At 41.5% G+C, this 60,948-nt stretch overlaps 3 protein-coding genes across 4 annotated transcripts; 2 read left to right on the top strand and 1 right to left on the bottom strand.

Annotated features, from left to right (window-relative positions):
* Nucleotides 1-2,468: 2,468 nt before the first annotated feature.
* Nucleotides 2,469-5,696, bottom strand: marveld3 (MARVEL domain containing 3). The gene is made up of 4 exons (XM_061068470.1): nt 5,605-5,696; nt 4,335-4,598; nt 4,051-4,148; nt 2,469-3,299 (listed from the first exon to the last, which is right to left on the bottom strand). The coding sequence occupies exons 2-4, from the start codon at nt 4,589-4,591 to the stop codon at nt 2,689-2,691; spliced, it is 966 nt and encodes a 321-aa protein (XP_060924453.1). The 5' UTR covers nt 4,592-4,598; nt 5,605-5,696; the 3' UTR covers nt 2,469-2,688.
* Nucleotides 5,697-6,780: 1,084 nt separating this feature from the next.
* usp10 (ubiquitin specific peptidase 10) lies at nt 6,781-30,359 on the top strand. 2 transcript variants are annotated; one of them, XM_061068187.1, is made up of 15 exons: nt 6,781-7,012; nt 15,761-15,829; nt 16,266-16,311; nt 16,719-16,778; nt 19,069-20,280; nt 22,670-22,761; nt 23,492-23,601; nt 23,686-23,744; nt 23,996-24,099; nt 24,477-24,576; nt 24,846-25,026; nt 26,085-26,250; nt 26,926-27,070; nt 27,915-27,980; nt 28,327-30,359. In XM_061068187.1, the coding sequence occupies exons 1-15, from the start codon at nt 6,992-6,994 to the stop codon at nt 28,512-28,514; spliced, it is 2,619 nt and encodes an 872-aa protein (XP_060924170.1). In that variant the 5' UTR covers nt 6,781-6,991; the 3' UTR covers nt 28,515-30,359. The 2 variants fall into 2 exon arrangements, with proteins under 2 accessions (XP_060924170.1, XP_060924169.1); XM_061068186.1 differs by having other exon boundaries at nt 19,066-20,280.
* Nucleotides 30,360-38,880: 8,521 nt separating this feature from the next.
* On the top strand, nt 38,881-48,008 carry crispld2 (cysteine-rich secretory protein LCCL domain containing 2). The gene is made up of 14 exons (XM_061067645.1): nt 38,881-39,153; nt 40,266-40,384; nt 41,285-41,417; nt 43,237-43,352; nt 43,786-43,886; nt 43,968-44,162; nt 44,245-44,305; nt 44,412-44,478; nt 44,575-44,705; nt 44,810-44,853; nt 44,950-45,022; nt 45,119-45,194; nt 45,818-45,948; nt 47,957-48,008. The coding sequence occupies exons 1-14, from the start codon at nt 38,881-38,883 to the stop codon at nt 48,006-48,008; spliced, it is 1,572 nt and encodes a 523-aa protein (XP_060923628.1).
* The last annotated feature ends 12,940 nt before the right edge of the window (nt 48,009-60,948 follow it).

Raw genomic sequence — 60,948 nt, 5'->3', positions numbered from 1 at the left:
ATCAGTGTCCGAGATGCCAAACACCCGCGACTCTGTGTGGTTCTGACTCTTTGCCTTTCACCCACACACGTTATCCGGTGTCTGGACCGATGTCGGTGAAACACTGGGGGCCACCGGGGGTGCACCTGCCACAGGCCACAGGAGGAGCTAGAAAGAGCTGCAAGACAAATGATTGTGAATATTATTAGTACACGTCTGAAACAAAGTTTGGGAAACTGAGCTGTTTATAGTGAGTTTGGAGTTGGAGAAGTTAAACTTTCCTAAAGGTTTCATACTAAGTAGTGGTGTTTGCAACAGATGTTGCCAACTTCCCCATACAAATATGCAAAGTGTGTGAAAATATAAATGTAAACCAGAGCTTAATTTTCCATCACCTGAATTCCCTAAAATCATTTTTTTCAATTTGTCTGAAAATAAATATTGACTGATGTGTGTATGATGTATGATATATGTGCTTTGTATGTAATTTGCTCCTTTATGACTGTGTGTGTTTATCTTTTTGTGCTCATTAGCAGTGTAGTTTTATTATTCTGGGCCCAGTTTTTGCCAAGTCAGGCGTCGACTGTATCGCACATTTCGTGCTCCTCTAAACCACTTGGGTCACTTTTTTTACACATCTGTTCGCTCACTGTACATTTCTACTGTCTGTCTCCTGGCTGCCATCAAATATTCACCTGCGGTCCTGTCTCCTGTACATTTCCAACGTGAAGCGTATTCCATGAAACAAGCCATTAGGATCTTATTCAGTGTGCATGTACATATGCCAACAGTGTGCGTAGATACAGGAAGAGGTAGCACAGGGTACAGTGCATTGAATTGAAATATTCCCTTTAATTCTTTAGTGGAGGGTCCAGTGGTAAAAAGCTCATCACCCACCTTTCTGCACCGAATTTTGAAAAAGAGTAGGCCACAGCGTCTGTGTTTGTTTTTTTACCTGCGCATCATTTAATACGTGTACAGGATTGTTTCCTGTATGCACAACATAACTCGCTCCTTGTTCAACTACTGTCTGTTGCAACATGTCTTTTATGTGTATGTAAAATGAAGCTTAAGTGCACACGTACAGTAAGTGTATGCATGCTCGTGTGAATAATGGACCGACTGTAATTCTGTTTGAACGTTGTGAGTGGAGCCGATTGAAGAGGTTTTCCAGTTGTTTAACATGTGACCAAAGTAGCCGTTGTTCGATTTCACAGTTCTATTCTCCGCATTATTTTCTAGAAATGCTTGAATATTTTTTTCACAATGCCAAGAAGCCGACGTTTATTTTTGTACCTCATTGTTTTCATGCAAATCTATATTTCTCTCTCCACCACAGAATCTGAAGTGACTGGGATTCCACATAAAACGGTTTCTCATGATGGTACTTTTATTTCAAGGTACTAATAACTGTAGTTAGTGTTCAAAGCATGCCCTAAATATAAGTCATGTTAAAAACATACAAAATGGGTTTTATTTGTACAAAAATGGAATCATATCTAATATTTTTGAGGTTTGTATTTTAGCATGCAGATTGCTGCTAATCTTTTAGGTTTATGTTTAAGGATTTATTATTTAGTAGAAGGACTAACAATGTGCACTTTCGCTGTGTGTCAGACAGAACTGTAATCCCTTGAATTTTGAGAGCGGAAGGTAGTCGTCGTTTTTATTTGAAATGCTGCTATCTTTAGTTTTAAGCAGACGAGCTGTTTTTAAATTAACTTTAAGCCAAGTAGCAATAAACTTTTTACTGTGATTTGTTTCGTTTTTTTTGTCCAGTGTCCATTTTGCTCACCATTCCGTGATGATTTCATGCCAATAAATATGATCAAAGTCCCTGTCTTTGGTCAGTATAAGATACAATGTGGATTGTAGTGTGTCGTCATTCATTTTAAATACCCATACTATGTAACAGGAAGTGGTATCTGCCAAGGTCCCTATGGATGTGATGTCCTTTGTTATTCAGTTATGATAAATGCACAGAAGGTGAAAGTTCAAGAAAATGAATCACAGGAACAATCGAGGTTAACACTGATGTTATGAATAAATTCCTAAACACAGTAGATGTGTTTTAAATTGGGTTTAAACAGGAAAAGACTCTGGAACAAAGTGTGACTCGACTTTGTTCAAATTGATTCCAAGAAAATGGAAAGATACTATCGCTCAATAGCAACACTGATAACTGGTATGAAGATTCCCTTTGAAGGATTAATGATCCACAGACTTTGCTGAGATCTACGGAATCCACAATAATTTAGTCGTTGGATAGAAGTTATTTTACCTATGAGATGTCGGCCTGTAGAACTTGACCTTGGGAACAAATCAGCCAACCTCGTCCTTAAAAGTAAAGACAAATGCTGACATACTTACACACCCTATTCCAGAGGAAATGAAATTATCACTTTACAGTGATAATAAAGTAAAGAATAAAATATTAAGTAAATAATAAAATGATAATATTTGAGTTGTTTATTATAACTTCACAGCCACACAGAAAAGACATTATAAACATGTATAGAAACTGGTTAAGAGGTAAAAAATGAAAAAGTTTTCACTCTTATAAAAATGTAACAATTCAAAGTATAAAAAAGTGGATAAAAAGTGGATACTGCAAGTGAAGACCTAATATGATAAAACCTAATACTGTTTCTTCTCGCAGGGATTCTTTCTCAATCCCACTGCCGCCATATGTCGAGGAGAAAAGGCAGCTTAAAAACGATCGTCCTCATTTGTCCTTTGCTTCTTTAGCTCTCGCACTGACCTGAAAGCTCTGATAGCTAACACCGCACCAAAGATGAACACAAACACCCCCACCACCCCGAAGAGTCCTCCTGCGATGTCTGCCCCGTGGAACTTGCACTCAAAGCCCTTGTGCCCTTTGCTCTTGTACATTTGCTCCCTCTCCGTACAGATGGGATTATTGTAGGTTTCCTGCAGCTTAATGAAGTAGAAGGCCAGGGCAGGGATGTAGCCCAGGCCGATCAGGAAGTTCAGCAGAGCCTCCCCCAGCAGCACAGGCGGAAAGCGGTAAGGGACTCGGAAAATCCCCAGGCCCAGCATGATGCAGGCGTAGACCATCAGACACCCGCCGCAGGCCATGGTGAAGACGTACGGAGGCAGCTTGAGCTGATGGAACAGCCGGTCCAGCTCCTTCACCCGGTCTGCGTCAGCCCCGGTGAAGGCATTGGCTCCACCAAAGTGGTAATAGTAGACGCCGCCCAGGCTGGCCAGGTCCCGGTAACCCCCGTTGTTGCTGTGTGAAACCCCAGCACAGATGACGAGGAGCAGATTCACAAACACCTCCATAAGCTGACACAGACCTGGAGGCAGGATCAAAATGATACAGACGAGAATGTAGAGCTGAAACGATGAGTCAATTTATTTAGAGAATTTCAAATATTCAAAATAAATTAGTAGCGTTTTTTTCTGATAAGCGGATTTGCTGCATATTTGTCATAAAAAATGTAGTCCAAGAAAGAAGGATGAATCTGATGCTTTTTTAAACTGTTTTCTGTCATTTTAAATACAAAATAATTATACATCAAAAATCGTTTTCCCATTCCAGCATTTGAAAAGCTCATAGTAGTAAGCTACTTTATTACCACTGCCAAGGAGATTATGTTTTCACCCCTTTGCACTTGTTTGTTGGTTTGTTTGGTCGTAAGCAAGGTTACACAATAAACTGGAACTGGATCAGGGGGATCATTTGTTTGGTGTTTTCCCAGGGAATAATTCGTGGTTCTTGATTTTGAAATAATATTTAGAGGACTGATGTCTGTCAATGTGTAAATGTTGGTGCAGCTCAATTGAATTTGAGGGGACTGTTTGGGTGTTGGTGGAGGTACAGTATGTGCTTTGTGAAGGTCAGTGCTCCATTCTGACTCGCCGCTCGCTCTGCGCTTCTGAGGAACTTTTAGTGGGTGATGATTTAAAAAAGGGAAAAATAACATGAAATGTATTATTGACTGTTAAATATATTCAGGGGCCCTTGTGACAAATTCTAGAAATTTACTGTGAAGCTTTGATTGCACTTAACATTTCACAGAAGGACCCTGTGATAAACATACTTGCCTCTACTGGTTAAGATGTATTTCAGATTGTAAAGAGCTCGTCTGTGTTGTGGCTCATAACTCTCCTCTTCAGAGTGAGGCACTGGTGTCTCTCTGTACCTGTAAAAAACAATACAGTTTGTTTTCAGTGAGTTAGAATCAGTTCTACCTCTGCAAAACATCTAATTTCACATATAATACAAATAAGCACGTTAGATAGCCCTGCCCCAGGTGCCCTTCGGTTTGTGTGGAAAGATATTACAGCGAGTGCTGGTCGTTGTTTACAGAGAGCATTAGGTCCCTTACAGTGTGGAGGGTGTTTCACGGCCGTGGCTGTGGTCCCTGTAAGCAGGTGGCTCCTTGTGAGGGGCAGATGTCATGTCCCTCTGCCTGTTTTGTTGGGGCCTCCTGTCACCAGCAGAGCCTCTGTTGTCCGTGTCTCTGGGCTTCTGGTTGCGACCTCTGTCACCGGAGGGAGGGTGATGGTCTCCATCGTGCGAGTGGTCCCTCTCCCTGCTCCTGTACTCATCGCTCCTCTGCTTGTGTCTCCCCCTCTCTGGCATCTTCTGCCTACAAAAGAAGATGTGGACATGAATCCTCTTACAGACTAATAGATTAAGTGGATTGTTGGCTTATGCCTCTGTTGCTGCCACCGTGGACAGTAAAGATGCATTAAGGGTTAATTAATGGAGATGAACGGCTGGGTTAGGTGAAGGTCCAAACACAGAGGTTTCTCCATTACCTCCCCCAAGGTCTGTACGATTTCACCCCTGTGCATTTGCTAGCTAGTTTGTTTGTATGCAAGACTTCAAAAAAACAGTTGGACAGATTTCCACCAAACATGGAGGACAGATACAGTATGGCCCAGAGGTGAACCCTGAATAAACCTGAAAATCAGGCTTATTTAGGGAACTGCCATATGAGTGTGTGAAATTTGGTGGAGCTTGGTTGGATCTAAGGGGACTGTTGGTTCTTGGTTGAGGAATGCATTACACTGAGAGCCAATAAGAATGGGAAAGTGGTTAGAATGATTTGGGGCCCAAATGCAGAAGAAGGACATAATGACAGTAATTATTCAGATTCAGGGTCCAGATAAAAGACAACAAACCTACATAGAATAAAATAAATACAAAGGAACAAAAAACACTTAAATAAACATAAATAGACTATATCCATGTCTATGTGTCAATCCAAAGCTTAGATCAGTAGCATGACTGTGTTAAACCATATATTTGATAAGACCAAGCTTATTTAAATTTTCAGATTTGGGATATATTTAAACGACTCCTGCAGCCACAAACATTTCACTCGCACTAGACCACCGAGGTCTCTTAAGTCAGTCAGAGTCTCCAGTTTGTACACGCTTGCTTTCATAGTTATACATCTGATCATATAAAGTAACAAATCAAAACAGTCGTTAACGTGATGTCATGTGAACGCTGGAGCCCAAAGGATTGTCCACATGAAACAGTCGGATCTCCCCTCTCACAAAGTTCCTCCGTGTGTTTCAATGTTTCACCTGAAAGTGAAAGAGTCGAAGGCTCTTGGAGAAGAGGAATAAATCATAAGTTCTTACTGTGAGAGTCTCTCCGCGATCCGGTCTTGTTTACGTTCACACACCGAGAAAGTAACAAACCAGTTTATCACACTTCCGGTTTCATATTTCCTCCTGCAGTCACCCACCTGTTCTGTGCCACGCCCACTAGTTATCACCTGGGAATTAAACTTTACTTTCTGCAGGTTATTGTTCCACTTTATACTATCATAAAGTTAATGAAATACATGAACCATGTTTATGTTAAGCCACGGATTATAAACCCGTTATTGTGTTTTTTTATTATTGGTGACTGAATAAAACCCGACATCTTTAAATCCACTGCTCTGTTCATACTGCAGTGTAGAGTGCTGACAGGGAGCGTCTCGAAATGTCAATAGAAACCGGAAAGAGTATAAAAAATGTTGGCCGCAGTCACATTCAACTTCCAAAAACAAAAAATTTGGCGAATCATGCCTCAACCCGGACGTGAACGCACACAGCGCACGCGGTCACGCTCGTGAAGCTGGTGGTAAAAGTCATATTTGGTGTTTCCGGTCTGGAATTCACAATTCAAAATAAATGTGTCTTTGAAGTGTGACCGTTTGATGTTTGTCCCTCCAGTGACGATATGGGCCATGTGTTCATTCGGTCGATGTATTCATCAAATTCTAAAATTCAATCAATGACCAAGGAGTGTAGTGAAATAATCATTTCATCTAAAGACCTTAAATGGTTGGAGCCACACTGTACCTTACTTCAGGAACCCACCCATGATTTATCGAATGGTAATTATTACTGACAATAGGATCTTTACTTTCCTGTAAAATTATTTGCAATATTTGCTGTCATAGCCTCAGGACTCAAGTGCACTGGACTTACTATCAAATGGCTTGACCTGGTTTAACAAAATGTGTTTTGGGAGAATATGACTTATCCAAAACTATTTTAACTGTTATGATGGGCCAGTTAGTGTATGATTAATAATATAATTATTATATAACAGTAAACATTAGTAAAATACTGACAGGGAACCTTTCTTCCAGTTTCAATACTTGATTAATTCTGACCCACAGTAAATTACAGGAGAGGAATTCTCTGGGGGGGGGAGGAAAGAGACCTTTATTGTGAAATCCGGGGGCGAACCCTGACCGGAAGTGTTTGTGGGTCGTGTCGGTGCTACAAGCGACGGCGCGCTGCTCTGCTAGCAGGAGGAAGATGGCAGGCAGACATGGCGCTGACGGCCCGGCGAGCGGCGTGAAGTGCTGATGCGGTACACGGAGCAGACTCTCGACCTGCAGGACCCCGTTGGAACGATGACGATGGCGTCGAAGTAGGACACGTTTCGTGACTGTCACCGCAGAGCCACGACACCTTCCCGGGGGAGTTTTCGTCTTGTCAGCGGAGGAGAGGGAACCTCACCGGGAGCATGGCTTCTCACAGTAACCAGGTAGCTAAGCTAGCAGGCTAACGTTAGCCTGCCACACAGCCCCTGCAGCACGCCGCGTAGCGTGCCTTCAACATTCACACACAAATCACCGACACATTATTGTCGCACACACGTCAGCCCCGCGGTGTTAAATGTGACGTGTCGCTCCTCGTGTCATTGAACACGTCAGGACGGAAAAGTGCTTGCTAATGCCCCCCCCTTAAGCCTCATTGAAACGGCAGCAGCATGGCAGCTAACAGGCCCTCGGTCCCTCCATTCAAATGGGCCAGCGGTAGCTTCTGCTGCAGCTCGTCGGGACTCGACTGCTCCGTTTCGCTGAAAGACACGAAGCTTGAGTCAAAGTCTGCGACTCGTCGGTGCCGAATGCTACAAGTGTCATGTGTAGTTTCCCAGAGAAAAGGACCCACGAAACTGCTGCGTGTAGTGCATGGCCCACCTGCTCAGCCAGTGCTGCGACGGGCCTCCGCCAGCGCACGTCTCCACAGCTGCTGGTCCCTGGGTATCTGGGCAGTCAGGAGCCGTAATGGCGAGTTCGTTGAGTGTTTTGCGTTTAATTATTTGCAGTTTGATGTCTCGGATGCTACGTTTCCCTGCTGGTCCTGTAGCCGCTAGCAAGCTAACAGCTCTGCACAGGTGGTGTGGCTGCACATTGCAGTCAGCCCGCTAGCTGGTTAGCTGAACAGAAATGCGACAGGAGGCCTTCGGTTCACAGCGATCATTTCTTTAATATGGGAACTACCAGAAACACGGGGGAGCTTGCACGCTGCTGGGCGGGGGTGTGGGGCCACATACCCGGGACCTGTGAGGCCGAAGCTGCCGGTAGCTTAGCCAGCTCGGTGTTATATGGGAGGAAGTTAGCTGTCATGTGGGAAGGCCCATTTTGAAGTCTAGCTGTGCATGCAGGGACACACCAGGCCTGGGCTTTCTGGTCGTTCACCGAATGAAACGTAAACAAATCTCCACATTATTTAAATTGAAAACAATCCTCAGATTGCATCCTTTAAACGCAGCTGGCAGTTCCTGAGCCAACGTCGCTAACGACTGTACAAACCTGACAAAAGACTTTACTGTGCATGCTTTCACACTTCCTGTTCGTACTAATGAATGAACAACACGTGTTCCAACTTTATGTTGAAACATTGTCTACCATGATGCTAGTTTATTGTCATGTTCTCTTTAAATATGCAGAGGATAAGTGGACAATAGATTTTCGACTTAGTCAAATGTAACCAGGGACAGAAAGCACTGCTCATCACAGTGGAACTCTGTCAACTCTGCCTAATTTCCTCAGACAACCACATTTCGACCCCTATCAACTGTTCTGTTGGGTGTGATTGTTCCTGTTGGCAACGTTTTTTCTAGTAAAATGCTGTCTAAATATTAATATTTAAATGAAAGTGTTCATGTCACATTTATTTACTCTGTCAGAAGATACCAATATATCAGCAAGTGGAGTTTAATTTATGAATAGCATTAAGAGCGATTTGACGACCACCCTCAAATGAATGATAAGCTGTTAAACAGGTGGAGCAGCCAAAATATCAGAGGCAGAACAAGACAGAAGGCCTGCCATTTATTTGAGAGAATATTTATTTGAATTTAGCCAAACTGATCATTCTGGAAATTCTGTAACGGATCTGCAGCAGCAAATAAAGCTTCTGTCTAACAAATAGAAAATTCGAAAACATGTTAATATTCTACATATGGTAATCTATCCTGCTCGTCCATGATCTTTCCTCTTTTAAACAAGTCTGTTTACATTGTCATCTATAAAGCAAGGCTGGGCCACAGTTTGAGATGATTGCAGACAAATTACTTTTTAAAAAATGCTTAAAATAGCGTTGTGTTACAATTAGAAATATAGAAAAACTGCAATTCAGTTGTTTAGTGTGAACAGTTATGAAACAGTGTCAGTAATATGTGATTAATCACCGTCGATGCAGATGTCACCATGGACGTGGATATTTGCCAACGTTGTCGAAGCCAACAAAAAGACTTAGTTTTCCTAGTCTCATTTATGCTCATTGGTTAGTTCAGGCATTTGCATTAGATTATGTCCTTTGTATATGCTCTTCCAAAAAACTTTAAATCCCATAGGGACCATACTTTGCCCTCAAATTACATCTTTATTACATAACAAATGTTGTGTATATACTTCAACTCACCAGTCTACAGATGTGGTGTAAGCAGGAAACATCCATGGCAGATCAAACTTACTGATAACAGTCTGATCTACTCTGCTCTGATCAAAAATGCAGTCAAACATAAGTTTCAGTCCAAACCACATCAGCTGTGTTTATTGTAGTGATGATGAACTCTGCTGTTGTGATATCCACCTTATTTTTGTTATGCTATTTTCCTGCAAAGCATAATTCTGAGTGAGATAGTAATATTCACCACCATTCTTGGGAATACTACAAAACCTAATATGCACAAACAAATCCAACACTTGTTCAAGTTGCTCAAAGTTTTCTGCTTAGTCATGGCCAAATGCTTACTGAATGAAAATGCACCAGAAGCAAAGCTACAAATGGCATTACCTTACTCCTCTATATGGTCTCACCTACAGACCAATTTTCCAACTTTTCTATACAACAACACAAGTACTTGGGATGTCACGAGAACCAATACTCCGTTACTTAGTCGAAGCCAAAATTCTGAAAAACTCAGGATACTCTTTTGTCTTTTTTCTCCTTTCTTTTTCCTTTACAGCACAGCATACCGACCTTGTGCTGCAGGACGGTTGTCGCCGGTGCTTCGGCATCGGGGCAGTTGCCCATGTCTACATGCTTTGGGGTTATTCTGCAGTTTAAGTGTGATACAGGAAGTAGAATATCCATTTATATAGCTCTAATGTCCCAGGAATGCAGATGGTGCATTGTTGGAGTGGCCGTCCTCAGGAAGTGCATCTGATCAAAAACATATAAAAGTTAAAACAACCAACCCTTTTATTTTATATTCTGCCATGTTGATTTGACATCTCTCTGTGTCCGCTGACCACCATCAATTTAAAGTGTCGCAAACCTCAACTCTGCACTTATAAACAGAACAATACACAGTTGGCTTGCTATAATTCACGGATAGACAGATGACTGTTTTGGAAGAGTGGTGGAACATGTGTTGTACAGTTGCCATCTTTGTCGTTATGGAATATTGAATTTAGGATTGTAAAAGTGGTTTTGTCTCCTCCTTTGTAACCTCTCTGGAAAAGCAAAAATGGTTCTTACAGATTCTGTAATTTGGCACTAAAACATAATGGCACTAATCTTTATTCTGATATTGATATAAAAAAGTGGCAAAATGAACATGCTTCGTCATGGGCTAAAAGGCACGTTTGAATAACTTTAAATCTTAATAATTGATAACTTAGATGGTTGTTTTGTGGCCTATTTATAATTTGGGAAACACTGACATCAATAAATGGTGTTGCCACCTTGTTGAATTTTTTTTTTGGTTTGATAGCACCTGTCTTTAAGCAGATACATGACAATAACTCCTTTCTTCCATTGTCATACTCCATATGTCACGCTTATTAATCACTGAGTTAACCTATTACTTCATCACTCTAATATGCAGGACCAGGTATGCTCCAGGGATTCATTGAAAGCTGGTCGGACCTTATTGGTGCTGAAGCATTATCAAGCTCAGCCAAGTTTTCCATTAATAACGCTGCATGCCAATTTAAGGGAATGAGCACAGTAGTGCTGGCTGTAACCTCAGTCATGGTAATGATTTAATGATTGCTGCCAGTGAACAATAATTTAAGAGTTGTCTGGTTAACTTAATCATATTTTTAAACACCCCTCAGGTATATATTGTGTAGTCTCTAGGAACAGAATATGCATTTGAACATACTGAATCTGTAATTGTGGAGAAGATTTGGGGGCTAGAAGCCTTCTGGTGTCTGCTCCTTGTTTGAACAATCCCCTTTGAACAGGCTTTGGCTTCCTGTTCGCAAAGCTAAAGAGTTGGAATGCATCGGCTATCACCTTTAATTTGTGTATTCATATGATATTATAGAGAATTTGTGATGGCATTTCTCACTATTTTCAGACCAAACAACCAATCAATGATAGAGAAAATTAGCATCGATAGGAAAAAAAACATGTTAAAGTGCTCCACCTCAACCAACTACAACAGTAAAATCCTGCTTTTGACAATACTTTAAATTCAGGTCTTTAACTTGTAGTGGTCTAGTGGACAACTATCGGTCTGGTATTAGTCATTTTACTTAAGTAAAGGATGTGAATACATACTTTTACAACCCAATTTATAATATTACTGCAGCCAAGCTATCTGTTATGTTAGGCCCTTCCTCTATCCCTGTTGTGTGTGTGGTGTCGTCACTTAACTGTGTGGAAATCATACAGATGGCTAATTTGTTGTAATCCTCAGTCCAAACAAACAGCAAGGGAAGCTTAGTGTGGTACGTGTGGCACGCCTGCAGAAAGAAGCAAAGAGACATTCTTTCTGTTGTGATTGTATTAGCTGTCCTGAGGCCATTGGATTATGGCTGGCTGTTTGTCGCTTGTAGTGCCATTTCAGCACTGTGGGCCCTCGCGTGGGGCCTCGTTTGCAAAGAGTTACATGTGCTTGAGTTGCACTTTCTTTTCTCTGTGCCCTCCCCTTTCACGTCCCTCTGTTTATTGCACTGAGAGGATTAACGGCATGGCTAGTGAGTTCATTGCACCTTTTCTCGGTGGCTTTGTTTTCCATGCTCATGTGGACACTTGGGGGCACCACGGGTGTTTCCCCTGAAGCTCCAGAGGTCATGTGACAGGGTTGTAGCACAATTGCACAATTAATAAGATATAATAATGTTTATTTGTAACTATATATCTACTTCATAAATATAAGAGTAATGAGAACTCAGGGTAGAGGGATATTGCATTCGAGTCATTTGTTTAATTAAATATGTGTAGCACATTGTGCAATTCTTCCCCCCCTGCTATTAATTATACAGTCAGTGGCTGGGTATTGGCTTGTTGGCACTCTGATAATTAGGGTTTGACACACAGACAACTGAGTGGTAATTGACGTGTGTACATTGACAGTTCACCCAATCGGTACGAGCACTTAACTCGACATTATTAATGCGCAGTGCGGGGGAAAAGCCTGATGTGAGCCTGAGCCCACAATTTAATCAAATGGTTTGTTTTATTTTTAGCCACATGTTAATATTCCATCCGGGCTGTAGGTCACTTCTGCCTCAAACTGTATTTATTAGTGATGTCCTGATCAAGTTTTTAGGTCCTGATGCAAACCAGAGTCCGTTTGCTATTTAGTAACTCTACTACTGCTGATACTTGGCCCTATCAGATATTCTGAGGTTAATTAAACATTGACACATTGAAATAACTCTGCTGGGGAGAAGTACATTTGTAAGAGCTTCTTGAGCCAAATACTCAAGATTATGGTCCAAAAATATACATTTTATAACTTTGAATGAATGATACGTTATGAAAATATCCTTTAGATGAATTCCCACACTGACAGCCACATGACTCATCCCACAAAAAGGTGTGTAACTCTAAATTAGTTGGAACTGAAGAATCGGTTCACCCGGGGTTGTACATTAATGTTATAGTTCGGTGGTGCTCGTCTCTTAAACAATATTTAACAAACTTCCCAGAGAGACAAACAGGAGTCAAGTTAATTGGTGACAGCAGATGACGAACCGTAACGTTTGTTGTTGTAACCAGCAGCAGCAACTTGGAACCGACTAAAAATGAGAAACCGCAGCTGAGTGTTGATTTGCTCATGATTAGCATTTGAGCTCATCCTATCTATGTATCTTACCAATCAGTTTTTGAGCTAGAAGTCACTCACTGCTGAGGCCAAGTAATATTTCAGTTTGAATTGTAACACTTTTATGAAGTAAAAATGCTGAATTGAAAATACTGCACTCAAAACCTCATGAATCATGATTCCAGAGGTGTGAGGTCAGTTTAGTTCACTGGTCATTCTCATGGCTAGTTGTGTGATTTTGAAAAAATCAGTGGGAAGAAAGTGTGACCCTTCTGAAAATCGCTTTTCTGGCAGAAGTAACCTCTAACAAGTGCTTCCATTAGCTGCAGATCAGGAGAAATTTTGCACCATTCCTCTTTGTAAAACTTCAATTGCGACATATTCCTATGACCGTTGTCTTGAGGTCATTCTGCAGAACTTCTGCAGATTTACTTCCATGTTTAGCATAATTGTCCTGCTGCAACACCCAACTTCTGCGGTTCAGCTGGCGAGATGCCACCCTGACATTATTTTGTAAGATACTGTGTTAAACTAGGGAATTTATCTTCTCCATGATAATATTGTTCAGGCCCAGATATACTTGGGAATTTATCTTCCCATTGATAATATTGTTCAGCACCAGAGGAGTAAAAGCTGCTGCAAATCATGATGCTCGCTCGATTGTGCTGCACTGTTGAAGTCATGTGGTGGGCAGCATTTCCCTTTGACACCGTACTTGTGGCTACTGATTAATATCCAAAGTTTTTGAAATGACTTGGGGACCATTTCCAAATTCCCTGATCTCTTCCACGAGGCTTGCTTGATTTTAGCAGATCCTTCTTTGGAATAGCAAACTCTAGCTGTATTTATATTTCTTAAACGCATCCACATCAACAAGTTAAAGCGAATGCTCCCGCTCACCGAGTTTGGCTTGGAATGGTATAATAGAAAGAGACCGAAATTACCATTTCTACAGCAGGTGTTAAACCTGCTCAGGATGCCTCTGGGTAATGGGCTTATAGTTTCCGTATCTGAGCAGCCAGCTGACCAGTCAGAGCAATGTATGGTGTGAGACAAATACTATTTATTTTAGAAATTACAACCTGTTAACATTTTCTAGTAGCCCACCAAATATCAAAATTCTGAACTTTTAAATGACGAAAATATGGGAACTTTTAGACCAATCCAGTGGGTTCCCTTTTTCTTATTTTCATGCATCTTGGAGAAATGTATCAGTGTTTAATGTGTAAGCCAACAGCCACCAATGCTGTTATCTTAAATAATTGATTCATCATTTAATTATTAACTATTTACTGATCCATATTTCCAGCTGACATAAGGAGGTTGAAGATAGCAGAGGTTCTGTCTGGATCCATGTAGAGTTTAAAAATCACATCAAATGTCTCTGCTCTGTTGGCTTTTTCCTCCCGTCAAAAAAGTGTGACGTTAAAACAATACAAACACCTGCTTTAGATTGTTTTGAAGATGACGTTTGTGTTTTGTTTTGTTTGCCTCTAAAACCCACCTCAGTTAAGAGAAAACAGTCAAGGAATCAAATCTGATCTGTTTGTGTTCATGGTTCATGTGTAATGCTGCATGACTCATCGTTTCATGTTGTGCTTTACCTAGGGCTGGGCGATTTTTCGATCCCGATTCGGGATCGCGATAAAATTTTGATCGATTTCGATTATCTCCTCGTGACATGTATTCGATCTCACGTGGCAAAAGTAAGCGCAACAGTGTCGGAGTCTGCCGGCTGCAGTCTGCAGGCAGGACACGACACGCCCCCTTGCCATCATGAGAGCTGCTGCAGTTGCGAGAGAGAACAAGAGAGAACGAAGTTGGAAAAAGGAGAAAAAATGAGTGAAACTGAAGTCGGGGACAGCGAAAATAATGCCGAATGTGAGAGCGACATCACTACATCACCCGGAACCGAAGACATTGTCGAAAAAAAGCGTAACGCGACGTCAGTTGTGTGGACGTGGTTTGGATACGGCTAAAAGGACGAGGAGCAGACGAAGCCGGTCTGCAAAATATGCCGGCGGTCGGTACCAGCCAGGACGGGAAACACCACAAACCTTTTCAGTCACCTGAGACGGCACCATCCCAGTGATTACACAGAGAGTTGGACTCTGCGGGCTCAAGTTTGCACGACACCAAACAAAGAGACAGGCAAGACCACTAGTCTCCCGTTGCTAACATAGCATCGCTAACGTTAGCGATGCTATGTTAGCAAAACAACAGTCCATCCAGTCGTGTTTTGCAGCCATTGCCCCATATGAAAACAATCGAAGCGGGGAAAAAATATAACGAGCGCTATTACTTATTGCTTAGCTACAGATATGATGCCCCTGAGCACAGTGGAGAGGGACGGCTTCAGGAAACTGATCAAAAACTACATATCGTGATAAGAATCGAGATCGATCAATATGGAAAAACATATCGTGATAACATTTTTTCCCATATCGCCCAGCCCTAGCTTTACCTTTGTACATCCTACCATGGCTGTCTTGACAGAGCGATTGCTGACCCCTTTAGTTACTGAATCAGTGTTGAAGACAGCTCGAAATAATAAGATTATACTAATTTGAAAGAAAAGACAAAAAGGTTGTCAGTGAGTGTTAATATTGTGGGGATGGTCACAAATGCATATGTATCTAAAAGTGTAAATATTGTGGCGATGGTCACAAATGCATATGTATGTGAAAGTGTAAACATTTATTGCTTCTGAAGGAAACTGTAGTAGGCCAGATAATTGAAATTGAGTTGGCGGTGCTTCAATGTGGCCAAGAACCTATTCAAATAGATCCTGTGGACGAAATGAGCCATTGGATCTTAATCTGTTATCAATACTGTGGTGTGTTCAATGCCAGGTCTGAACTGGGTGCGTGACTTGTATATGAATTTTGCTTAACATGTTCTTTTATATTTATGTGATGATGGGTAATTTAGGATTACTTTAGAATTTTGCATCATGGCCAGATTTTGATTACTAACTGTTGCATTGATTTCTTCCCTCAGTACATCTTCGGGGAGTTCAGCCCTGACGAGATCAATCAGTTTTTTGTGACACCCCGATGTTACGTTGAGGTAAGAAAATGGAGCCTAGTCATTTGCTTTAATAGACCATTATAGTTACTTATACCCAAAAAGTTATGTTACACCCTGCTGTTAAAAATATAGAAATAGCCCATTTTTAATATTGTTGGGTCTTTGTCACGCACTGATAACATTTATAATTCAGATGGGCATTGTGACATTTTTAAGTTTTAGAGTTGACTGTCGGGTCCACCACAAGGACTTCCTGTTAAAGATGTTTGAAACCTTCAGACTTAGGGATCCAAAAAATCTCACAGAAATCAGATAAAACAATTATATTCTGCTTATGCCCTCAAATATTGGTCAAATGAGGGTGATTTTTATTTATATATTTTTCTATAAAAACTTCTGGTAATTATTATACTAGTTGAATTTCTAAATGTCTGGTGGGGTTTTTCTTCTAATTTGTAATTATTTTTTTCCTCAGCTTCCTCCGTTCAACGACAAAATCCAGTGCGTCAGTCAGACTTCTGGTATGTACACTCCATTTACACTCCATTAGTAGATTGTGTGTTTTTATATTTCTATTCATCAAAATTCCCTGCCGGATGTCAGGAGCTGACTATTATACCATGCTCTTAGTTTATATCACTGTAGGTCTTTAAGTTGTAAGCTTGAAGCCCAGGCTGACCTGACCTGATTAGCTGGCAGAGCAATGCTTTTCATTTGATTATATTTATAGATACAGTTGTAAAACATATTACAGATCTTGGTAGATCTTGAGTAATAACTTAATGATTGAAAACAATACGTTTCTGCACCATTTTTATTCTTTAGATTTTGAGCCACCATATGAAAAATGTAATAGCAGGCACCTATTTGAAATGGTTCTCGTTTGCACATGATATTTGCCTTACCTTGATTTGTATTGATTATTTAGGAAGTTACTGCACTCCTGCTGTACCTTATATTATGGAGTCTATGGGACTGCAGGTTTGCGGTGAGTTGAGGAGTCCGACACCCTGTGGTTTGACTAGCTTTTGTACGTTTGCTGTAAACCTCAAATCCAGGTTTCCAAAACTGGTGGCTTTTCTAAACCTTGCGCCTGTATTCTTTCTCTTGCCTGTTGGTAAAATCTGTAGAGCTTTGCATGCTCAAGATACTGTTAAGTATCTTTTCTTCTCTTGCATACAATGCATTTTCACCACTGAAGGGTTGAATTAAAATCTGATTGAAGTTCAATATCATTTAACAGTCAAATTGCTAGGTACAGTGATGGTTTTTCTGTGATTGCTAACATGTTTGTATTTATCCTTAAATTGTAATGATTTTTACTGCAAATGCATTTTACAGTCATGAAGTGTGATTCCAATAACACTAACAGAAGATCTTCTAATCACAGTAGAGGAAGTAACTGCTGTTTTCATACTTTCTTAACTCCTCCAGAAAATCAGGGTTTACAGTTTGGTGACCTGTGTCATAATGAAAGACTTGGTTGATTTTTCTGATTTGCTCTTACTAATGTTTCATGATTTTCACCTTTTCACTTTGCATCTCTCACTGCAGTTATTTCTATTTAAGCTGCTACACAACAAACAGTAACGAATGAATTAAATTTGATTTGTTTTGTGCGTAACTGAAAAAAGGTTAAGAAATTATAGTTCCTTTTAGCAGGCCTCTAAAATAATGTTCCAATCAGGTTTTGGGGGCGGATGATCACTGATCGTTCAAAGTAGTATCAGCCAATACCGATAACAGTGTCTATGGCTCTGTTTGCGCCTCATTAACATGCGTATTGGGTGATCAAAGACCAGTTATGATCTGATTTCTCTTCTTACTCTATATGCAAATAAACACTTCAGGGCTGAATCCTACTCAGAATTCCTACATTGTCAGTAAATGTCCATTATCACTGTCAAGTTGTTAGTGTTTTATATATTTTTTTCAATTCAGTGCCACATTAAACCTGTGTCAGTGTTGCATGGTTCACCTGCAGGAGTGAAACTCTATTGGATTCTATTTCTGAACTGTATGAGCAGGACACACACTTTCTGTGACTGTGTAGAAATCTGATGTTTTCACATCCCAGATAGATGACAGAGAAAGGCATTAATACCAGAGAGAAAATGTGAGTCCTGTTCGCAACGCAGTCACAGTTGTGTGTCCTGCCAGGCTGTGACAGGCTCTCACCCCGGAGTCACACTCAGCAGACTGCAGTAGAGGCGGTTAACAACCCGATCAGACAGACCCCTCATGATAGTTTCCCCCGCTCTATATGCCAATAAACGCGTACATCACCCAGTTTGCAACGATAAAATGTGTTTTTAAAAAGACTGCTGCAACATTACTTAGCCAAAACACTGGGACAAACACAAGCAAATGTTTTTTACAGTAGGAAAAAATAAATAACTTGATGTATAACATTTGCTGAATTTCAAAGAACGCTCAAATAATAAAGAATTAGTGGTAGACCATGTTTCACAAAGTTAATTAAGTTTCTCTTCTCTCAACAACTCTAAAAGTACATAATTATAAAGGGAGTCTGGTGCTATTGCGAAACACAAACACCTGAAAGCAGACACCTGAAAACTGTCAGACCGGCGAAGCCCACAATGCAGCCCCTTTCGTTTTAATCCATACTGCGCATGTGCAACACTCAACAAAGATGAGAAGAGAAGCAAGATCAGCTCTGGGGAAAAACTTAAAACTAGTCTAGCTGAGTTAGAATACAAATGTATTAACTGAAAAAAGATGAGTGAGCAAGCTCAATTACTTCTCACCTCTGTTGAATGTTGCACTTTGAGTGACGGCTGCTTGTTATGCTTCCTGATCTGCGTTTATAGAGATCGACAATCAAATTAATAAGAGGAAATTTCGTCAGATACCTATCAGTGGCTGATCAATTGGATAAAATCAGAGCAGTTACAAAAATAAAGTCCAGGTCCACATTTAACGCATATTTCAAGTCTGGTCATTTAATAGCTGGCTGCTACTTGGTAGGCAAATACAAATTTCATTATAAAAGCAGGTCATAAAATTTCTATTAACTACCTCAACCCTGTGCTAAATTGGAAATACTATTGTTGAATCACCCCACTTTTGTTTTTACTGCTGTGACTGCAAGCTCCTAAGATTCTTGTTGAGTGATGGATTATTTGTTCAGAAATAACAATTCAATCCAAACTCTTCAGTCGTCAGTTACGAACAATGTTTTTGATTGAAGTATGATTTAATGTGCTGTATTTAGAGGCAAAACTTTGATTCTAATTTTGAAATGTCATCTGCAGCAGAAGACTATCAGCGCATTGAGTTTGGCGTTGATGAGGTGATGGATTCCAAGCCTATTGGGGTGAACGATCCTTTATTCAAGGTTTCGAGCACCCTCAATCCCCAGGCTCCAGAGTTCATCCTGGGCTGCCAGTCGGCCCAGAAAGCCCAACAGACAGCTTCTCCGGAAGCAGACATCCCCGATGAAACCGACTTCAACTCCTTGGATGGCCTTGACTCTGAGGCCTCGGCCATGGACAATCAGGCCTGCCAGGACATGGACCCTGGCGGCCTGGGACAGCGAGAGAAGAAGAAAAAGAAAAAGCGACCGCCGGGGTACTACAGCTACCTGGACCCATTAACTGGCAACATCAGCACCACAGGAGATGGGCCGCCTATGACAGGACTGGTAAACGGACATGCGCTCGGTGGCCCCCACCACAGTGCTGAGGATGTGGACGGTAAGGCATTGTTAGGGGCTGAACTTTCCACCCCTGGACCTGTCTCCATGGCAACAGCTGCTGTGGCTGCAGCCAAGTTTCCCCCCTCATCCACTGCCAATCAGAGGACTTGTGATAGCCCTGATGACTCTTCTTTGGACTTAACAAGTGGAGCTGCCTCTTTATCAGATGGCAACAATGCAACTTCCTCCTGTTCATCCTCCTCTCAAAGCAGAGGGATGACAGAAGGACCGAGGACTGCAGATCAGCAGCCAGATCATTTGGCTCCACAGAGCCCTGAACTTTCAGATACTCCACACAGCCCCTGCTCCAAATCACCTCTTCCTGCTTCAACTGCTGTGGCCACCCCCTCTGTCGCCACTTCCATTACGACTACTGAACTGGAGGAAAGCGAGGTAGCAGATAGTGGGGTGGCCAATGGGCTAGCGGAAAGTGAAACTCCCATCACTGCAGATGGACATAAAGAAGACTCTGAGAGTGGGGAGCAGACTCTGCCGATCTCCCCAGACTCTGCTGCACAGCCGGTAGTGACAGACCAGGCCCAGTCGCCTGTGGTTCCAGCTGCACCCACTGCCAACCTCCCCAAGTCCTGGGCTAGCCTCTTCCACAACTCTAAGCCTCTGCCTGGTGGCCCTCAGGCCTTTGTGGAGGTAAAGAATGTTGTGGAGGCTGTGTCTCCCATCCTCGCTACACCAGAGGAGCCCGAGAAAGTTGGGGACATCAAAGCTGGCCCTGTCCATGTATCAGAGGATCCCATGGCCCCTAAACTTGCAGGTATTAAATATAGATGTTAATTTTATGTTTAGAAACAACCCATTACATAGTTTTCATGTTCTAGCTTAAAAAAGAGATGTGCATTGCTGCTAAAGTCTCTTCTAGTCCACTTGATGGCAGTATTGAGTCAACTGCTCTGTTCCTAATCCTTGTTTTCCTGAGTATAAGTTTTTAAACATTTGATGTTTGAAGAAGTAAGTGGCCAAACTTCATATTCTGCTACTGATTACCTTATATCCTGTATTTAATTGAATTAAGCCGCTTAAATTGCTCGATAACACCTTATTACATGTAGAATACAGTATATAAATACAGATATGATGTTTTATGTTCAAGAAATTAAAAAAAAAAAACGAACACTAGATGGTGATATTACATCCAGAATAGCTGTTGAATAGTAAGTCATTAGTCACAGTTGTGTTATTCATTTTATCTCACAACCCACCACCAGTAAAAGTAGTAAGAGAATACGTTGTGAGGACAGATTGTGCTCCTCAGAGAGCTGAAGGACAGGTGGGTGGTTTCTGGACTCTTTTATTATTTTGTTAGAAGGATCTTTGAGAACGTACACTTGTCCTTGTGTGATGTTAAGAAAGAGACTTACTATATGTTATGTGCAAATATATAATATGGTTAAGAAGGTAAGTGCCATAATTCCAGCTCCTGCTTAGATTCCTATTACATAGGATAGCCCTTCCCTTTCATAGCTGAAAAGTAAATAGAATTAGGCATTCAGATGTTAAAAGGGTAAAATAATACGTTGCACATACCCTGTTATTGATTCTTAGATATATGATAACCTGAATCAAGCAAAACACAGACTAATATATCTGCTGATAAAGACAGTTTTAAAGTTTTCTTAAGTGAAACTATCACGTGAGGTAAAAGAGGGGAAAATGATTTCTTGAAACATCTCATTGATTACGTTGGGTTAGAAAATAAACTGAGGCCAAACCATTGTGGATTGGCTTCATATATAGGGGGATCAGTTACAAACAGTTAAGTCTGATTTGAGATCACGTTGAAGATCATTATTTAATAGATACAAGATGCAAGTATTTTGCTGTCCCAACTCATTGTGAACTGCTTCTTCTGTCTCAAAGAAGTGTGTGCAGTGTTTTAGATTTATTTATTTAGATAAACCTGATAATGCTGCATGTATGAACATGCTTGAGTTATTGGGAACTTACCAGAGACCTCAATGGTTTCTGTCTACTCAAACACTTTGGGTCAAGTTCCACTTTGAATGCAAAACTTTTCAGTCAAATCTGCTCATATTCGACTACCCAGCACTTATCAGGCGTAACTAGAGATCCACATTGTTCATTTTTATGTTCCTTTCATTAAGAGGAACATTTTCCTTATGCATACTTATGAATTCCAAAAATCTCATGGCTGTATTTTCATATGCAGACATGTATTTATCGTGAAAGGCATCAGTCCCGATGTTTCTCTTAAAACCACCAGCACCGCTGAAAAGCACACGTGGGTCAAACTGATCCTACAGACTTAATATTTTCTATGGAGCAATTTGCAGCAAAACAACACTATACATCGTAATCAGCACTATATATTGCAGGCAGTATAAAATTTACCAAGTAAATGATTGTTTGCAAAGAGCCACTTTCAGATCCCACAGTTCTGTGATTCGACATGCATCATTCGGTACAGTCTTTAGTCTCTGTCACGACTTTGTCCTGAAAGAGGGATCTTTCATTCAGCATTACCCATTAGTCGTTCGTACTATAAATACTCAATACTTCTTTATTCTTTCTCGTTTAACTGATACACCAGGAATTGTTAAGTGAAATAAACGTTTAATAACTGGCCAGAGGGGAGGGTCATAATAAACAAAGCTACATACATTAAGACTGGTTGTTCCAGCATAAAGTAAGTTTAGTAATCACCCACCACTGATTGGGCTGTTCTAATAAAGCTTTGTCTTTTTGTAAAGCAATAGTTTTAGGTTCTGTGTAAGTACTGGGGGATTGAATGTGCTAATCTGTTTGTATTGACTAATGTATATGTAATTGTACATGTAGTTAAATCTTTGTTTTCAGTTTCCTGTCTTAAATAGCGATTGTGTAAATGTCCACGTTACCATGGGAGCTGTGTTTTAAATGACAGTCTCCCTTCCTAGGCGTGGTACAGCATCTTCTCCCTCTTTCTCAGAATGTCTCTTGTCTTGTTTAACAAGAGGCAGGGATTGGAGGAGAAACACTTGTCTTTGTTCAAAATGAAATTTATTCATGATTGTGGAACGAAAATCTGTATTGTAATATTCACCTCTATATCTCATTCAAAAAGTTTTACTGACATGGCTTGACATTGTTTGAAGTTGTTACACGGCTGCGTGTTTAAGACCATTTTGTGTGTTTTGAATCCCCAGAACTTATTGAGAATGTGAAGTTGATACATAAACCAGTGTCTTTGCAGCCGAGAGGACTGATCAACAGGGGCAACTGGTGCTATATCAATGCTGTATCCTTTCACTCCGACTTGTCTACCTACTTCTTTGAGTCCTTCTGACCTGTGTCTACACTTTTCTCTGGTTCACTGTTGGCTGCATGAATTGCTCTTAACGTGTTAAGTTAGGTGAAGTCAGGCTATTTTTAAAATAGTGTGCTATTTTGAAATACAGTTTGTCTTTGGCTGACACTTGATGAGAAGTGAGTTTTGACTGCCAGGAAAAGTCCTAGAATTACATTTTTCTTTTAAGGAAAGCTAAAAACATGTTATGAGTGACTAATCGTTTTTTTGGGCCGTTTCTTCGAAATTAAAGCTGAAATAGACTGTCAACTAATTTGATGGTCAAATAAATATTTCGGTAATTTTTTTAAGTTAAAAAGGCATCTGCTTATGTTTAGCTTTTTTAAATGATTTAAAGCTATTTCATATCGCAGTAAATCAGACAGCCCCTTGGACTGCAGAAAATATTGAGATCTATTTTCTGATATTTAATTGACAAGATCAATCAAGAAAATAATCTGCAGATAACACGATAATTAAAATAATCATTAGTTACAGTCCGAATGAAGACTGAGATTTCTCTTCTGTCTTTGAGAAGATAAAATAATTAAAATTACCAAACTTCAACATAGTTTCAACATAGCGGAACATATCAATCTATTTGTACCAGATAGGAAAGATACAAAGTGCCTGTTGTACTGCTTTTGCTGCACTGTTTTTCTCCCTGACTCTCAACACTCAGACCCTACAGGCCCTGATTGCATGTCCCCCCATGTATCACCTGATGAAGTCTATTCCTCTGCACAGTGAAACGCAGAGACCCTGTACCTCCACTCCCATGATGGACAACTTGTAAGTGCTGTCTCTGCAAGCTGCTCTCAAAGTGTTTAAGTGATTTTTACTTTAAAGTCATCATTGTTTCCTTGTCTCTGACAGTGTAAGGCTTGTGAATGAGTTCAACAACATGCCTGTGCCATCTAAAGCCAAACAGCAAGGTAAGACGGGTCAGATTATTTTTTAAACATTTCATGAGATATACTGACATACATTTAAAATAAAATAAATTGATTATGAACTGAATCAATAGCATTTTTCCCAGATCCTCTTCCCATTTTTGCCTAAATTGCAATGTTCTGCCCTGTAATTGTTACTGTTTTGTTTTTTGTCAAATATGATACAGAAGATGTTTAAAAAAGACACAGACATTTCCTTTCTTAATTTCATGTTGTGAAACTTGTGTCCTCAGCCGTTGGTGATAAGATCATGAAAGACGTCCGGCCTGGTGCAGCGTTTGAGCCCACTTACATTTACAGACTCCTCACACTCATCAAGTCCAGTCTCTCTGAGAAGGTAACTAATGCTGCCTCTGGATTTCATGTGTTACTCATTCACTTCAAAGCAGTGATTCAAGATTTGTTTGGACACTTCCTCTGGAACAGACAGTACTCGAAGAAACTGTTCTTGTTGTTTCCGTCTCAGATATTTACAACTCACCTGGAAGGCAGAAAGGAAGTTTGGGTTGTACATGCTGAGTCGATTCCAATTCAGTTTTAATGAATGAGATTACTAAAATCCTCAGAATGAGACGTTGGCATTTTTATACCTAATGAGACTTAATCTCATTTTGTCTCACTTGTAAAAAATGTCTTCCCTGTCTGTTGACCTCATTGACATTCATATGTGCACACGTTTTAATTGGTACTGATGTCCTAATGTGCTGCTCTCAGGGCCGACAAGAAGATGCAGAGGAGTATCTTGGCTTCACTCTCAACGGATTACACGAGGAGATGCTGGCATTGAGAAAACTATTATCGCCTCAGGAAGAGAGTAAGCATTTTTTTTTACCTCTTGTTTCCAAACTGTATCACAACTGAGATAAGGCCATTAAAGATGTCATTTGACTGAATGGAAACTATTCATACAATTGAGCTCCATATATTAGAGATGAATTCCACATCTGTGTCGATACAGTAAACTTTATGGATATGATGCAGATTATTCCTGTAAATATTGTTGTTTTTTTTCAAACTTTCAAACAGTTTTCAATATGTAGGTAATTTGATGTGATAAATCTTATATGTTTTTTTTCTCAACAGAAGCTTCAACACCCAACGGGCCTGAGTCACATGCACCTGTGGAGGTAAATGTTGCTGAAAAGGAGGAAGAAGGAAGCGAGGATGAGTGGGAGCAAGTTGGTCCCAGAAACAAGACGTCCATCACTCGCCAAGCTGACTTTGTCCGCACACCCATCACTGATATCTTCGGTGGTCACATCAGGTACATTGACAGGTTGTTGCAAACATTTGTTTCACAAACATTTTTCAAAGTGAAGTTAATAAAATCTATCGTAAAAGTGGATTTAGACTTTGGGTCACCACTGTATTTAGGGGAAAGAACCGTGATGGCTCTTGTTTTCTTGCACCCCTGGCATGGGATGCAGTCATTGTTTTTAACTTGCCTTGTTACGGAGCTTAAATATGGGATCTTCGTGTCGGGATTTCTTTTCTTTGTCTTTATGTTTTTCAGTCTGTAACTTGGAGTTTTTATGTGTTCTGCTGTCGTTGCCATGTCTCCCTTGGAAAAGCGCAATGTTCTCATCTCAAAAGGACATTCCTGGTTCAATAAGGGTTCTCACTAAGTTTTTGACCCCTGTTCTTGGTCATGGAGGATCAGTCTGCCACCATGTCCCACTTTTGTCCACCAAACACCAGAGTCCTGCAAAATAACAGCCACTGTGGGTCTGTTGTGGTCAGAAGTCTGGAAAGCAAGACATGGGGCACTCATCCACAAACAAAGGTCTTAGCTTTCAGACAAATTGGAAAGTTAAGAACCTGTGCGGGTGTAGCTTGCTTAAATAATATGCTCTGTGGTTCTGGCTTGGCACAGTCCTACTCTACACTGGTTGTACAGTGTCTTCAAGAATTATTTTTTTAGAAACGGTTGTGACCCGAGAGAATGGAATACAGGAGTGTGTGTTTACAGAGGGTAGTCTGTACACCCACTGAGTTTGGCTTTAACCTCTGGACTTCTTTGGGCACTCGTAAGAGTAATTGCTTTGTCTCAAGGAATCAGTGCAATCATTTGAAAGTTATTACTTATAGTTTTTTCCTGAAAATATCTTCCAGTTTTAATTTTAATTCCTCAGGAGCTGTTTGGATCACATACTTGCAGCAAAGAAATTTGTAAAAAATATAATTGTTTTGTAATTTCTCATTGACCCCATATTGAAATGTTTAAACGCAAACCTGCCTCAGTTGAAGATGGCCCTACAGTTCCTAGATGTCTAACTTGTATTTCCTGAGGAATTCTAACTGTGCGTTTTGTTTCTTTGTCAGATCTGTGGTCTATCAACAGAACTCTAAAGAGTCGGCCACTCTGCAGCCTTTCTTTACCCTTCAGCTGGACATCCAGTCAGAGAAGATCCGCACTGTCCAGGAGGCTCTAGAAACCTTGGTTGCAAGGGAGTCGGTCCAGGGCTACACTACTAAAACCAAGCAGGAGGTAAGAAAAAAAAATACTACTTATTAATACATTACAAAACATTTTCTAACATAAAATGTATTGGCTGTTTTTGTGTTCTTGTTGTTTTTTACTTTATTTATTGCGGGATAATTTCGGAGCACTCAACAGTCTTTGTGATGTTTTGTTGCTTGGCCTGTGTTCTGACAGTTGAAGATACAAATGAAGAGTAAAGTTGGCCACTTGTATTTGTTTAATTACCTTCACTTTTGTTAAATGTTGCTTTTGGTCTGAGAGCACAAGATTTAACCACTGTGGAAAATACATGACTGGAAACCGTACAGACAGTGAACATGAAGCTGGAACCAACTGGTGCATGCAACATCTGCTCTACAGCTGTGTAATGGACATCTTTGAAGTGTGTATTATGGTGACATTATTGTATCGTTCTCATCTTTATCATATTTAGAAACACTTAAGTTTGGTCCAGAGCCTGACACTTGTCCTTTGTCCTCATAAAAAGCCAGAGAACATAGTGATTCACGCGTCTCTTCTTTGGAAGGTTCAGCAAGCTGCTCTTGTAATACGAACAAAATGTTACCTTGTCGTCTTTACTTGTGTTTGTCTTTTCTGTGTTGTTGAGTAGAACTTTATGAGGCTTTTGTTAAAGTCTAGAGTTTCAAATAAACTTGTCTATCTCTCTGTCCTCATTACCAGATTGAGATCAGCCGAAGGGTGACCCTGGAAGAACTGCCCCCTGTGCTGGTTCTCCATCTGAAAAGATTCGTTTTTGAAAAGACTGGAGGCTGCCAGAAACTCATCAAGAACATCGATTACCCCGTTGACCTGGAAATCAGTAAAGGTACGGACCCACAATCTGAATGAAAGCCCACTTTATTTATATCATGTCAATAATTCTTGATAACACTATTGCATTTAAGACACAAGTAGTATTGTTTCCAATCGTCAGGACTGTAGCCTTGAAAAACTTTGAAAACATGCATTAAGAGGCGTCTTAAGTTACCTGTAAATATCTCAATCAATGAGTTTGCACATGAAAAGGTCACAGTCTGTACATTTTACACTGATTGCTCCCCAGAAAAAGACTTCTGATTTAATCTGGTTGCAAAATCATCTTGCTGATCGGATAATACTTTATTCATTCAAATGGAAAATTGGTTTACAGCATTTCAACAAGCATTAAACAAAAAATAAATACATGTAATAATGAAAAATCAGGTCACCAGGTACAATTACTGTAGAATAGCTGTAGACATCTGTGGAATTCAGAATGATTTATGATTACGATTCGGTGGTCCTAATTGTTTTTTCAAAAACAGACTTTTCATTAGACATGGTATGTATGGCCGCCTTAAATTAAATTCACATTATTGCATTGCAACATTTGATAAAACTGAATAGCATCAGAATTAAGCTGTGGCTGCAGTTATTCAACATGTACCATTTAAATGTGCTGGTACTTTCTCATTTGATAAAAGCTTTATTTAAATTCTACAAACTCAGAACCATGTCCTACTTATGATTGAGAAATCTGTGGTTGTAGCCTGCATCTGTATGAAGGCAGAATTCACTGAAGACCGACTTGTTGTGCAGCAAAAACATGATGCAACCCATTCTGTATTTAATTATAATTTAATACATGGATTAGATGGTCTTGGTCTTATAAATGTGTTTTTCCTTTACAGATCTCTTGTCCTCTGGAGTCCGGAGCAAAGTTGTGAAAGGCCAAAGAACTTACCGGCTCTTTGCAGGTGTGCTTGTGTTTTGCTATTAATGTTTTTAAGTCTCGTTGCTAAATTTTCCGCATCTACTCTCCAAAAAGATAATGGTGTTTAGAAGTTTACAGTAAGAATCTCCGTATCCATCTGTCTTAAATCTGAGCACATTCTTTCATTTGACACCAGGAAATACTCTGAGATCATAAAAAAGGGATTTTGGAATAAGTCTGGTTCAATTTAAGTTTTAGTGTCTGTTATTTTAGTACATTTACATTATATGCAAAACTTCAGGAAACAAATTTAAAGTAATGCATGAGTTATAACTAAAGTACCGTAAAACATTCCACATTAATCTCCTCCTCTCTCTCTACTCATCCAGTTGTCTATCACCATGGGAACAGTGCGACAGGCGGTCATTACACCACGGATGTCTTCCACATTGGTCTTAACGGCTGGCTGCGCATTGACGACCAGGCGGTGAAGGTCATCAACCAGTACCAGGTGGTGAAGCAGACTTCTGAGCGCACCGCCTACCTGCTGTACTACCGCCGCGTCGACCTGCTGTAGACACACACACACCTTCCCCCAACACACACACACACAAACACACACACACGCAAGAATACCCCAATGTATTGACAAACACACACACATGCATACAAGCTCAAAATGCACTCGTTGACAGTACAGTACATCTACACATGGACACGCACACCAAACCGATGAACAGGAACACTGCCCAACTTGTTCTCTTGCAAGATTTTCCTCCTCTTCCCTCCTGTTCCCTGCTTTCCTGAGAACCAGCTTTTCCAACACCCTTTTCCTCGTCTCCTTTTTCTTTTTGGAAGAAGAGAAACAAGCTGCATTCACAAAGATTTCCCTGTGACTGCTCTCTCTTCTCTGTGCACCACTGCTGTTTTTTTCTTTTTTTTTCTTTTCCTTTTTTGTTTTACTTCTAAAGCAGCAACGAAGGACTGTTGAATAGACAGGCGGGGCTGAGGTCACAGGTGATGAGCCGAGACTCACCTGACTGAGCCCGCAGCTTGGCTCAGATAGCAAACAGTGGACTCACTCGAACAGGAAGAACTATCTACCAAGTGGACTGCTGCGGTAATTTCTCTTGTTTGAATTACCTTTTTTTTTTTTTTTTTTTAAGGAAATGACCCTGAAACATCAGTGTTTGCCTTTTAGTAAAGGGAGAACTGTTGGCCTAAAGAATTTGCCTGTTTGAATTTTGCCCTCATGCATTGAAAAGGCCCGGCACCAGCATTATCACGCGTCTCTTTCCAAGGCCAGATTGTCGTCTTCGCTGCCACCAACACCAACAAGTCCTCCATTTCCTCACTTTTACGATGCTTTTAAATCCAGGTACTCGAGCCATCAGAAACGGGAAAGAAAAAGACGAGTGGTACACGAAATGTGTGATGAAAAGCTTCCTTGTCTGAGAGACCCTTGTTATGGTATCTGGGTTTAGGTTTAGAAAGACTTATCAAAAAAAAAAAAAAAAAGATTAATGCGCTTTAGAATTTAATAACAAATGAGCTTCTGTGCACAAAGTATAAACTGATTGATGATTATGATATGACAGGCAAATGCATATTTTGCAAATATTTAGACTAAAATGTATAAAAAAAAAACTAAAAATATAAAATCTAAGTGAGTGAAAACTTGTTTGCGTCCTGCACTAGTTTTCAGACTCAGTTCCTGCACTGAGAGATGGCAAGCAATCAAGAGAGATTCCACTGCAAAACCCGCCCTTGTTTACTTTGTACATTTCTTTCTTTATCCATTCTTTTTTCTTTTGTCTCGTCTAAAGGTTCCACCTGTGTAAAGGTGGCTTATCAGTGTAGTTCTGAGCCACATCTCCCCTCTGATCCCCAACTCAGCAGAAAGTGGGGGGCTGCCTTCGGTTCAACGTGTGATATTTTCTTTCATTTTTTTTATTTTTATTCCACTTAGTGTACGAGTCTCACCCAAAATCAGGCAGCAACAGCAAATCTAGCCTTTTTGACGAGTTCGGGGAATGTACCCCACACCTCCTGTATTTGACTCTTTTGTGGCTCAGCGTTTCCTCCCAGTCGAGTGAAACTGAGCGTTGAGGGGAAACGGGACTACACCTGTGCATAAAGACCCCCCCCGCCCCCCGGACATCCGCACAAAAGGAAATAGTGTTTGCTTTTGTTGAAGATAATGATTTTAGGATCTTTCATTGATAACAATGATTTTTATTTTGTTTGAGTTACTAAAAGCTGTCATATTTTCATTTTTTTTTTTGTCATTGATCATTTATTGGATGTCCCCTTGCTCTCGCTCCCTACAGAAAAATATGCTTGCATTTGAATTGGTGTTTGAAAAGAAATTTCACAGGCTAAAGCACAACAATGAATAAAATTGATAGTTCTTTGCTTGATATTTATTTCCATTTTGTCATTTTCTCTACATATTTGTCTTTTATTAGTTTTGTTTGACCCATTTCATTCTAACCACCAGTGCCACAATCTCAGTATTAACACTTTGCAAAAATGTCAGCTCCAACATTTCTTCATAATTTACACTTGTGTTCTTTGATTTATCTAAAAACAATTCCTCAACGTTTACAGACATCACTTTCAAACGTACATCTGTCCATCAGGGTACACAGGTGAGGACGTGGTGATTCTATATGTAAAGGCTTCAGATCCCAACGTATAATGTGCAGACGTTTTCCTGTGTTCAAGAGCACCACATGCATTTAAGTTTATTCAAAATGTCCCTTGTTTGGTAATTTATAGTGAAAAGTTCATTCTTTGCTTTTAAAATTAATTTAAGAAAAATGAATTTCAAAATTACATAATTTCACCATGTGTGATATAACATTGTGATGCATATTGACTTTCTGTGGTATAAAAAAATTATACCCGTTTCCAGCTAAACCGAAGGAAAACTGAACGCCTTCCGTCGTTCCCTCCATCCACATTCAAACGTTTCTTTTGCCTTCTCCATCTGACTTCGTTTTGCCATATCACCGTCGTCACAGACCACAGTTCATCTCATACAGGAACCGGCACGCTGCTTCGACAGCCCGTACATCGTAGAACTTAACATGAAAATTCAGTTGTGCTGTTGGCTTTGTGGTCATTTCTGCACAAGTTGCAAAATTGTTGATTTGCATCTTTTCTGCCCCCCCCCCCTCCTTTTTTTTTTTAAAAGAATGTGTGGAAGTTGAGATTTAGAAATGGAAACCATAAGCTTTCTGTTGTACAGTTAAATCCCAGCCCCTCTCTCGCAGCTGGTCAGGAAATGTGCTGGTGAAACGCTTCAACAAATGTCTCCTTTCAGTATGTGCTCCTAACACTATATTGTCTGCTGGGAAATTGTTGGTATATTGACCTAAAAACAATCTCTTCTGTCTTTAATTTTAAGCCTCCAGCATTCGATTTTGTTTATTGTTCAAATAAAGGATTGTGCAAAAAGCAGTTTGCTAATGACGTGCAGTCAGAAGACTACTTGGCTTTTTCTCATAATATACTGAAAACATCTGCAGTCTTGAGACTACAGACTGGCCTCCTGAACAATGTGCACAATAAAACAAAACAATCCATAGAGTCTTGGTGTACCACACACTGTTAATTACGCTCTTGTTCCTGCATGTCAATATATACTGTGTGTAGTATGTCTCATCTCCCCCTGCTGTGGTCTCCCTGGCTGCCTCGGTGCCCACACTGCCCTTTCAGGCCGTGCCTGTTTGTTTTGATGGGAAGCAGAACCATCATTGAAAAATTTGCCATGTAAGGTTTTTCTGCCCTTTTTAGTATTCCTTGCTATTTATTCCCTCTTTACTACAGTTCTGACGTCGACTGAAATGTGGCTTCGCTCGTCAACTTACAATCAAACATTTGGGGATTTTGGGACGGGACTAACCCTCTTGATGTCAGAAGGCAACAAAAAGTGTCCTTTTATTTTTACAGACCCACAACCAGAAGAGAAAATAACATGTACTCCCACTGACTGACCACCTATACACGCAAGTGTCTGTGTGCCGTGCGTAAGGGACAGTGGTGAATGTGCAAACATGTCAAATTGAATAGAACATAATGAACGGAGAAAGCATGAGGTGTCATTGAATGGTTTGAAAATCATGACGATCATAAGCAGTCACTAGAACAAGAGAATCCAGAAGCATCTTGTCAGACCATGGTTTACTCCACCACCAAATCCCTCTCGGAGGAGTGGAGCTGCCGTTCACAGACTGTTTGAATTTATGTCAATGCATATTTAAGCCTTTCTGGGGGTTTCCCTTTAATCTGCTTTGTATATTAGCCTCCACCTCATGGGCCTTTTATATGACAGTGTGGTGCATTACAAGTGATAACAAGCCAGTAATGATCATAGCATGTGCTAAGACCACCAGCGCTCCTGTTGTCCGAATGGAGCTGGTACATGTTTTGTTTGTGTAATATAAGATGCTGGGTCACTTGAGGTGTTTAAAGCAACAAGGACCAAAAATAATAAATCTCAAGTTTCGTTCCCTGTCAGAGCAACAAAATCAAACTCCATGTCAGGGCAGATGAAAACTCAGGATCCAAGTCACTTATCTGCTCCACACACACAACACAACCTCTTTTAACTGAGCTGAATCACTTATTTCACTGCAAGAGACCGACATTAAACCTGCTGCTGAAAAGACCAGAAACCAGCACAGCTCAATGTCAAACAAGTGCGATGACAACGTCGTCAGATCCTTGAAGCCAATGTCACCAGATTTGTCAAATCCAAATTGGGTGGGAAACATGGGATTCTTCTCTCTAGCTCATCCTAACATGTGTTTCTGACTCAAGACGATAGACGTACATGTGACGCAACTACGGAACTTTTAAAACTTTAAACTTTATCTTAAGTGACTGAGTCAGAAGTATTTGTTAAGAGTGATACTACTACTGTCTGCCGTTTCCAAACACCTATTGAAACCAGAGGGGCACTCATTAGTTTATACCTTCCAACAGGATCCTTATGAAACCACATTTTGGTTTCCTACGTCTGGATTTGTACCTGGATCTCCACCAAATTGCACACACATTAATATCAGTCCTCTTAATACGTCAGATTTGTTCCCATCAAAAACGTCCTATCTTGCATTTTTTACGAAAGTGGGCGAAAACCATCCTGGATCTGCCCTCTGATCCAGATCAGCAACAACATTTCATTGCCGACTGCTATCTTGCTTACACACACACAAATGGACAGGTGAAAGCATCATTTCCTTGGCAGAGGTTATTACATTTTTAAGATCTTATCAGCTAACTTCCTGTTTTGATGTGTTAGTGTTGAAATTGAAACATTAAAATAATGGGAGGTTATGACTCATACATGTGTGTCATGGGCTGTTTTACCAGCGCACAGGCAGGTGACATAGGAAATCTCTCAGTAAACGAATGAATATATGAATAAATAGGGTCATACAGGAGAAGATGCGTCACTGACTGGTTTATTATCATGACATATATGAACTGGCATATCCTCAGATGGTACCAGTCCTCCATTTAAACCAATAGGGCCTCCGAATACAGATTCCTCATACTCTTCCATTTGACTCCTCTGAGCCTCCATCACCTCTTTATACTGTCAGTTATTTTAATGCATTTCCTGGTCCTTCTCCATCCACCCTCTGGTTTGTTTTTATAATCAGCCTCTCTCACCAGATGGTCTCTTCATTCACTCTCCCCCAGTTTACCTCCCCTCTGCATCTCAGTGTCGTGTTTTGTTTAGAGACTCACCAGCTCACTTTGGTTTCTACGGAAAGTAAAACGTGGCAACCAGAGTTTTCAAGGACCTCCGCAAGCCCCTGTCCAAATACACCAGCTCTGGGCTTTGTGAACAGAGACAAGTCCTGCCCTGTGTGTGTGTAGTGGACGGTGGATCCCCTTGAACCTTTACAAGAAGAAAAACTTGGGTTCCACCTGTTTCTGATGATATAATGTCAGAAAGTATACAAAGAAAAGAGGTTTGAACAGTGTAATCCTGTTGTCCCTCACCCGAAACTGGTGCCGAGTTGTAAGCTTCCAGTTTCCAGTTTCCACTTGGCCTGGTACGAGCTTTGGATTGACGCAGCCGAGTGATGAATGGTGCTGCTGAGGAGGAAATACCCGTCTCTTGGACATTGAGATACATGATTACTTTCTGTTGTCACTAGGGACTGCTCAGGACGAGGTATAGGAAAAGAAAACAGAACATCTATCTGTGACATGTCTTTACAAAGTAGAAAACAGGTCAAAAGGCACTGATGCTTCTGGTTTATTGAAAAAAAATAACCTCATAAATATACATCACCTTTCAAAACCAGGTTACAACGTGCTTTACAATAACACAGATGGTGCAAGTGTATCAAAATAACATCTTTATAGTGAATTGAAATAAAAAATACATCTTTAAGACAGATACAGACAAGACATTAAGAAAATGCCAAATTTGTGTTTGAAAAGGTCTCAGTTCAGTCCAAATGATAAAATGTGTGCTGGGGGGGGGGGGGGGGGGATCAGTGCCACACAACTCAAGCCTTCCAGCTTTAAGATCGCGTTTACAATCCTTTAACACCAGGAAGCTCCAACGTTAAATATCATCTCTGAATGTAATCAGAGTCTCAGTCACACTCGTTGCATCTGGTTATAAGTGGATTTTTTTTGAGCATGTGGTTTCAGAAACCTTGAATACCATTTTTTTGAGAAACCTTGATGTGCTAGATGGAATACTTCAACAGAACCAGATTGTGTAGGTGTGTCAAGTGCCAAGATGATTAGGAAAAACAAAAAATGTTTTAGAAAATTACATAATGATGACCGTCACGTTAAAAAACAAAGGGACTAAATGTACTAACAGAGCAGGAGTTGAAATAAAATTGTTGAGAGATGTAATGATCATCACATGTCCCGAGTGAGATCAACACCAGGATGAAGCCAGCTTGTAAATCTGCAGAGACGGAGGTTTGTCCTGGGAGTAAAATGATAAATAGTTTAATGCATCCTTGTGCAATCGCTAACCATAATGGCTCTGTGTCTGTTCTGAATGACGGAGCAAACGCACACTCGCCAAACACTGTCCTCATATTGTTGGATGGAAATGCCCCTGGTCTGCATAAGACATCTGGATGCATCTAAATATCATCCACAGGTTTATAGAATCTGTCTCGTAATGTTCAAGGAATTGAAAAATTCATGAATCCAAAATGTAATGGACACATGAAAGCAAAGACAAGTTTCTGCCTTGACAAAGGCAGACACAGTTTTTTATATTCTACTCTATTCTCTTCTCTTCTACTACATAAACAACATGTCTGATAGTCTAAACAGAGCAGAGCATGAGAGGACTGGAAGCAAAGTGTGGTGCTTCTCTCTTGAGGTCAGCCAAAATATGAAGGATTTCCAAGTAGTCTGCTTGCTAATGTAAATGGAGCCCATGAGGTCAAGCTGTGAGTCTGATCTTTAGGTTGTCTTATGTCTCCGAGATGTTATTTTCCTGTGAACATCTCGCTCCCGACCACAGCCACCCTCGCCAGCATCTCTGCGGGACGTTTAAGAAAGAGAGCAGATGCATGATGGGCCAGACTTCCTGTTAAACATGTATTTTGACTGAGTGCAAAGCACAGACTGGCAGAGTCCTTGTGGGAAGAGGAACTGTCTGAGGCCTCAGTTTGCTGGCATTCCTCCTGAGTGACCATGCTCTTGTAAATATCTGAAATCAAGCTGAAGCTGGAATAAAATGTGAACTATGTGGGTCACAACACTGCAGGCTGTCTGTCCCAGTGAGGTGACAGGACCCTGACACATGATGAACCCTGGTGAGAAGAAGCTTTATTTCACTGTGAAAAAAGAAAATGTCAAATTCCTGCTCACAGGACTATGATTAGAAAAAAATACATACAGGGGTTTTACAAACCAATTTGCTTCAGCTAACTTTATTTCTTGAGTAAAGTTGACCTCAATACACAATTTGAGTTGGCAAAACACTTTGCACCAGAATTTGCCCCAATTTAAGTTTTTCATCTTTCCACTCAGTCTCTCCTGATCTCCTGATGTGGAGTAAAATTGTTTCAGGTTGTATGGGCAGAACTTTATGCAGCTATTTCATGTAACTGTGATAAATCCAGGGTGGTAGAAATGTATTGAGTTGACACAACTTTTCTGAAATTTGAGATTTTCGGATTTTATTCTCTATCATTTAAACAATTTTGGAAGTTTTGAGTCAAAATAACTTCAAATGATCACGAAATCCAATATTATGAACTTTATTTAAGTTCCTCCCAGTTGTTGTGGCTGCTGCTGTTCGCTTTGTGGCAGGCTGATGTTCGGAGCGTGTGTAGCCTGATGTGGAGATACATGTCCGGGTAATAACTGTCATCCAGAGGTGATCCAGAGAAGCTGCACCTCACTGGTTTCCCTCTCCGCTGATTTACTATATTTGCAGTTTTCCCGCTGACATTGGGCTGCGCGTCAGCGTGCGCACACACGCACGCCGAGCGCGTCGTGTGCCAAGAACACAGGCTGCTTCAGGGAGGCAGGCTGGCGAGGGAGTGAGGAGAGACAGTCATTCTTTCCCCTGGTCATGAGGGGTCTCCTTCTCTATATAAGGCGCTGCGAGCGGAGCGGTGCACACAGCTCTATGATCCAGGATCAGCGCCAACAAGCAGCGAGGCTCCTGCGCTCACAAGGGAATAAACCTGTGCGTCCTGCTGCTGCTGCTGCTGCGCACTGAGGGACCTCCCGCACCCAGCGCCCGGAGACCCGCTCACCCACTGGGAGACAGGTGAGCTACTCTGACACGTTTACTCACACGTTATCTGACTGTGGCTTCACGTCAAGCAGGGGGTCGAGATGGAATCTGTCTTTTCTATAAGGCAAATCACCTCGTTAGAATATGGAGACGGTACCTGGTCAGACTGAGTGACCTCATTTTGTCACTTAGGGGTGTCAGACTCATTGGTTTAGTCTGTGTGACAATATGAACTCAATGCCACCAACAGTGTAGGGACATTTCAGTGGTGGGTTACAAACCATGCCCCTGTAGAGGAGGCGAGTGGCAACACACAGCCATTCACTGTGAGACTCTTTAATGAGGAAAATGTGAAAACACCATGTTGAGACATATGTTTTATTAACAGTAGTTGCAAAAAAGTATTACAGAATAAAATGACACGTTTTAAGTTTTAAATACAGTAAAAAGCCAAATTTCGCTATACAATGCAAATCACTAAAGAACAGTGAAAATGTCCAATTATCAATGTTTTAAAAAATCTCATTAACAGGCAGAATTGATCAAGCACATATGAGAATCAGACAATCTCTCCTGTGTCATGACCTGTGTTTACACTCAGCCTCATGCTGGGGTAGAGAGGAGGTCAGCCCCTCCTCAGATCAGAAGAGGCTCCACAGACGAGGCGTGGACACGTGCATGAGTCCCACTCTCCTGCTCCGTCTGTCACTCGGGTATAAAATTCATGAGAGCCGTGAGAAGGGCCCAGGCACAAGACGCTGGTGGAGGTGCAGTGTGAAAAGAGGGGCAGAGGGAGAAGGGTGTGGTGCATCACGGGCTGCCCGCATGGCTCTCGGTGCCCAGGGCTGGCACAGCATGTGGATTGACACAGAGCCAGTGCCAGACCTCAAGCTGTCTCTGCAGCCAGAGGTGAAGGGATTCAAGGATAAGAGCAGCCAGCGCTGGAGCTGGGTTTGTTGTTTCTTCTCCGATCACACACTGACTGCTCCTCTGTCTCTGTAAGAGTTTGTGATATTGGTTTATCTTTAGTCATGGATGTCCTCCCTGTAGCTTGCTGCCTTCCAGTCGCAGGGTCGGTTGCAGGGTCAGTTACAGAGTTTTACTCCTGCATGTGTCAGGAATGCAGTGGTTTTTCTCTAAAATGCTTTGTCAGGGAGAAGCGAGGTCAACGTGAACTCGGGTCTTCCTCCTCTGCATCCCACCCTGCTGCTGAGTGTGGATAGAAAATAATCAGGAGATGAGGATGAAGCGGTGCACTTTCAGAATATTCTACATCATCATTTAGTGCAGCAGGAACAAAGCAAAGTCAGTCATATATTTTCTGCTTTATCATGGATGTTTAGAAATGTTCTTTACAGGACTTCTGACTAAATTTCTTCTTGTGAGACACTGAGGGTTAAACAAAGTTTCCCTGATTCCTGAAAATCATTAAGTCAGACTTTGGCAACAAAAGTTTCTAGGTGTGTTATTTGTGGTGCAGTTCATGATATGTATGTGTTTATGAGAAAGTAATTGAAACATTTCAAAATCAGACAATAACTGTCCCTACATAATTAGAGTATCACTCATGGAATATGTTTTTCAAATAACTTCAGTATCACGGTGCAGATAAATGACGCACAGTATGTTACAACACAGTCATATTGACGTCAAACTCAATGAGGATAACTTTTCAAAGAAGGTTATACTGTCAATACAGTCACCGGTTTATTCATTACACCAGTACAATCTGTTGCAATCCAGTGTAACACCTCTGCAAGCTCATACTCATCTGCTTTTGTTGACATTATATTCAACTCTACGGTCACGATTAAGGCTGTGGTTCCTGTAATGGGAAGTTGTATTGGGTGGTTTTTACTATTTTCACACATGTGGAGCATGTGAATAAATTTGTGCAACATTTTGCTCTTTCATACATTTGATCCTTTGTAAACCTGCATGTGTAAACCGACTGAACTTTGGTCTCATAAACGTCCAGAGTCTCCCACATTAGAGCCTCTGTGCTTGCAGTTTGTAACATGTTCCCTCCTGTGTTGACTCACACAGTGGGAAAAGACTCATTAAACATTTTCTCCCAGCAGGTTCTGTCTAGGCCTTTGAGGAGCGGGCGTTCACCCAGAACCCCCCCCCCCCCCCCCCCCCGTCTGTTCTGCAGCCCGACAGTCCAACCCACACAGCCCAAGTTGTCAGAATGACCACCACCACCACCACCTCCTGGCTTCCTGTGCTCTCCATCTTGCTGATGTGCGTGTGGGACTCGGCTTCCCTCCACCTGCCTGACTCCAAGGAGCTCAGGCAGATTCTGAGCCGCTACCAGGAGGATGCAGACCGGAACGGAACCAGCAACCCGGCCGGCGGTAGGACCCGACGAGCCATCCGCTGGTCAGACCGCGAGGAGATCCTCCAGCTGCACAACAAGCTGAGGGGGGGCGTCTACCCCACGGCCTCAAACATGGAGTACATGGTGAGGCATGTCCCGTAACCCACCAATCACTTATTCTTGCATAATTCTTTATAAACAAAGGCTGTTGCAAGACATTTTTGGGCTTCGGTTCCAATGTGTCAGCAACACTGAAACGAGTCTGGTAATTAGGGTTTAAGGTTTTATTTTGCTTAGAAAAAAGGTGTTTCCCCTTAATAAAAACAACCTTTTCTCTCGGCTGGAAACATGCAGTCATGATGGTGATCGACTGCCAGTCTGCTGTGCTGCCCTTTAACAAGGCGGCTAATAATGCTGAGTCTGTTCTACCTGCAAGCGGCTCCTCGCCGGGGGAGAAGACAGGGGAGCGAGGGAAGGCTGGGTCACAACAGGATGGAGAGAATAAGGCCCGAAAGGGAAACGTTCTGTGGCACATCAATGGGTGAAGAAGGAGAGGGATTATTGTTGAGACACAGAAAATTATTGGAAACCACAACGTCCGTGAGGTTGAGAGACGCACAGGCGGCCTACGTGTCTGTGCACTGTGGTTGGGAGGAAAGTGTCTGTAGACTCTCTCTGCCCACTGCTCTCTAGAATTCCAGCGAACAGGCAGTGTGTGTGTGTGTGTGTGTGTGTTTGTGTTTGGGCTTACAGCAAAGTCAGTGTGTGTGCGTGTTGCAGCGACCACCAAAAGGCTGGAAATTTACTGAGGTACTGAGGAGATGTGCTTTCCTGTGCGTACGCCGTCCTCCTTCCATGGACAGCGCCCCCTCCCCGGTGGGAGTCAGGTGTCTCCTCTGCTTTGCCAGCCTCCTCTCCGTCGCCGTGAAGAAACCCACTCAGGAAACGTGGAGGATTCAGCTGTGATTGCTGGAGATTTGTAATGGAGCGGGGCCAGGCGCCGGCTGCTCCGCTCAAATGACACCGCCTGAGGTTAATGTTGTACTTACGTTCAGCTCGGTTTCAGCTCGCTGGGATGGAAGGAAGTGCAGGAGGCCGAGGCCTTGAACAGGTTGTGGTTTCATATCTACTGAGTCAGGACAAGATGTGAATTATACGGCTCCATAGTGTTGTGGAGCCAGCAGGTGAATGTTAAAAAGTCTGCACCATTCGTATTGAAAAAAGTAATTTCCTTGTGTTTTACTCGCTGTGCGCAGGTCTGGGACGATGAGTTGGAGCGGTCTGCAACTCACTGGGCGGAGGAGTGTCAGTGGGACCACGGACCTCAGGACCTGCTCATGTCTATTGGACAGAACCTGGCTGTTCATTGGGGCAGGTGAGATGCAGTAACATACTTCTATCAGGATGCTAGAGCATTTCTAGTCCTACATGTTATATGCTATAGTTTCTCAATTTAAAACTGTTTGAATCCTTGAATTGAAGAATATAATGTTTCTCTATTGTAGAAAAAACTTTTTTTTTATCAATTATCAGTCAATTTATCATCAACTGTCAAGAACTGGCACAGAATGAAGCCATGTCCTGCAAACTAGAGAGGAGTGTTCACCTTCAGCAGGAAAAACAACTTATCTTAGAATAAATAAGGTTGAACTGATCTGCTCCTTTAAAAAAGTCTTGGTCCATGTGAAGAAGTGGTCGTCAGTGGCAGCGTCTTCAGCTCCATGTTTGTGTACACACCAGACACAGTGAGTCTCTGTGCATGACAGTGTGTAGCTATCGCAGCAGGTGCCCTTCCAGGAATCTGCTCTCATTCTCACAGCCCCTTTCCTCCCTCTCTCTCCCCTTCTTTTCTTCATGTGCCAACAAACCTTTTTTTTTTCACTCCGCGCCTCTACTCCCCATTTGTAAGATCAGCACTTTTCAATTCCGTAAAAAGAGATGTTTATAATAGGAGGTACAACTGATTTGTTCGGCTGTGGAGCCATGCTTACTTGTGCTTTGATTCTCCTCTTTTATTTTTGTATAACCTGATTTGATTTCCCTGTTATGGAGCATAACAGACTGCAGGTCTGTGTGCCAGCAGGTCATATTCAGACTCACCTCTGCAGGGAAGGGGGGGGGGGGGGGGCAGGGAGTCAAGCCAAGGCACCTGGCAGCCCCCAAAAAATATCCCCCTGTTTGCCCCTGGTACCTGGATGGCCTGTGACTGAGCCTACTGTTTCTCTGTGTGTGTGTATGTGTGTGTGTGTGTGTGTGTGTGTGTGTTTGTGTGTAGACACCGCTCTCCTGCCTTCCACGTCCAGGCCTGGTACGATGAGGTGAAAGACTACACTTATCCTTACCCCCACGAGTGCAATCCCTGGTGTCCAGAACGCTGCTCCGGGCCCATGTGCACCCATTACACACAGGTGAGACATGCAGAGAATAAATATAGCCAGGAGGAGAGGAGGTGAAAGAGTTCAGCAGAAACATGAAGTCTGAAAACCTGCATTGAGGATAACAGTCCAGAATTGCCAACTAAAGTTCTTGTGGTCGTGTTGCATTGTGGGTAACGTAGGCATCAGGTTTTGACAAGAAAGAAGACTTCATGGCGTAAAAAGAAAGCGGCAAGCAAGACATCACAGATTTAAAGGGATAGTTCATCCAGAAATTAAAATTCCCTCATTATCTACTCACCCTTATGCCAATTGGGGGGGGTAAACACTTTTTTCAGGGGTGAACAGTGTAGCTGATTAGTGACCTATAATAAAACGACAGAAAAAACACAACATGCCTCCATATTCCTCGTGTGGTGTCATCTAAACGTCCAGAAGCCCCAAAATTCACATTTGACTCAAAACAAGGTCATTTCCACCATATTTTAAGCCTAAAAGTCCGACAGTAGTGGCCAAGCTAGCGGACGTTAGCATTTCCGACGATCGCTGAATGCATTCGTCAGAAGATATCGGCGGAAATTTTGGCTTAAAACACGATGTTTATGACGTCGTTTAGAGTCGAATTAGAATTTCGGGGCTTCCGGATGCTTGGATGACATCACAGGAGCATTACGGAGCAATGTGTGGTTTTATTTTGTCTGAAGAAGTACTCAGCATTGACTTAATTTGTATTGCTCTAACAAAGTTTAGCCCTGAAACTCCAAAAATGTTTTGTGGACTAAAACACTTCACCCACCATTGGCATGGTAGATAATGAGTGAGTTTTCAGTTTTGGTTGAACTATCCCTTTAACAGAAACTCAGATGCAATTGACCGAAAAAATAAGCGTTAGGGGACGGAGAGGAGAGTTGGAGATTTGATTGGAGAAAATCAATCAAAAGCAAACAGCAGTGGGTGAGCTGGCATCTTCTTCTCCTAGACTTTACTTTGTAACTGCAGGGATGAGTTAACAGAAACATCCAGACTCCTCCCTCGGCCTTCACCCTGAAACCCGATCACTGCCATCTGGTAGTCATTTCCAGACGCAGCAGACATCCCGCACTGCCTGACCTGGATTCTTGTGAGGATGCTGCAGTGTAAAGGGACAGTGCCAGATATGAGCATCATCCCCTTGTCTCTGTCTTTCATTCTCTGGATGCGCTGTTGCATTTGTGATCCGGACAGATACGGCTGCTTGAGAGGGGTCGTAGACCCTCTGGATCCAGAGGTCGCACAGTGCTGAGCTACCAGCACTCAGCACACATCAGTCAATGTGCTGACTCACTGCTTCCAGTGGCCTGTAACTGCAGCAGGGGAAAAGATGAACATTCCTGAGGAGGGAGAGTGCACATGTTTGAGAGTTTGGGAGGAAAGTGAGGAGGAGTTATGGAACATGCTGTGTTGTATTCGCCGTCAAGTGGCACATCATTCATCTGTAACACCACCGCAGCAGCTTTCCGTTTAATAAGGTGTTTTATTTCGCCTTGGACCGTTTTGTGCCGACACTGACCTCTGTTTCTTCAGAGGGGTTTTTCCACCTCTAACAGGAGGAGGAAAATGATTATGATTGCATCACAGAGGGCAAACTGGGTTTATAAATGATGTGCATCTGACAGAATAACAGGCCCGACACTCCTGGATGTCCCAGTGGCCCTCATTAATCTAGATTCTTCCTCTGGAGTAACACTGGCTGCTGGGAATGAGTGCTACGACTTCTAGCGGCTAAAAGCTCAGTAGTTTACTGTGCTATGTGTCTGTTCGTTCAATAATTTTTGTGCTAACTTTGGCCCTTTTTTTATTTCCCTCCTCACAGCTGGTCTGGGCAACCACCAGCCGAGTGGGCTGTGCCGTGCACATGTGTCCAAGGATGAACGTGTGGGGGGAAGTTTGGGAGAACGCCATTTACCTTGTGTGCAACTATTCCCCAAAGTAAGATCAGTATTCCTCCGTGTTCCGCTGTTCATCATCACCTCTGCTCTCTTGACTTAATCATGCACCCCCCCCTCCCATACAATGCTGACAAATAATATATTGCCTGCGCCTGATATAGATGTAAGTGTAGATATCGAGCTCTAATCGTTCCAGAGGTTTTGTGTGTGCCGTTTAAATTCCTCCTGGATTCAGAATAGAAAAATAATAATGAAGCACGGGGAAAGAAAAACAAGAGCAGAGCGGGCGTTTGTTTTCCAGACAGCCCACAGGATGTAACAGCCTGAGAGACACAGAGGAGTGTGGGGCTAATGTCTATTATAGGAGTGAGCAAAGAGTACTGAAGTAATTACAAGGCCTTGAGCCCGGTGATGCCTGACTGATGATTAATTTCCATTTTGGTCAAGCTGTTCATTGTGCACTACTTCTGCAGGGGTAACTGGATTGGAGAGGCCCCATACCAGCATGGCCACCCCTGTTCCCAGTGCCCTCCCAGCTACGGAGGAGGATGCAGGAATAACCTGTGTTACAAAGGTGAGACAATTTACTTTTTTTGAGCATGTTAAAATTAGATATACCTTCCAACCTGAACTCCATCTGTTCATCCATTTATAGATGCTCAGCGCTCAGAGACAGAGGACATGAACGAGGTGGAGAAGCCTCAGGTTCCACTGCCGCCTCGTACCACCACCACCAAACCTGCCCCCAGACCCAAACCCTCCACTCCCAAGAAACCAGCGACCAAACCCTCCATTCCTAAACCCACCACACCAAAGACACCATCTTCTAAGACCCCCAACCCTAACCTAGGTATCTACAGGGATTGTTCTTAGTAATATCCCCAAAGTTGATATGTTTGTGTGCATCTCTAAGATTAGTTTTGGTCTTGCAGCTCAAACCATTAAGTGTGAGACCAGACTGCGAGATAAGTGCAGAGGAGCAACCTGCAACAGGTCAGGATATTTGAATGAATTCCACTTTAAATATGAACTGCACATTCTGTTTTACTGTGAATTAGTTTCCTCAGCTCACTTTTGTCTCCTCATTTTCCAACCACAGATATAATTGTCCGGCCAACTGCATGAATAAGAAAGGGAAAGTCTGGGGAACTCTCTTCTACGATGTGGTGAGTCCGTCCAGCGTAAACAACTAACCCCACATGTCATTTATAGTATTTACTGTCCACGAATATTTATAAATGCGGGTTTTTCCATTGTTTTAGCAATCAAGTATTTGCAGAGCTGCTATTCATTTCGGCGTAATCGACAATAACGGAGGACTGGTCGACATCACGAGAATGGACAAGCTACCATTTTTTGTGAGAGCCACAAAGAACGGCATTGATTCTCTCAGGTAGATAAATGAAACGCAGATGGAATTCCCCTTTACCGATGCAGCTGTGACTCTCACTTTGTGCAATAACACTGGATCTTTCTGACACAATGTCTTTTTTACAGTAAATATAAACCCAGTAACGCCTTTGTGATGGCCAAGGTGGAGGGTAAGTGAAGTGTTCCCTTTACGTAAAGCTTTGAGTCGTGATCCTACAGATTCACACAGTCAGTATGTTAAGAGTTCTTCTTATTCTTTGTCACAGAAATGACAGTGGACTGCTACACCACGGTGGCTGAAATCTGTCCCTTCAAAAAGCCCTACTCCCACTGCCCGAGGTGCCGTCTCCCATCCACCATCATGTTGTTCACTAAAGCACCAAACTGTTAAAGATACGGTTTTTGATTGTTTCTGACGTCCGATTTCTTCCTCAGAGTTTTCTGCCCGACCAACTGCAAGAGTCAGCCTTCCTACTGGTCACCTGTTATTGGGAACAACATCTACACAGATGTAAGTAATTCAAAGTTTCTTTGTGTATGTTCTGGATGAACTTTAGCAAATGTACCATGAGTCACACTGGGCCTATTATGGCCTATTATTTGAGACAGAAAGGGAAGGATACCTGGATGTGTTCAGGCTTTGTGATGCGCGGTAGTTATGGAAAGCTGTTGAATCATCATCTGGGTCATGGAGGATGGGATTAATGGTGAGGTAAGCCAGCGACTGCCAGGGATGTGTGACCCTGCAGTCCGAGGGTAGGAGACACAAACGTGCCCAAAAGCTTTTGCCGGTGTCAGGCAGCGACTCTCTTCCTGTGGTGGCGTAGAAGCTGAAAACCGTCTGCTTAGAAATGTTGGAGGGGTGCATGGACAGTGTGATCCGTGTTTGGACTAGAAATGAATGATGTCACTCCAGACTGTTGATAAGAGCTTACTTATGGTCTGTTGTGCCGGAGCCAGACTTCTGGCTCGGGCTGTGAATCAAACACTCGAGTGCGTCCGCGAGCTGCTGCAATGCATTTTGCATTGTGTTTGTGATGTGTCTGTGAAAGGCATTTACAACAAAGTGATGGTGATGAAGTTGTTTTCCATCTTTTAAAAGCCTTTCTCCTCTGACACACTCTCGCCTCACAGAGCTCCAGCATTTGTAAAGCAGCCATCCACGCAGGGGCGACCGGTGCCGACGGAGGCTTAGTGGACGTTCTGCCACTGGACAAGAGAAAGAGCTACGTTGGAATCCTGAAAAATGGCATCCAGTCCGAAAGGTACTGCAAAGTTTTTTGAGGTCATCTACTTTCTGCAGAAATGATCTTCCCAGATTCTTGCACAATAACAAACGGTACAAAGATGGATGGATCAGGCGGAGTGTCGAATGGTGGCAATTTATCAAAGGGACGTTAGAGATTGTCTGAAACCCATAAATCTATATTTCTCTATTTAGCTCCTTGAAGTCTCATTGTGAAGTATTTAAGAGACGTTATGTCAAAAAAAAAGACCTGGTGTGTGACATTTTCCATCAGCAAGTACCAATTTGTTTAAATGCTGGGAAACTCCAAACCTCCTTTGTTGTAAGAAGCTCCCTGTAATATTTTGTAATACAATACAATTGTAATACAATGTTCACCATTGTTGGAATGAAACACGAGCGTCTTAAATATTCCAGAAAAGGTTCTTTTACTCACTACACCCTCTTGATTTATGCTTCCTGTAATACTGCGTGTAGCGGGTTCCCTGCCTGCACACCATGTTCCTCACATCACTCTCATGTCTTTGGCCGGCTCCAGCGCTCTCGGCTCAGGCAAAGAAGCTGCTGCGGCCGCCTCAGCTGGCATGTGGGCTCGTAAGAGTGATGGTGTGGTTTGATGTGTGGATGGGCCACACGCGGGATCTGTGCTTACTTTACTCAGGCATTTCAATTGAGTGTGCAAAGTGCTGAATGGCCAAAAGCGCTGCAAGTCTGAATCTACAAAATGTGAAGCGGAGCTGGGAAGGCCCCACTCAGGGCACTGGGAGAGGAGGTCAGACCACCGAGTCCGTGCCGTGTGCCAGCAGCGTCAAGGCAGGGTGGGCAGCTTGGACCCGACTGGGGAAGTAATCACAGACTATCCAATTACTCGGGGATGGAAATGCTGTCGACCACTTAGTCAGTGCTTCCCTATATGTGCAATTATCTGTGATCTGATACCAATCACTCGGGCCTATCTCGATTATTGATCATGGCAGAACTTCAACTTCTCTCCAATAATGAACTAATTACCCAGTCATCAGGTTTAGCACATGTGGAAGCTGGCAAGGTCGGTTCAGAATACGGTAACAATGAGTCACGCTGCCAGTGGCATTTGGCGGATGTGTGGTTTTTTTTTGTATTTTAATTTAATTTGGCTGATTGGAGGATTTTCCAAAAGATGTGTTTTTATTTAACTTAAAGGGGGAGTCCGCCTATTTAACACTTGGACTTCAGTTTAGTCATAACAGTTCTACTCTCCCTCTGAACTCTGCTATAAGGTGACTCCTCTGGCTCCACAGGCAGGTTTCTGGGAATATAACTGTGATGTCACGACGTGTGTTATGTCAGCTTGTGCTTGAGACTCACGTTACTTCAGCCTGTGTTACAAGCTGGGGTTGTGCAGTTTGAAAGAATCCGACATTTAGGAAACAGAACAGAAGGTGTTATAAAAAATACTATTGGGTTACTTCTAAGTGTTTTGGACCGTCGTCCACACACAGAGATTAAGATTCAGAATAACAGGTTTTACCATTTTCCTCCAATCTCCCATTTTTTTCTCACAGTTCCCCTGACTTTTCTGAAGTAACTATTAAACTACAGCATGTGTATCTGTAGTAGTAACCATAGACTTCTAGATGCACGCAAGATGGACGATGTGTCTCCACTTCCTCCCGATGAAGCTAGAATATCCTGGATACAGGCGCCGCCATCTTGTGCTCTTGACGTAATTTAGAGTCAATTTCAGCTGTCAAGACGTTTCACCTCGTTTTGACATAACTAATTAAAACCAAACTTTTAGGAAATGTACACTTGAATATCCAACATTGTGATAATATTTTTATGAAATGACAGAAACCCTCATTGAGAAAGTTTTATTTTACGTCAATGTCACATCTGTCGACGCGGAGGAGGCAATGTTTATGATCTATTCTGGAGCCAGCCACCAGGGGGGCGATCAAGATTCACTTTCACTCTTCAGTTTTAAGGAGACGTCATGTCGTCCATCTCACCGAATGTAACACGTTTTCCTTGTCATGTGTTTGCAGCAAGAGCAACACAGAGGGCGGCTCGTTCCGACTCTTTGCTGTGAGGGAGTGAGACCTGAGCTCAGACGTCCAAACACCAACAGAGTCTCCTCAGCGGCTCTGGAAGAGCAGGAAGTGCCCACAGGTTGGAAACCATGGCTGTTTGTCTTTCTCCTCCATGTGCCTTCACTGGACACAGAGCGATTGACACTTCTCCCTCTCAGTTATCTAACAGTAGCCCCCCCAGTAAAAGTAATGGATTATGTTTTGTCAACTTTTAACTCCATAAGGAATTTTCTTAGACACTAAATGTGTGAATACAGACGTTTTTTATATATAATGATGCATTGTACAGCTGGTGCTGAAAGTTTATAAGTTAGACATGTTTTACAGAAGGTACTATGTTTACATTGATGTTCTTATACAAATATATGTCGGTTTTCATACACAGGAATGTATACGGATCACACTGTATTTAATCAATGTGTACAGACTATATGATATTTTGTTTGTTTTAAAAATGGAGTACCATATATTAACATATTCATGTTCTATTCTTGTTCTATTGTATTTCTTTTAATTTGATTGCCTTTGTCTTTGCTTTCCTACTCCTGAGAATTTAGACTGTGAAACTAAATCTCAGTCTAAATGGTGTGTTTGGGTTAAGAGATGTGCTCGTTGTGAGTATGGAGGTTTTGTTGGAGAGGGAACAGAGTCGTAAATGAAAGTGTACAGAGGCAGCAGGAACTGCAGCAGGGAAACAAGGTTTTCCTTCAGGAGGCAAGTGTCACTTCAGAGGGATTAAGTCAAAGTGTTACATTGTTGTGTATATTTTACAGATCGGTTACAGCGTTTTGATTGGTTTAAGTGGTAGTTGGTTGAGGAGGGAATGGAGGCAATAGTGGCAGATATGTTTATAATAATGAACAGTAATGTGTAATATACCAGTTTATATTTATTGTTGCTTTTTGCTTTCCCTGTTTCTGTTTTTCTCTTGCTTCTCTAAGACATTTACACTTGGCATTCAAACGCATCTCCTATCCAGTTTGTACCTAGATAAGATCACATTAACCCAGACAACACCCAGAAAAACTTTTATTTAAATGGAAATGTTATTCATTCAACACCCTGTTACATTTGAGTATGGCAGCTCAAACACGCCCACCAAAGCCAGAGAAAATGTCTTGTTTCACAGGGTTTTAAGGAAAGATGTACATTCAGAAAACTGTAGCAAAACAGAACACAGTCATTTTGAGATTGAATGCCCCTGGTATTAATATGTGTTATAATGGAGATCTGATTGGTGACTGTTTGCTCTGTCCAGCTTGTGTCACTCCTCTGGTTTGATGCATTTACACTTTTACTTTCATGTGCTAAAGCTGATTGCAAGCTAATCACCCAAAACACATTTTAATCCAGGTGTAAATGAGGTATGAGATATATGATAATGTTTTATTTCTCCTCCCCATCAGACATATGAATGTTTCACATGTTTCCCATACAGAGAGTTCTGTTATGTAAAGACCAAGCCATGATTTGAGGTATCAGCATCAAACTGTAGTTTATGCTCTTTGGTAAATCCTTGATTTTGATACTCAGCATTATTTTTAGACTAATAAAAAAAATGTAAAGAGAAGTTTAGGCTGCTGGGTCGGTTTCCAGCTCAAATCATACCAGCATCATAGTAGCACCATTATAAACCTTGTTATTCTACTAATTGAGAATACAAAAGTTAAAGCCGAGATGAAATGATATTTAACTTGTAGATCTTTTTCTTCCAGCATATTTAAACTTTATCTCTTTATTCTACCTCAGTCCTATTGCTGCGCTCAATATGTACGTCTTTTCTATATGGGGAATGTCTATGTCAAAGTTTTATGGGAACTGTAAATACTATGATATTTGTTTTTTGATTCATCCACTAAGCAGTAAGATTATAATTAAAATGTGTGAATTTATGTAATTTGTCTTGGTGGTATTGTTTTTATACAGGTGTGGGATGGGGTTTTATAATTTTGGCACAATTTGAAAATAAAGTTTGCTTTACAAATACAACAGAACATGTTTGTTTTATTGAAATATGGTAGTAAATGGTACTTTTTGCACACAAACAATCAAATCAATGGACAGTGTTACAACATAAAACAGAAGAAGAATATATAGCTGTTGTTACAAGAGCTCATAACTTTATTAAACCCAATTCGACCAGAGTTTTATCAGCCTAGAATGTGCATGTGTGTCATGTATTACGGATGAAATCTAGACCTAGGCCGCCCAGGATTTGCCCGTTATCTTTGGACAAATATCACTGACCATGTTCATAACCTGGCTCTTCTCCCTGTGGTCCAACACAAGCCAAACGAAACGGAACAATGAAGTAAAGCAATCGCTTTTTATTCAAGAACCACGTACATGATCTGCCAATACTTAATATGTGGCTTTAGCTTATGGTGGAATTATTTCACAAGAAAGAAGGAAACCAAGAAGGAAAGAAAGAAAGAAAAAGTCTTGGACTTGGCGAAAATTTCATCAACATGTAATACTCCATCTCTAGGACAAGTTGACTCATGTATTCCATTAATGAATGCCCAATCTACACAAACAGTGTGTAAGGTGTAGAGATGTGGGAAGCAGAAAGACAACTGGCAGGGAGAGAAGAGAAAGTGTGTGAGCACTAATAACTCTTCATACCTCAGGTTCTTTTATTCGAGGCAGATGCTGAGTTTCAGTTGGTTCCAGGTTGGACGGGGCGCAGGCCGTCCCACTGATAAACAGCTGCAGCCGGCTCATGTGATGACTATTTTACTCCCATCGTCAATGGAGATTAAATGAAAATATACTCACACTGTAAATCCTCTGCTCAGAAAAAAAGACTTTGCAAAACAGGTTGTATCGGCTCTATGACGTCTGCATAACACGACACTTAAAGTCTGTTGTGTTTTCTTTCTACTGTCATTAAAGCCTATTTATTGTTAGAACTCACTAATATGCTGTATTTTCTCCTTTCAGATGCACAGACGGGAAATTGTTGGCTGCACATCTCAGTTCATTGGTACTGTGGTATCAAAATCCATTAAAACAAGTTGCTGCATTTATACATGACCCATTAGTTGGAGGTTATACAAATTTAAAGCCCAGGGGGTGGGAGCTGCAGAATACGCCGGCTGACATTAGTAGTGTATGTGGGCCGGTTAGCTCAGTTGGTTAGAGTGTGGTGCTAATATGCCAAGGTCGGGGGTTCGATCCCCGTACTGGCCACTAACTTTTCAGAGTGGTGGTGGACTAGTGATAGAAAATATTGTCAAAGGTGTGAAAATTCACTGATCTGATTTTGAGGCCATGAGGCCAAAAACATACCTGGATATGGATCCAAGACAATCCCAACATCTGCTCTCCATCCTTACACTGTGTCTGTTGTATCCTACTGTGTTCACACAGATGGGTCAAAAGCAGAGAACTGCATGTAGTTTGTCTAGATTCAATAAAGGAATCTTGAATCTTAGATGGACAAGATGTGCTTTAAACAAAAACATGTGATCTCCACAGTGGAATTACTACCTCATGTCTCTGCCACCTGTTGTGTCAGCTGAACGCCCGGAGATTTCTGATGATGTCGTGAACCTGTCTGAGCAAAGAATCTCCTGCTGTGTGGACCAGATGTGACAGGGGAACTCTTGAGTCCTGACCAGATCGTGTGGACATCCTCCTCAGTTCATGGTAAAACCAGATTTAAATGAGAGTAAAAATGGATTTGCATGAATGGATAAAACCATAATGTGGTGAACGTTTCCATTGTTCAAGTTCGAACCCTCCGTGAGGCCCGCTCTGTGCTCTCATGGGGAGTTGTGGGTGGTTGTACTGGGAGAGCCACGTGTGTGGCTGTTCAAACTGTATTATTACCAAAATGTAATATTCTGAATTGTATTAATGGGGTTTTGGAAGGGCGCACGAGAGCTTATTGCAGAAGAGTTCATATTCCCCAGCTAAGCCCTCTAGGTAGAATCTCAGATAATAAGCAATGGAGTCCAGAGTAGTAAAGGGTTGTGATGATATTGTTTTGGTCAGAGAGGCTTCACAGTGCAGCACATCTTCCAAAATAAAAGAACAGGAGGTGGGGTCATTATGACAGATTGTGTCAGACCTGCGTGTTTTTCTTAAAAACCCGATAAGATTTGTAGCCTTTACTAGATCCATCAATCTGAAGGGAACATGTGGAATATGTTATGAATCGAAAGGAGGAAAGTCGTCTGAGTCAAAGTGAAAAATGTCTTTTAGAACAATTTCTCTCGATAATTGCTTTATCTTAAGGTTAAAGCGCAAACAGCGGTTACTGCAGCTCCCTGAACTCCCAATTTTGCTGTTAAAACGTTACATCATTTTCACTTTTCAGACAGAATATGCTTTCGTACAGTCTCCTCTTCAGTGTCTGCCACATTATGACGATCACAGTGAATACCAGGCTTCTCTATTACCGCTCTCTCTTTCCATATAGCGGGGACGTCTTCGTCTTTTTCTCTGTCCTCAGGAGAGTCAGCGCAGTGAATCCCTTTGACTTCTGGCTCAGGAGGAGAAACCCACCCAGGCGAGAGAATAAAAGCTGTTTGCCAGAGAGATATGAGGAATCTGTGCTGATGCTGCGTCAACCACTGATATATGGAACACTTACACAGCCTGGATAGATCTATAGGCTCCATGCACCAGTCTGAAACGATGAGAGCTGAAGGATCTCGCTGCTGTCTGCCTCACACACAGTTTTTCTTTCTCCCTCGTGACGCATGTCTGTTCTGGGAAGAGTGCAGCTGAAGAGTCAGAGCACACTGATCAGACATATTCACGTACGGCTCAGTCGGCAGTCAGTGTTTTTGTGATATAAACCATAATCCATGTTGTTCTGAACACATACACCAGTTTATCCCCTATTCAACGACACATCTATTTATATAGATGATGATTAAGAGCAAGTCATTTTAAAGTGTCTCTGTCTGTAAATGATGAGGTGACTGTTAAAAAAATAAAACTCTCTTCCAACAGAAGGTCCTCCCTGAATAATCCTTGACAGACACTGTGTTTACTGCAGGTTTTCGTAACTCAATCACAGATTCTGGACCCGATCGAAGAGATTTAACTTTTTCTGCAATTTACATTGCGCATGAACTGATTCCAAGCTCAAGAATGGGAATGAAACTTCACTCTTCAGTGTTTTAAAAACATGAAGTTCAATATACCTTTAGTTGTCGTTATTAATCTTAGAAAGTATTTGATTGAAAAAAAGTATGTATCTCATGGACCAAAGGACAAAAATAGAGCAACATATAAACATACAACATTGAAACGCTGACATAATGTCAATCACAATGTTAAAGGTAGGGTTGGTCATTGGTTTCTGAAACACTTCTTCTTCACGTCCCGACAGATATCGATAAATAAAATTCTGTTACTAACTGACCTGCCTGAGTTGGCGTCTATCAGTGCACGTTTTTCTGTTTTGGGGATGTAGCTTTGACAAGAGAGCTGATGGGAGGAAGTGGATGTGGCGACCTGCCCGGACTAAACCCTCGCTTCCTGTTTTATTTTGTTTTTCTCTCACTCTGCTCATGGACTCAAGCTTCACTTCTGTCTCATTATTCAGTTTCTTACCTCTTCATTCACCTGCATCTCATCAACACTCATTCATTCCTCGTGTTGCCTTCCTGTTTATGAACATCGCCTGTTTTAGATTCCACCGAAGTTTTGATTTTCTGATTTTTGCCTGTGGATTTCCTGTAACTTTTGAATCGCTGGTTACCTTCCTGTGTAGGTATGGTGGTGGAGAGATCTCATCGCACTGCGAATAAATCATTGAACTACAGCCAGGTTCAGCAGTTTTTCGGATAGCCTGGAAACACTTCCATTGTAATTTTACAAATTTGCAGCGCCTTTCTGTATTTGCATGAGAAAATATCAACTTGACAGTGGCATTCTCTGAAAAATCAGGGGACCACCAACCAGTAAAATCTCTTTAAATCCATCTCCTGGGGACCATGAATTTCAGGAAAATCAGTAATAGAGATATTTAAGATGAACTTATACATAACCAACATTGTCTTAAAAAATAATTTATACTTATTTAATATTATCTTGTCCTATTAGCCACATCAAATGCAAATTTTAATTTATTGTAGGTAATGCAGTCTATGACATCCATAAAATGTTTTTTATGTACTTGTATTTTATTTCAAAAACTACAGAGATAAAACAGAAGCTGCATTCATTCAGTTTTTCCTGGGAACAGAATGAGCCCCTGGAAGCTCACATTTTTCCTCCCCATTTCTTTTCACAACAAATGAATGATTCATCTGCTTCTTCCCTCAAAAGATTACCATCAGTCCGGTATCAGCCAAATGTCGGGTACATGAAACAGTGAGACCCTGTTACATAAACCTGCTGTCAGAAAAGCCGTCTAACTATAGAGAACCTTGTTATAGACATTAAAACAAAGAGGACACTCATAGACCCGTTTGTTCTCCAGCATCAAACAGCGGCGTCGACGCCTAATCACATTCAGCCAAATGGTTGACTGCTTCTTTTGTGTCCTCTGCCCGTCATTGCCCTGCTGGGTGAACATCTGAATCCAATGTGTGGCAGAGGAGTTTGTCATCACTTTGTTCTGATTGAAGTAGTGAAACGAGCTGGAAGTAAACAAGGCTTGGGGGACAAGCGTTAGTATCTGTTTAAATAGCTCTGAGCCACAGAAGAAAGAAAGAATAAACAGCCTTGGCAAAGCTCTACTTTGTTAAAGTTTGGTCTCTGTGAGAGGCTCTTAGAGTTTAGATGGAACTGACCCCGGCCTTCTATGGGGCTCTTAGTTTGTCCTCTCACTCTGAAGTCCTGACAGCGATGATCAAAACAAAGCACAAACATTTCTACCCTCAGCCAATAAAGAAGTGAGGCTGGATGTAACGATGGTGGTGCACGATTTAAATGTGAAAAATGCTTTTATGAAAAATCACTGACATTCTTACAAAGTAATAATATTCTGCAGCTGCATGATAGTGTTGAGGTATTAATGGCCGACAGATAACAGGCGTATCTAAGGATATAACAGAAATGAGAAAAACCTGCTCCCTGAGATAAAGGCTGGAATGAGTAAATTATATTTGTTTTTTTGCTCTTTGCTGTCTTCTTTTTCGTCTAATAAATAAATAAATTAATAAAAACAACACAACAGGGAAGTAATTAAAACAATTATTAGCTATTTCTTATTGATTCTTAAGTAAAAATAGTAGAATAACTAAATTAAACCAAAGAGTTCAGAGAAGTATGCTGCCATGACAGTATTCATGTGAATATAAAAAAAACAATGTAGGACAGAAATGTTGATAAAAAACAAGTAATTGAAAGAAATAGATTGAGGACATATTTCAGAAAGTAGCATATGAATTAGAATAATACATTTCTTTGACTTTAACATATATGACGCATTAAACAGGCCATTTTTTCCACAGGTTCCTGCAGCATGTTGTCAGTGAACACATTGAGTGATTTTGTTTTGCTTCACCACCTCCCGCTCAGAGTGTCACACACTACAATATGTGTTGGAACCAGGAACGGGTCATAAATCGCCTTTGTCTCTGCCAAGTTGTTTCCAAGAGTGAAAGACAAAAAGCCTTTGAAAATGAAGAGCTACAGTAGCTCTGGCTCCACCAGTTAGGAAACTGGCCCCAAAAGTCATTTGACCTTTCCCAGTTCGGAGAAAAACGGATTCCCTACCTGTAACCGCTAATCTCAATTTAAAGACGTGGCCATTCATATTTGGCACTCTGGAGCAAACAGCACAGATGTGATGCATCCATCACACAATTGTGTATTAGGACCATTTTACACTATATAACAGATAGTGTAATGTCTTGTGCATACAGTACGCTGATCTAATCTCTTGCAATGGGTCTATGAAGGTCCGTGTTATTATTTTAAATCTGGTCATAAATTCAGACCAAGTTTCCACTCCAGATTTGGCTCGAACTTGTTAGACTTCCATCAGAATACTGGACTCAGCAGATTCTCATCAGTCTCTTTCGAAAAAGCAACTTTGAGCTCTCCACTGTTTTGCACGTTATTAAATTGTGAAGTTTGATACAAGGTGAAGAGGTGAGAGGAGCTGAGACAGAGTTAATGTTTTAAACATTTACATCGGATTGATTGTTCTTTCTTCAGAGATGGTGCTGGGTGCGCAGACACCAGTGTAATTTAACTCTTGATGCCTACGTCCACTTATGTAATTACAGGCATACCTGTTATTACAGGAAGTTCACTGATTTATGACAAAAGTGTGATAGGGATTGAGAAGTCTTCCAGGTACACAGCAAATACAGTAGATGTTTCCAGAAGCATATTAGGATTTTTGTCCACATTATGTTAAGGTTTTTCGCAAGTGTTTGGGCGCACGTGTGTGTGTGTGGTTGGGCGTAGTTTCCAGACTTCATCTGTGCGCCTGAGATTCATTCTCTAATAAACTCAATAATCCTGCTGCAGTACTTACTTTACCTCACTTCATCCCACCAGACTCTGACTGACAGTCACCCACAGTGGTAAGAACGCCACAGCCGCTCAGCCTTTTTTATCTTGTAATATTTAGTCTGCCTGTTCTATAGACTCTGCTCGACTGATTCCCAGTCTGAGCCCTTTGGTTCCTCGTTTAACATCTGACTCTGATACTGAATTTAAATCAGAACCGCATATACCTGCCCTGCTCTCACTTGGTCCATATCCCAACCAATTTTCTGGGAAATTCGTTCAGTAATCCAGCTTCCAACCCGTCAACCAACCAACCAAACAAAGGCAGGGGTGAAAACATAACCTGTAACTTTGAAGCAGTCTATACAGAATGAATTAAGTTAACATATTTCAAATACAGAACCCTTTTTTCAGTGAATATCTAATTTAGGGGTTTAAACATCTTTATAGCATAAATAGAAAAGCACAGCCATGCAAGAAAATGTTATTTATTATTATTGAGTGACTTATTATCTTCGTCAGACTGAGTTCGGCTTATGGTTCGGGATGAAAAGGATTAAAAGCAGAGTCATCCAACAACACTCATCAATTTGTGGTCATAGTAAACAAGTCATTTTATTGGGCTGTTTGTTTCAGTTGAGTTTATAGATTTGATTTATGCTGATGTTTTCCTCAGCACCTGCTTTATGTATTTCTAGGACAAGTTTTGTATTTCCAGTAGCAGAGCTAGTGATAATGACAGAGTTGTAAAGGTCTATTCACACAAATCCTCCACAGCTGCTTTACATTATATATAAGACAAATGACCAGTTCTATGTCATGATAAAGCTTCTCATAGAGCCACATTAAAACAGCATCTCATTGAATACCCTGAGGCCTCTTCTCCCTTTTCACTGATGTCATTGGTCTATCTGCACTTCACGTTGGCACTCGCTACTCATGCCAAGACAAATGTCAGCCTGGGCCGCCCTGCGCTGCCCCAGCTTGGGGTCGTGAGTTTATTTTACTAGACTATACTTGACTTGCTAGCTGCCTCCTGCACCATGGTGCTGCAGGGGCTCTGGGAAAGGTTTTGGTTCCCAGACAGAACTGGGATTTCTCGACTTGTTAGTGACCTTTTTCCCGTAAGGGTTAGAACAGCTGACTTGTGGGAGCTGTAAAGACAATACTCTCAATTTTATTAACAATTTATTTGACGATTCCCACATTTTATCTCTTTATACATAAACTGTGAAAGACTCCAGAGCTTGTGAGCCCTTGTCAAATAATCTAACTGTCGGTTGTCCCGCTAAAGGCTGATAGTAGCTTACGTGTAGCTTTACACACACAGTTCAGACAGCTGTAATGGATGTATGTCTTGTTTGCTTTTGTCTGTGTAATTACGCACGATTCTGTACGAACAGCCTTCACTCTAAAGGAATGTTTTTCTAGCTCTATATGCACTTTATTTGACACACACTGTTTTTAGTTAAGTCATCCAATATGTTATCATGGTTTAAAACACAAACCAGAAGGGTTTCTTTTCTCCTTGTGTAATTTATACTCACTAATTATGATAGTGGGTGGACTGCTGTATTTACAAGTGTAGTTATATTTGAAATCAGATTCAGACAACCAGGCTATAAGCAGGGAAGAGTAAAGACAAAAAAAACCTTCTTTCTGTCCCTCCGAGAACCGTAAATTATGTTTTGGGAGTGGTGGTTGGACTTTGACGTCTGAGCTAACCAACTTATTCATTGTGGCGTTGTCTCTTTGGAGTGAGTAGTGAGCAGTAACAGGAGATCAGAGTGCTGACATGAGCGTGAAGCCATCCTGACGGCAGGCCTGCTGACGCACATCAATTTCAGGAGGACCAACATATGCTGCCTCAGCCTGGATGCTTTCTTGGAACGCGCGAGTTGTGTCTGACTGACGAGCTTTAAGGCCTCAAAACACTCCCGTCACGTGGAGGACTCCATCCAAATCGTTGCATTCTTCAGCAAATGTTCCACCATATTTGACAGTTGACCAAAAGTACTCAATGTTTCTGATACAGGAATAATTCTCAGGTTACACGTAACTCTGGGCAGATTGAATTCTGGTTCGGCCGGGGTCTTTGTATGGATTTTGTATGTTTTCCCTGTGTGGGTGGGTTTTCTCCCACAGTCCAAATACATGGAGATTGGGCGTAGGAGAGAATGTGAGTGTGTATGATTGTTTGATTCAGCTGCACTGTTGATGCTGTTCGGTCTCTCGCCATCGAAGTGTCCCAGCTCTACCTCCAGTGCATAAACTATATAGATGTACAATCCATTGACACTTCCACCCACTTCACTCCAGAAGTGAACCTGAAATATCCCAGAAACAAATGCTACCACCTTGTACATTTGCAGCAGAGTCTGCGTAGTAGCAATTGTGGGATGGAGCCACAGCATGCAAGGTACCCTTGATACACATGCTCGACCAATCGTGACTCCAAAAAATTTGGATTTGAACATGCATTCGTAAGAACGACCTAAAGTGAGATAAAACATCTTTGAGAAAAATGTATTTGGTATATACTGTGAGTTTTTAGTTTGGTCCATGTCCCATCCACTAACATGGATGAGGCAGAAGTTATGTCCCATACTGCATTCAGCCTCCAGGTGGCAATTGAGACGCTTTGGCTTCATTTTTGAAGTAATGTCATCCATCTTTATTTACAGTCTATGCTCCACAGCCAAAACCGCCTGACAACAGATACCAGTTGTTTTTTTCTGTTTGGATATTTCCAAACTATTTGTGGTATCATTTTGTTGAATGAAATGACCACTGTCCCGTTCTTTACACATTGATGAACTTGACCAGAATCTGGTTCTTACAGAAAGGTTACATAATTATTTTTGACAAATGTTTGCCATTTGTATGAACCTCTGGCTAAATGAAGTGGAAAGAATTCGTTTAAACGTTCAAATCGTCTCATACACACGATGAACACATTTTTCTGCTTGTGTCATCCCACAATGTCTCAGTTTTTTTTTCAGTCTGTCATATTCTTCCTGTGTTCATCTTTCCATTGCTCTGCAGTCTTTCCCAGAAAAACAGCATAACTTCCATTTCGCCCCGGCAGCTCCGGTGCTTTTGTGGATTTCGGTGTTCTGGATGTGCTCAATCACAGTCCCATGTATCCTCATCCCCCCATTTAGAATTAATGAGTCTCTGGAGCGATTATGTAACTCAGCAATGGAGGCGGTAAACAGTTTTGTGAGACTTTGCTCATTCCAGATAACAAATGGCTTTATCAGCCACCAAAACGTGCTTTTATTTTTCTGCCAAGAATAAATTTAGTGAATCTGCATATCTGCTCTGTTCCACTCTGCGCTCTTTAAAAGATCGCTACAACTGTTTATGCTCCTACTACAGCTAGTACTCCCACTACTTCATATTGCCTTCAGCTAATCCGGGTTCTACTGCAGCCTGAGACGTTGATAACAAGCTAAAGGTCAAGAAAAATCTGAAACACAGTTAAATCCCTGACTGGAATTAAAAAAGAATTAAAATGGAATAATACATCCAATCCAAATACAGTAGTCATAAAACAAAAATGGTTTCACCACATAAACACACAACTATAAAATGTGTTTGAAGATGAAGAGCTGGAATATGACTCATTCTGACAGCCTAAGCTCCTGGATGGTCCCGAGCCTTGACGTCCACGTGGAAAAACATCTGATTGACATTTAAAATTCGGCTACGTGGAAAGTTTTCTTCCACACTGGAGACTAGATGTCAAGTGAAGTTCTGTTTAGAATATACTTGAAAAAGACAGATGATGTACAGACATCTGTAACACAATCTATACCAAATTGTTAAATCTTGTATGTTACTATGACTACTATTACCCAGGATTTAATCTAATGAGCCCAAACAGATGTCTCTTAGGAATAGGAAAAGTTTTTTTGTATCACTTACGTGTTTAGAAAAATCACTCACCTGCAAAAGGTCAGACACGTTTTCAGATCTTGGTCAGGTGTCGCTCGGAGTTTGACAAAGTTCCAGACAGGGTTAAGGTGAGAGTTGGAGCTAATAACACCCTGTTCTCCTTCTATTTTCCTTGTGGAGTGTCCAAGAATTATGTGTTAACGTCTAGTGTTGCCATTGGCAAGTGTTGAGTGATGGTGTGTTTTGTAATCGGATAATACCATGTGTAGGTTTGTTTAAGGACAGAGTTATCACAGTTGAGACAGATGTTACTGTAAGATATGACTGTGGTTTAGAGGAACCATGTGTAGGATTTTGTGGTATTTATTGACAGAATTTAATTGAATATTCATAATTATGTTTTTCTTAGTGTATAATCATCTGGAATTAGTAGTTTTTTAGCTTAGAATGAGCTTCCTATATTAAAGTTGGGAAAAGGTCCTCTTCCCACGGAGGCCACCGTGTTCCACCACTGTTTGAACTTTACCCCGAGGCCCCTATAGGTTCTGTACACTTGGAAAGTGAAGGATGAGGGAAAGGGTAATCTGTATCCTTACCACTAGGTGCCACTAAAACCAGAC

This window comes from Limanda limanda, chromosome 3, assembly GCF_963576545.1.
Source record: "Limanda limanda chromosome 3, fLimLim1.1, whole genome shotgun sequence".
In the NCBI taxonomy this organism is placed as follows: Eukaryota; Metazoa; Chordata; class Actinopteri; order Pleuronectiformes; family Pleuronectidae; genus Limanda; species Limanda limanda.
The sequence above is the reverse complement of the archived record's forward strand: the minus strand, read 5'-3'. Positions and strand labels throughout refer to the sequence as shown.

Coding starts and splice junctions, on each gene's coding strand:
- marveld3 (XM_061068470.1), bottom strand. CDS start 4,591: ATGCCAGAGAGGGGGAGACACAAGCAGAGGAGCGATGAGTACAGGAGC. Junction 4,149..4,334: donor CGTGAAACACCCTCCACACT/GTAAGGGACCTA, acceptor TGTTTTTTACAG/GTACAGAGAGACACCAGTGC. Junction 3,300..4,050: donor ATACATCTTAACCAGTAGAG/GCAAGTATGTTT, acceptor TCCTGCCTCCAG/GTCTGTGTCAGCTTATGGAG.
- usp10 (XM_061068186.1), top strand. CDS start 6,992: ATGGCTTCTCACAGTAACCAG. Junction 23,745..23,995: donor ATCTAAAGCCAAACAGCAAG/GTAAGACGGGTC, acceptor TTGTGTCCTCAG/CCGTTGGTGATAAGATCATG. Junction 25,027..26,084: donor ATCTTCGGTGGTCACATCAG/GTACATTGACAG, acceptor TTTCTTTGTCAG/ATCTGTGGTCTATCAACAGA.
- crispld2 (XM_061067645.1), top strand. CDS start 38,881: ATGACCACCACCACCACCACCTCCTGGCTTCCTGTGCTCTCCATCTTG. Junction 43,353..43,785: donor GTGTGCAACTATTCCCCAAA/GTAAGATCAGTA, acceptor CTACTTCTGCAG/GGGTAACTGGATTGGAGAGG. Junction 44,479..44,574: donor GAACTCTCTTCTACGATGTG/GTGAGTCCGTCC, acceptor CCATTGTTTTAG/CAATCAAGTATTTGCAGAGC.